The sequence below is a fragment of the Rhodamnia argentea genome, chromosome 8 (assembly GCF_020921035.1).
Source record: "Rhodamnia argentea isolate NSW1041297 chromosome 8, ASM2092103v1, whole genome shotgun sequence".
NCBI lineage: Eukaryota > Viridiplantae > Streptophyta > Magnoliopsida > Myrtales > Myrtaceae > Rhodamnia > Rhodamnia argentea.
In genome coordinates this window covers 14,916,442-14,987,645 of record NC_063157.1, presented here as the reverse complement: position 1 = coordinate 14,987,645, position 71,204 = coordinate 14,916,442, and the positions used below count along the sequence as shown (strand labels likewise).

The 71,204-nt window shown below is 40.5% G+C and overlaps 5 protein-coding genes across 6 annotated transcripts; 3 read left to right on the top strand and 2 right to left on the bottom strand.

Moving 5' to 3' along the window:
• Positions 1-31,331: 31,331 nt before the first annotated feature.
• Positions 31,332-33,981, bottom strand: LOC125316149 (heat shock 70 kDa protein 4-like). Its single transcript, XM_048283575.1, has 2 exons — positions 33,642-33,981; positions 31,332-33,228 (listed from the first exon to the last, which is right to left on the bottom strand). The coding sequence occupies exons 1-2, from the start codon at positions 33,853-33,855 to the stop codon at positions 31,493-31,495; spliced, it is 1,950 nt and encodes a 649-aa protein (XP_048139532.1). The 5' UTR covers positions 33,856-33,981; the 3' UTR covers positions 31,332-31,492.
• Positions 33,982-40,710: 6,729 nt separating this feature from the next.
• Positions 40,711-46,465, top strand: LOC125316192 (ubiquitin-conjugating enzyme E2 14-like). Of its 2 annotated transcripts, none has more exons than XM_048283748.1 (6): positions 40,711-40,855; positions 40,970-41,072; positions 42,090-42,187; positions 42,289-42,389; positions 45,099-45,176; positions 46,182-46,465. In XM_048283748.1, exons 1-6 carry the CDS (start codon positions 40,810-40,812, stop codon positions 46,269-46,271), a joined length of 516 nt encoding a protein of 171 aa, XP_048139705.1. In that variant the 5' UTR covers positions 40,711-40,809; the 3' UTR covers positions 46,272-46,465. The 2 variants fall into 2 exon arrangements, with proteins under 2 accessions (XP_048139705.1, XP_048139706.1); XM_048283749.1 differs by lacking the exon at positions 46,182-46,465 and adding an exon at positions 45,785-46,117.
• A 3,408-nt stretch (positions 46,466-49,873) lies between these two features.
• On the top strand, positions 49,874-56,648 carry LOC125316193 (ubiquitin-conjugating enzyme E2 14). Its single transcript, XM_048283750.1, has 6 exons — positions 49,874-49,986; positions 50,081-50,183; positions 51,463-51,560; positions 51,662-51,762; positions 55,299-55,376; positions 56,298-56,648. Exons 1-6 carry the CDS (start codon positions 49,941-49,943, stop codon positions 56,373-56,375), a joined length of 504 nt encoding a protein of 167 aa, XP_048139707.1. The 5' UTR covers positions 49,874-49,940; the 3' UTR covers positions 56,376-56,648.
• Positions 56,649-62,243: 5,595 nt separating this feature from the next.
• On the top strand, positions 62,244-64,460 carry LOC115726144 (CASP-like protein 4C2). The gene is made up of 3 exons (XM_030655894.2): positions 62,244-62,658; positions 62,936-63,071; positions 64,091-64,460. Exons 1-3 carry the CDS (start codon positions 62,423-62,425, stop codon positions 64,310-64,312), a joined length of 594 nt encoding a protein of 197 aa, XP_030511754.1. The 5' UTR covers positions 62,244-62,422; the 3' UTR covers positions 64,313-64,460.
• A 1,923-nt stretch (positions 64,461-66,383) lies between these two features.
• Positions 66,384-70,141, bottom strand: LOC125316386 (dolichyl-diphosphooligosaccharide--protein glycosyltransferase subunit 4A). Its single transcript, XM_048284621.1, has 2 exons — positions 70,070-70,141; positions 66,384-66,615 (listed from the first exon to the last, which is right to left on the bottom strand). Exon 2 carries the CDS (start codon positions 66,613-66,615, stop codon positions 66,502-66,504), a length of 114 nt encoding a protein of 37 aa, XP_048140578.1. The 5' UTR covers positions 70,070-70,141; the 3' UTR covers positions 66,384-66,501.
• Between the last annotated feature and the right edge of the window lie 1,063 nt (positions 70,142-71,204).

Genomic DNA, 71,204 nt, shown 5'->3' with positions numbered 1-71,204 from the left:
ATGTATCTCTAATCAAGTTACCGATGATCCCGTGACATTTGAGGATGACTACATGTATGTGGCCCATTATACTTGACTATTTTCCAAAATATGGTACCCGTTTTATTAGACGCACGGAGCCTCCAATCACACGGTCCATTCCGAATAACACACCTTATCACATATTGGGACTTATTTGTGACATCGCTGCGAAAGTGATGATTTCTTATCGTAGAGTACTCTTTCGCGGCCAACTATAACGCGTCCCGTGATGGAAATAACATGCAAACATCAAATTCTTTTGATGGATCAAATAGCATACGTCCCGGCTTGGCTCTTGTATCGACGTGGATCATATCAAAGTCGATCTCTGAATATGGCGGCGAATGTGCCAATGGCAAGATGGGATTGCTACAATGGATGTTGTAATAAGCCTCTATATTGTCACACTCGACATCTTCCTCATCACCGTCATCAGTGTCCATCCAATCATCATCTTTTTCATCGCTATCATCTCCATCATTATCATCATTATGATAGGGGTCCACGTACTGATTATGCACACCAACGTCATCTTCACCAATATTATAACATTCCCCAACTGAATCATTTATCACTTAATGTTCAACTACGGTTGCATAAAACCGTAAAAATCTTGTAGCACCAGTTTGAAGTACAAATTGGTTGATCATCCTAACGGTACCATCATCATGCACCTCCTTAATGTCGTATATGACACAATCCGGTATTAAAACCGGGAATCTATATATCAGCCTACGAATGTACTGGTTGGGTGTTATATTCAACGTGCTCTCTATCGTAGCACGTAACTAAATTGTCCACCTTCGTAATCATGTTCGTATTCTTTTTGCACTATTCTACCTCCCCAGTATACAATCACAAATAATGTAGATGATATTCTACTAAACAAAGAAATTACAAATTATTTCGCACATACAATTTAGTAAATATTGTCTCGAACACATTAACAAATTAACATTATAACAATTAATAAATCAAATGAAATAAATGTATGGTATAGCCCTAAGGGCTTTGATAATATGTGATCAAAGTGCATGGGCAAATACAGAAAATTTGAGAGCCAATTTGCCAAAAAGGGCATAATCATCATTTTCAAAAGCACAAAAAGTCAAATTACTGAAATTTTTTTAGCCTAGTTGATTGTGGCCATTTACTATTTTTCGGGATTGTTTGGAATTCTTTCAATTTTTTTGGGAGAGATTTTGCCAAAAGGGCAAAATTGTTATTTTTTTTTTTAAATTGGGGGCCAAATACCCACAATAATCCATGGCCAGTTGATTGTGGCCATTATAGCAATGAATTTTTCGAATTTTCAATGAATTTTTTCAATTTTTTTTCTTTTCTATAATTTTAATCAAATTTATATTTTTTTATTCTTTATTATTTGAATTTTGAAATTATTTTAAAAAACTATTTTTCGGACCGGGTTAAATTCGGCCTGCGATTCTCGGGCCATCCGATCACCTAGAAATGAATATGGACATAATTGCAAAAATGAGTCCCAAAAAAATTTAACGAGATTAGGGCAAATTTTTTTATTTACCCTATCTCAAAGTACGCTACCGTGTTCTCCTTCATGGCTTTTTATAGCGGCTCTAGCTGTTAACTTTTTTTTTTTAAATAGAGCCACTAGAGGAAGCCATGAAGGAGAACACGATAGCGTACTTGGAGATAGGGTAAATAAAAAAAATTCGCCCTAATCTCATTAATTTTTTTAATCGAGTCAAATCTGGCCCGCGCTTTTCGTGTTGTCTATTTGATAACCTTTTTTTTTGTTATTTTCCCAAAATTTCATTTTAAATTCCTAAAACAGTAAATATTTACGGGGGGGCCTCCCCTGGCATAGCAATCGAGGGTGGTGGGGGGAAGCTCCAGCAAAGGCGAAGATGGCCGAGGCCCACCCCCATTCGCTCGGCGGTTCAACTGCAGAGCAAAGGGGGGTTGGGCCCCACCCCCCCCTGCCCAGCAGCCTGTTCGGCACCTTCACTTCCAAGCGAGACCCAAATCCGTACATATTTTTAAAAAAATATATTTTTGTAAATATTTTTTTAAAAAAAATTAAATTGGAAAAAAATCCTAAAATTTCTAATACCGGAACAGAAACGCGTTTGGTAATTATATAAAATTTCTGTTCTCAAGAACAATTAGGTGGCAATAAATTTTTTTTAAAATTTTTCATCTTTTAAAAAAAATAAAAAAAAATAATTAACTTTTTTAATTCCCCTCCTATTTTTTTGATAAATTTTAAAGCTGATTTTTAAATTTAATTTTTTTAAAAATGTAATTAAAAATTATCTTTTAGTAAATTTTCAAATCTAATTTTAATTTTTTTTTTTAAGTTTAGAAGTCCACATGAAAGCTAACGTGGACTTGATCTTTTTAAAAGAACTGAAACTTTGATTTTTTTTGTGATTCTCAAAAGTGATTCTTTTTTTCAGAATCAATTTTTTTTTATTCTAGTGTTTACTCCAAAATTTTTCCCGGGAACAGAATCAGAATCATTTCCGTTACCAAACATGTTTTTCATCCTTTTTTGTTCCGGAGAACATAATCAAAGAATGAGAATCATTACCAAACAAACCCTTAGTTGATTCAAGATATCTTTTAGGATTATGCATATATCTCCTTTCATAATGCATATCCTTGTTTGATTATAATTGATATTATCTTTATTTATTTCCTTAGATAGTGATATCATAAAGCCTATAAATAGGCTTGATGTAATTCATTATGCTTGGTAACAGAACCTACTTTTCTTGGTAAACCCTAGTGCAGCCAATGCATCCTAGAAAATTTTCAATTTTATTTTTCAGTTTTATCACTCTACTTGCATCCCATGCATCCATAGTAAAATAAATCCATTATCGCCTCTCGATAGTGTTCATCGGAGTGCTTCATTCATGTGATCAAGCACCATGGTGATCATGTTACAATATTGGCGACACATCGCCTTGTCGAGTATTTTTCACGGAGGTGGCTCTTCTTTCGATCCAAGCTGCATAGGCCACATCGCTCGATAACTATTTTTCAAGCCGGTCGTATAGGCCGCTTGATGCTACAACGCCACTCGTATAAGCTGCGTCTCTCAATTCTTGTTTCACAAGCCAGCCAAATCGACTACATCGCTCGATAACTATTTTTCAAGCCATTCGTATAGGCCGCTTGATGCTACAATGCCGGTCGTATAAGCTGCATCTCTCAATTTCTTTTTCACAAGCCAGCCAAATCGACCGCTTGTTGTTTCCCTCCGATTCTCGACGGTTCGCGTGTCATTTTGAGAAGTCAACCTTACCACCGGACTCAACGCCGTCAAATAATCAACATATTAAAATCTCTTCATCAATGGAGCCTGGCTCCATCATGCCCAACGTTGTTTAGAGCCGATTTCGACCATTTCCTCTATCTAATTTCATGGCGATCGAAAATTCATTTTGGACACTATTGTCGCGACCTAAAATATAAACAAGTTAATTTTCGGGCTAATGGATTATCAGGTTAATTAATTAACTAACCTAACTCGGACTCTCCCAAGTCCATACCAAATCGCAACTTAAGGTTCAAATAATTAACATGCAACGTGTTTTGAATTTGGAGTCGCCACTAATCATTTTCGGTAGGTTGATTAGAAACCTAAATAAAATAGCGGGAGAAAACTATCTTATTTCCGCGAACCGTAGATTTTGAATTCGGGGATTTGGTTACGCTAGATTACTCTAACGCCCTTTCGGTACCATTTTCATGAAAAATATTTGATTTGGCAATTTTGATGGATTTTACTTGAAATTCAAAGATGCAATTTTTTTGGTTTTTTCTTCTTTTTTATGGGGATGTAAAACATTGAACTTTGTACGATATACACCATGGGTGATTTAGAAAGAAAGAAAACGCAGCCAATCACGAGTATTTACAAAAATAAATTAACATGTAATAATGCTAAATTTTGGGACACGTGACATGTCTAAAATAAACAAACAAATGTTCACACCAAACGATTACATTTTTGTAGATCGAGATGGAAATGGTTACCTTCTATTACACAAAATCTTACTCACGTACACGTTATGGCTTCCTTCAAGATCTCGGAGTTGGAAGAACGTGGCTATCGTCGAAAAAAGGCAAGCGGTGGCGCTGTTGGATGGCGAGAGGCGAAGTACGTGCCGGGACTCGTCGAAGATGATGCTCGACTAAAACTCTTTTCTTCACTCTCAAATTTTCTCTTACGATTTTTCTCAAGAACTCTCTTTTTCCTCTCTAAAGAATTTCTCTCACAAATTCTCTCAATTCTCTCCCACTCTAAAACTCTCTCAATTCTCTTTCCCTCCCCCCTCCAATTCTCAAGAACTCTCCCCCCTTTTATAGCCAAATTTCTCCATCATCTTCCCTTCTTCATCTTCTCTTCATCACCTTCCCTTCATCATATTCATCTTCTCTTCTTCATCTTCCCTTCACCATCTTCCTTTCATCATCTTCTCTTCTTTATCTTCTCTTCATCACCTTCCCTTCATCATCTTCCCTTCTTCATCTTCTCTTGGTATTTGCAATGCAGTCCCTGAAGTTTCAAGTATTTGCAATACAGTCCCCGAAGTTTTAAGTATTTGCAATACAGTCCCTGAAGTTTTAAATCTTCTCGGTATATTTTTCCATCCCGTGCCTAGTCTAGACGCATGCTAAATTAAGTGTTACGCTTGCCCAATTATATGCCAATGCAATGTACGCTAAAAATAAATATATGAGATGATTTTTATAATTTTTATGCAAAAAATAGATTAGTCAAAATTTAGGCGTCAACAATTGCCCCTCTTTGAGTGGAGGCTCGTAGAGGTTCCGCTCAAAGACAAAATTGAATCCTAAATTTTGACAAGTGCAAATTATGGATGAACTTTTTGGCGGGAGTTTTAATCCCATTTTTTATGTAATGAAGTGATGCATGATATGCAAGACCAGTAAATAACATGTGTCAAAACTTCTCATTTTTCATGTTAGAGAAACTGCACATGGATCGCATACAAGAATACCTGTTTTACCAAATTTCTCGTAAGCTAATGGTTCTCTTAATTTCCAAGCTTCTTTTTGCGGATGCAAGGATTTTAAGGTATCGGTGCCTTATCCGTTATCGAGAGACTTCTCCCTAATGCAAGACAACAGCAAGATATGTGTGTCGTTTGAGATCACAAGAGCTACGTCGTTGTGAGTCGAAAGAAGTGAAATCAAGTTCACAAGAGCTACGTCGTTGTGAGTTGATTAAATGTCGAAATCGCCGGTGCATATGTCTTCACGATTCGACAAAGGGAATCAAAATCATAAGAGCTACGTCATTATGATTTGGTTTGGATCAAAACCATGGGTGCTTATGTCTTCATGATTTGATAAAGGAGCCGAAAATCATAAGAGCTATGTCATTATGAGCCGACTAAAGGTCAAGATCACCGGTGCATACGTCTTCGTGATCCGAGACCGAAATCATAAGAGCTACGTCGTTATGATTTGATAAGATGTCAAGATCGCCAATGCATATGTCTTCACGACTGACGAAAGAGGCATACTTGCCCGAATTGAACAATGTTTGATAGGAGCACCATTGAATGGAATCGATAAGTACAAAAGGGGCATATTGCCCGAATTGAATCATAACAACTATCATCGAAGAGTTGTTAATTTGAAAAGGGGTTCGAAAAACTTACCCGGGTTCTCCAAACGATTAATCAAGGAACGAAACAGTTGTCATGTATCGTACACTGGTAGGCATTTGCCAGCAAAACTTGCTCATTCAATAATCCTTGGATGAATTTCGAGACCTTGGGAGGGAACTCGAACATCGGGAATGTATTACGTATCATAGAATGTCAGAGGTAACACACACAAACATATTCAACAATGAGTATAATGCAATCACTCATACTATGGTTCATGCATAACCATTCTGTCAAGTTTGCATTACCAATTTTGTCCAGGGAGGTTCTCACATGACGAATACCTCGAATGTGAGCCGAATGGGGGACTTCATCCGAAAGGGCTTTCTCTCACTCTCGAGAAAAGCTATTTATCCTGTCTGCGAGGATTCAAGAGAAATCACTCAATCTTTCCATCATCGCATTCGATAAGGATCCAAGTAATCTCGCAATTGATACGACCGAGCCGATCTGGAGGTCTTGATTAGGACCGTAATGAGGGCTAGGTCAAAGGTTTACAAAGGGGACTCTAGTTGAGTCAAGGTCTTTGAAATGAATTTCTTCATCATTTGCTCCGGATTTACAAGTCAAGAATCCTGCAAAAATGAGAGAGAAATAATCTTGCTCGAACTTCTTCGAGTGATGCTTAAAATCATTTAACTCTACGTTAACTCAAGTGCCCTAATCGAAGAGACTTTGGATGGTTATAACGTAGGCTAGGATTGGGGACCGAGGAACGAAAAGGCTCGTTTTGGCTCATAAATTAAATGAGAAGGGGCTTGACGTTGGTGATCGTCGCCGACTAGTCACCGATCATGGTCTTCGGAAATGTCTTCAGAAAAGAATTCCATCATTGAATGAGGGATGGTAATTTTCTATTGAAAATTGCACTTTACAAACCGATTTCTTGGGGAGTCTTCTTCACAACAAGTGTCAGTCAAGGATTTGCAAGAGACACAATGCAAACATATACATGGAATTTACAACTTAACATGCAAAAATGTACATTCAAAATTCAGAAGTACTTTACAAATGAATGTGCATTGGCCTTACTTTTGGTAGGGACTTTGCTTTTCCTATGCTCGAAATTTTCATATGAGATTAGCCTTTGCTTTTCTTACTCCCGACTCTCATTTTTCTTTTTTTTTTCTTCTTTTTTTCGAGAAGAGATTTCTTTTCCTTTTTCTTTGAGAGCTCTTCGACATCTTTTTTTTTTTTTTTTTTTTGAGAGCGGGCCCTTCTCCTTTAAGTTGAGTTTGCCCCTTTTTTTTTTTTTTTTTTTTTTTTTTTTTTTTACAATCCAATGATTTTTAACCAGGAATTACAACAAACATAAACATTTACAAAGAAAAATTATGTAAACATAAAAAATCTAGCATACAAGAAATGAGTCCATTCGGGAATTCTCTGTTGACCCGACCATCTCCGATTCTAATCCTTGGGAAAATGCTATCTTCGTCTTTGGAATGAGCAAATGATCACCAACAGGGGTTTAAGAAATGAATTTGCGAGGCTCAAGTGGGCTTTGCAAAGAATGAAGTGTATAGATAGAGAAGTGAATGCTCTTCATCATCCTAAGGCACTTGAATTAAAATTCGAGTATAAATGCAAAGAAACACCCGAAGATTAATGTTAGTCCGAGCAAGAAAATTTCTAACCATTTACCTCGTGTTCTTGCTAGAATTAACCCGTCCTGGACCCCGATGTGGAGTGGTTCTTGACGGGGGTAAAGAAATGAAACCATCGCTCAAAAGGGGTAATCAATGGATCACCCGTAGTGTTTAGATAGAGAAATGAACGCCTCCGTCACTTCAGGTTATCGTACCTTTCGCGAGAAAACTCTTTACCTCGGGAATGCGGAATTTTGCCACCGTTCATCTCGCCTTGAAAAAATTGGACGTGTTTGGGAAATGATTGCCTTTCATCATCCTGTCATGCCCCATTCCATACATTTGATGTATCTTATGTAGTTCATGTTCCTTATTCGGAGTTGGTAAATTAAATACGAGGAACAGTCATGCACAAACTATGCAATGTATGAGTGTTTTCGAGCATATAAAATGTAGCAACTTTTTATCTTGGTGCAAGCACGTAAGAAAATTCTTAAGGGCGTGAATTGTGAGTTGCCCCCTGCTCATGTAAATGAGTTGCAAAATTTCATTATCTAGTTTGAGACATGAGATTGTCAAAGGCTCCAGGAATTTCTCATTTCATTAATTTTTCGGGAGAAGGGATACTTCCCTATCTGGAAAGGCGGTGACCCCCTCCGTAAAAATCAAAAGGGAAAGCGTCAATGTACGTTCTCACGTTCTAAACGAGTTGAAACGATACCGCTTTACCCTTGTACGTATTCCTTGCAAACTTTGAATTGAAAAGATCAATTCATCTGGATCGGACCGTGTGTCGGGGATGTTATCTCTCCGGGTTACGTAACCATCTTGGCTGAGTTTCAATCGGCACTGAATCGCGAAGCAAAAAGTTTTTATTAATCTTTGTACATTGATGCCAAATCCCAGGATCGAACCCGGGATGCCTCGGACCACTTGTCATTCCCCCAACCACTAGGGCCGTGGTGATGTTGGCGTCCATGGTTGGTTCGTTTTTTGCTATATTGTTCTCAAAACAGTTGGCAATCCCTCGTCGAGAATAAAATAAGCATAATTTAGAGTTTGAAATGACTAAGAGCCAATTGGGACGATACGGAGTTACCCATCTTTGAGCCCGCTTGGCCTTTTACTCGTATTCTCCCAAGTAAGGCTATTCGGAATTTCTCTTTACGGGCGTTCAGAGGCGTCGTCCACAAATTGATTTGCTATAGGCCTAGCTTAGTAAGGAACTTACGCATTTGACAAGAGAGGAGAAAATTCGTCCTTTAACTCTAGGCAAATTCTAGACAGTTAGAAAGTAAAAAATATCCCACGTAGGGGAACTATACATGGAATTAAAGGAATATTCATGCGAGATTAGTTCCACCTCTCTTCTTTGGGCCACTTCAACGATCAACCGATTCTGTCTTGGACTAAACACCAACAATCGTTGTTTGAAGACCCATAATAACTTGCTTCGGATCACGGCTCACGGAGGTCCTTCATTTCCAAACAGGCTCATCAAGGTAGCAAGCTCATCATCAAAGTAATCTTCTGATTTTTTGAGCAATTGATACTCGAATTGGGCATTGTTACTTGCTAACACTGCGGTGACGATTGCTTGTGAGCGGTCGACTCCTTAAGCTTGAGCCTCCGTCGTTGCTTCGGGAACTTGTAGGGATGATCAACCGGTGCGCTACTAGAACCACCAGCGGAAGGTTGGTATGACTGTATTCTTGATTGGGAAGTGGCCGGGTACCTTTTGCTCTGTAGATTTTCCCGAATTGATCTTCCAGCCAACTCGGTCCGGTCGCCTTGGTCCCAAGCTGCATCGTGCTTCCTCGGCTTATCTCTAACCCTTTGAAGGTGATTTGTGACACTTTGCATGGTGAGTCCGTCTATATTCATCATTTTATGTACAGCCAATGGTCGTGCTTCGAATTGATTCCTAGCCGTCGAACCGCCTCAATGAATATAGAATGAAGCTTGGCGGACCAAAGGGGCCTTTTCTTTTGGACAAAATCGTCGTCGTCGCTTGGTCGTGGTTTTTTTGTACAAGTAATTGCTTCCTTACAGCATGCTGCCAAATGTTTTGGAGCACTTGAACGGCCCGGCTTCGCAGGACGTCTCGAGCACCATGCGATATGGCCCTCGTTATGAACTGCTGATCATTACTTGCGATACTACGATGACTCAGATGTCCAACTCGAGAATCAATGATCTTTAAGAGATGAAAACCGTCCATGTCGATCCCTACGACGGTGTGACGACGATGTCAAAATCATATTTGTACTTGCCTCGGTACTTGTAAGGCATCCGTTGCTTTCGCATTAGCAAAAACCCCAGTACATGCAACTTCTCGAAGATAGCAACGAGGATTGAGAGGGAAACGGGGTTGCCATCAATGACCATGACTCGCAGATCTTCAGGATAGGAAGGTTCCCATACTTCCGCCTGGAATGAACGTGTTTTTCTTTTAAAACCTTCCATATGTAGATCAAAAATGGCTGTTTCGACCGGAGACCGAGCTTTAGATGTTCTCAGACTTGCAAAACAATCCGTCCGAAAATCACAAAAGTGATGGTGGTCTTTCGTGACGAGTTATGGTGGTCATTTATAAACTTTTTCCGATCCGTTAGTCTCGCATATAGGTTCTCGCTTTTTCTACGAAAGAGGACAACTTTTTCTCTCCTTTCCGGTCTTAGTGCCTTGGATCCATTTCGTAATAACTCTTGCCTCTCACTCAATCTGTCATCTTTTTCCTTTTCCGATATGTAGGAGCCCTCAAATCTTTTCGCTTTCTCTATGAACGAGGCAGTTATTTCCTTCCTCGGATCTTTTCGGTTCGCCCTACGAACGAGGCGATTATTTCCCTCCTCAAATCTTTTCACTTCCTCCCGAGGCAGTTATTTCCTCGAATCTTTTTGCTTTCTCTAATAACGAGGCAGCTATTTTTTTTCTCAAATCTTTTTGCATCTATCTATGTGAAGGCTTTTAATGCTTTTCCTTTCGGCGTTCGACCAAATCTGACAAAGAATTCACACATTTAAGCATGAAGATATTTGCGGATAGTACTGTTCTTTGCCCCTTGATTAACTCTAGGCGTAAAAGGAAGAATGTCTCACATGGGGACTTTGTAACAAACAGTACATTCATTCACGCATGTCTCTACTTCTCTTGAGAATTCATAAGGGCTAGCTAGTAATGCTCAAAAGAGTGATATTTTGAAAGCCCATAATAAAAACTCAAGCTTCATGTAGGCTACTGATTCGGAGTTTCATCGGTGTTGAATTGGCCGACTGTGACATCGGGGAAACTCCAATTGTAGTGATGCATGTCACTTCCCTCGAAGGGCATCGGTTCTACCTCCGCAAGGCCGACTTTCTGGGATGTACCCCCAACGAAATCCGATTGTGCGAGAACTTGCTCGGGAGGATGAATCGATAAATGAGCATTTTCAATGCTCGGATGTGGCTCATCAAGGAACATGCCACCAAAGGTGATGGGGTTGTGCGAGACATGGCAAATAGCGATGTTAAGAGCATCCCTATACCTCTTGATCTCCGCTTCGAAGCTCTTCATTTTCTTCCTTTAGAGACGCAAGTTCATGACTTTCACTTCGAACCTTCACTCGGGCCCGCTTGTTTTGAAACCAAAACCTGACCTTCAAGGGCTCCATTCCTAGCTTCCGGCTCAACTCATTTTTTCGTTTCCCGTTCACGTAAGGGCACTCCTTAAAGGCAGCTTCGAGCTCTTTGATTTGATGTTTTCTTTTAGGGGGTTGACTACGGCTGCTGCTGCTGCTATTGTTGGTGCTGTTATCGAGATCTTGAACTTCACCGCCAAGGGAGTTGGGTTTTACGGCTTTTTGCGGGGATCCGGCCTCGAAATTCAGCGATTCATTCTCGGGGATGTCTAGGTTGGTTGCCTCCGAGTAAGTCGGTAGCCTCCAAACATGTTGGATTGAAATACTTCTTCCTGCCTTTTGTTCACTCTACTCTCCGCTGTATGCTTACTCTCTCCAAATTCTTATGAGTAAACATGCATGTTCCAGAGCCTCCCTTTTAACGTGGATGAAAACCACTAAGCCGGTGCTTCTCCCAAGATTTCGTGTTTCCCGCTTTCGTCTTCTTCATTTCCTTCTAACATGGTGGGACCCTCAAATCTTTTCTGCAGTATGCTTGTCCCTCTTTTAATATGGCGGAACCTTTAAGTCGTTTCGCAACTTTTTCGAATTCGTGAGCCTCGAGATGGTAGATCCGTGATTCACGGGACGAAACGTCCGTAGTTTCACCCGAGATAATTAACTCGGCCCCCACAATAATTATTGCTATGACTTTTCCTGCCCTTTAAATTAGGATTTAACGCCGAGACGATTATCGCTTTCATATCTTCATCTCCAACCTTCTAAGCACTCTTTCGCATCCATTCTTTTTCGCTTGCTTCAACAACAATGGCCTCCCTCCCCGCACACGTCTTCTCGGCTGAGGTTTTGGCCAAATGGGAGAAACTTTATAATCTCCTAGGCCAGGGCTACTCTTATATAGCCAACCATCCGGAGGTCGAAACTGAAATTCGTCTTATGTTTAGGGATATGGACATTACTTGTATTCAAGGTACCAAGTTAGAAGAGGAATATAGGATCTTCCCTACCCTCTTCACTAACTTCCTGGAGGCTTACAATCACGCTCATCAAGATGTTACTTTGGCCTATCTTGTGAGGGCACGCTATCGGGATCGGACAGATAACTTGGTGTTGGCCGGTCTTGTAGCCGACAATTATAAGAAGGCCCTTGACTACGGTAATGATCAAGTCTCCTTCTTTGGTTCGTGAGAGGAGAAACTTGGTGGAACATTTGGCCATGTCTCGGACCATCTTTGAGCGTGATCCGCTCAATATTGTTTTGAAATTCCAATGCACATGGCTGGAAGAAAGGATGGACGATCTCGACCCTGGATATAGCCCGCGGGAGAATGCTGATCCATGACTTGGAATCTGTTGTCGAGTATCACGAGGACAAGGTAGCCGAGCTTAAAGAGAAATGTGAGCTCCTCCTCTTTAAGCTGGCGGATCTTGATTCTCGAAGCGATCGATGTAGGCGGAGCATCAATTGTATGGAGGACCGAGTTAAGCTCCTTTGTGATGCTCATTAGGGCTCGATTTGGCTTTACGTTCCCACCCCAATGATCTATTTGTAAGGCTTTCGATGGATGAAACGAATGCAAGTTTTTACCGATTTCATCTTGGTCATCATATTTTTTCGCAAGATAACCCCTTTTACTCGTGAATATGTAAATCTCACGCTACCGATGGCTGATTCAATTGGGCCGCAGAGACCCCCCCATTCGAAACGATCTCTCAAAGAAAATTGGTAGCGATGAAACAAACGAATGCCCAAATGTGAACAACTTGTGAATCCGTATAAATATTATAACTCGATTATGAAAACATCGAGTAAATCAAGTATAATATTTCTTTACGAGTCGAATTCACCGGGTTGGTAAATACACGACCATCCATCTCGGCCGAATCAAAGCACCACCAGGGAGCACCTTCTTTACTATATATGGACCACCATAGTTTGGAGCAAACTTCCCTTCGGGAGTGGGACTATTGGCAACAATTTTCGCAAGACCAGGTCATTGATCTGAAAATATCGAGGCCGAACTTTTTTGTTGAATGATTTAGCAACCCTCTGCTGATAACACCGGCCATGACATACGGCCTTAAGTCTCTTTTTCGTCGATTAGATTCAATTGGGCCGTCCTCTCTTGGATCCATTCGGCTTCATCAACTTAGCTTGAGACAATATACGTAACGAAGGAATTTCCACTTCAATTGGTAGAACAGCCCTCCATTCCATATACTAGAGAATACGGGGTTGCTCCCGTAGATGTCCGGATCGAGGTCCGATATGCCATAAGCGCAAATGGCAACCTCTCATGCCAATCGCGATAATTTTCAGCCGTCTTTGCTAAGATTTTCTTAATATTCTTATTGGCGGCTTCTCTTCTCCATTCATCCGAGGACGATATGGGGAAGAGTTCGGATGTTTGATCTTGAATTCCTTGAACAATTCGTCCATTAGCTTGTTGTTCAAGTTTGAGCCATTGTCGGTGATTATGGCTTCAGGTGAACCATATCGAGCGATGATATCTCGACGGATAAATTTCACGATATTTCGTCTTGTGACCGCTAAATAGGATGCGGCTTCGATCCATTTAGAGAAATAGTCAATTGCTACCAAGATGAATCGATGCCCATTGGATGCTTTAGGATTGATAGGGCCAATAACATCAATGCCCCACATAGAAAACGGCCATGGTTCGGATAATCGATGCAACTCATTCGGAGGGACATTAATCTTGTCACCATGAATCGACATTTGTGACAACTCCGGACATGCTGAATACAATCTCTTTCGAGCGTGAGCCAATAATAACCCAACCTCATAACCTTCTTAGCTAACATGTGGCCATTCATGTGTGGACCACGTATCCCTTCATGCACTTCCATCATCGACGAACGCGCCGGTTGAATCAACGCATCTTAGCGGGACAGAATCGAATGATCGCTTGTATAAATTTTCTCCATTTAAGAAGAACTTGAAGCCATCTTCCTTATGTACTTTTGGTCGATACGGTACTTTCTTCAGGGAAGCTCGCTTCCGAATATAAGTTTTGATGTCATGGTACCACGGCTTACTATCGGGTTCATCGATCACGGCCATACAATATGCCGGCTTTTTTAATACCTCGATTTTCAGCGGGTCGACCTCAAGTCCATTGGCGATTTGTAACATTGAAGACAAGGTAGCCAAGGCATCGCCGAATCGATTATGAGTCCCGGACGAGATACTCAAATGAGATATCCTCAAATTCCTCCACCGGTTTATCCGGATACTCATGGTAGGGTAGCAATTTAGCATCTCTCGTCTTCCACTTTCCAACAATTCGAAGGATAATCGAGCGGAATCTCCGAACACCTTGAGTCGGGCTATCCCCATTTCAATCGCAGCCTGCAGACCGAGGATGCATGCCTCATATTCCGCTATATTATTTGTGCAAGGGAATACCAATTTTGCGGCCACGGGATAATGCGACCACTTGGAGATATCGAACCGCGCCCGTGCACGATCCCGATAAATTGACAGCTCCGTCAAAATACATAGTCCGGATGTAATCTTCCACCGACATGATCCGATCCTCGAATAATAGGCATCATCATTTCGCCCCGGATTTTCAGCTAGGACATCCGCTATAGCCCGTCCCTTGATTGACTTTTGGGACAAATATTGAACATCAAATTCGGAGATGAGGATCCGCCATTTGGCAAGTCTACCAATCAAGGCGGGTTGATTAAGCAAGTATTTGATAGGATCGCACTCTGTCACCAGAAGTACCTGGTAATGCAAGGTATATTGCCGAAGCCTGTGCGGTACCCAGACTAACGCCGCACATGTTTTCTACCGCTTCGGTGTACTTCATTTACAAGCGGTGAATTTCTTGCTCAGATAATAAATGGCTCGTTCTTTTCCATCCTCCTGCCTCTCTTGTGCTAACATAGCACCCAAAGACTCACTAAGGATTGTGAGGTAGAGGATTAAAGGTTGCCCCGGTGTTGGAGGAATAAGCACGGGTGGACTCATGAGATCTTTGCTTCGAGTTTCCCAAAAGCTTCTTCACATTCGCTATCCCATTGGATTAGCGCATTCTTCTTTAACGGCTTGAGGAATGGCTTAGCGGTTTCTGATAACCGAGAGATGAATCGAGCAATATAGTTTAGCTTGCCCATCGGACTTCGAACTTCTTTAACCGTCGTCGGCGGCTTAAGCTCACGAATAGCCTTGACTTTAGAAGGGTCGACTTCAATACCCTTATTGCTTACCACGAATCCGAGCAGCTTGCCCGAGCTGGTCCCAAAGACACACTTGGCGGGGTTGAGGCGTAACTTGTACTTTCGAGTCTATCGAACAATTTCTTGAGCGTTTCCACATGATCTTCTCCATGCCTTGTTTTTGCTATCATGTCATCAACGTAAACCTCAATCTCATTATGCATCATGTCGTGGAAAAGGGCAACCATGGCTCGTTGGTAAGTAGCTCCAGCATTTACGAGACCGAACGGCATCACCCGGTAATGAAACATTCCCCATGGTGTGGTGAAAGTGGTTTTCAACTTGTCATTGACATTCATCGAGAATCCGATTGTACCGGAGAAACCATCCATGAATGAAAACAATTCAAATCCCGATCATTGTCAACAAGTACGTCGATATGCGGGAGGGGAAAATCATCTTTAGGGTCGGCCTTATTCAAATCTCGATAATCGACATTGCACCCGAATACGCCCATCCTTCTTCATGATCGGGACTATATTGGCAACCCAATCGAATATTCTCGTAGTCTCAAGGAATCCGACGTCAGCGACTTCATGACCTCCTCTTTGATCTTCGGACCAGTGCAGTCCGGCCCTCCTTGACTTTTGCCCACCGGCTTAGCCGAAGGATCTATCGGCAAACAATGTTCGACAATGGAACGGTCAAGACCGGGCATATCCGCATAGGACCAAGCGAAAATATCCCGGTAATCCTTCAGGAGCTTAGTCAAGCGCTCAGTCATCTCTTTGGAAAGGTTTGCCCCGATCTTAACTTCTTTAGGGTTTTACGCATCGCCTAGGTTGACCGAGACGGTTTGTTCACCTTGGTCAAGGGCTTGATCTCCTCATGTCGTTCGAAATCTAGACGAATTTCCTCATAATCCGGACTGCACTCATCTAGGTCGTATACTTCAGAATCCACTAGATTTCCCTCCTCATGTATCCCCACGAAACATAAAGTAACCAAATCAAAAAAACAAACAAGGTTTAATTGCGGTGTTTCTTTTTTTTTTTTTTTTTTTTTTTTTGAAGAACTTTATTTATTTATTTTTGTTATTATTTTTTTTTCAAAACCGCGGGACATGAATTCTTGAAGAAGCCCAACCCTCGGTTCTTACCATGATGACAAACTTGTTGGTCGTTGGTTATCGTCATCGGGTTGGTTTGGGATACTTCAACAAGATTCGAAAAATAGTGCAATTTTATTGATATGAAATTACATCTTCTAGGAAAAAAATTCAAGAGTGCAACACAGAATAGAAATCCCAATGTGACCCAAAACCTAAAGGAAACAGAAAAAGTCCCACGCGGGGATTGCATAAACATAAAGATGTTACTCTGAATCTAAACCCTCCAGTGGATCATCACATATGGCATTGACGAATGATTTGGAAGGTTTAGGTGCTGGGTAAGGTTCCTCTTCATGCGCTCCGTCTTCGGATATAGCAGCAATGGTTACATCGTCAAAATAACCAGCGATATCGAAGACTCCTTCATCTTCTTCGGACCCTATGGGCTCAACCGGAATACCTCGATCCTTCGGTGTGTCGGGGAACACAATCCCCAAGTCTTCTTCGAATTGGGTCAAATTATCGTAACCTCCAACCACTCCAGTGATCGGAAAGTGGTATATAGAGGTGGGGGTAAAGGATCGCATGCACTGCTACCGCGACCCATTACGCCTCTTTTATGTCCACGTCCTCGACATCCCAGACCGGCTGTATGAGATTGGCCTTTGGGTTCAATTGGGGTGCGAATCCCTTGGCCATGTCGACCTAAACCCATACCGGGTTTGAAGTCATTGCCAACCATTATCTTAGCCACCATAAGAGAAGTGGCTGATATTTCGGGAACCGGCAAAGGACTTTCCGGTGATGCATGGATAGTGTGTACTATCTCAAAAGCGTGGTAGGAATCTTCTTCAACATGAGTCGGCTCGATGTAAGGGATGGCCGTCTCATTGAAAATCTGGTGATCTTCCTCCCCATGGACGATCACCAACTCGTTCGACCACGAACTTAATTTTCGATGAAGGCTTGATGGGACAGCTCCGGCATTATGAATCCAAGGTCGGCCTAAGAGAAGGTTAAAGGCCGAAGGAATATCTAATACCCGGGAAGAGAATGTCAAACAAAGAAGGCCCGATCTGAATCTCCAAGTTGATCTCGCCCTGAAGACATCCTTCTTTACGCCATCGAATGAGCGGACGGAAGTCTTGGCCGTCCGCAACCTGGCCAGGTCGATTCCAAGACGATTTAATGTGGCTAATGGGCAAATATTTAGTGCCGACCCGTTGTCAATAAGTACACGAGCTACGTGAGTTTGCTTATGTTTGACTGTTATGTGCAAAGCTTTGTTATGACCTCGCCCTTCAAGAGGAATCTCATCGTCGTCGAATGCAACCTGATCCTTTAGAAGGATCGTCCCCACAAAGTTCTCTAGTTTGTCCTGTTCAACATTCTCGGGTACGTGAATTTCGCCGAGTACCTTCATCAAGGACTCCCGATGCTTCTCGGATGACCGTAGAAGTTCGAGTAGGGATACCCGAGCCGGTGACTTCCGTAACCCGGTCGACAACGCTGTATTCACTCGCCTTGATTACGACCAAGAATTCCTTAGCATCTTTCTCGGTGACTTGTTTAGTCGGTTGGTTATCACTATAAGCGCGTCCCGATCTTGTTATCGGGGCAAGATCGTAGGACCAAGGAACCGCCTTGTCATTAGCGTACGGAAAAGGCTGAGGCGAGGCAATGACTATTCCAAGTTCATCATCCACTACATCTTCCAAGGCGGGCATGTCTCGCTAACTCCCGGGTCATTCTTGATCAAGTTAGTCACTTTAGCATCTTCCACCCGAGACTCTTGAAAAGTCCCGGGTTGGGTCAAAGCCGCAAGCTCGATCCCGATCAATGACAATGGGATATAGTGGCCACTGTCCCGTTTGACTTGCCCGGACTATGAATCCATTCTTCGTGAGAGTGGAGACCTTTTCCTTCAACCCGATCGAGTGATATCGGTTCACCGACCTCATAATATCCTCGCCCGATTAGAGCATTGAGAACATCAGCTACTTCAACCTTAATAGCACCAACTTGTCTAATTCCCAGCCCGAATACAAGCATTAACTTTACTTGAATGATCCGGCAAAGGATTATTCTGGACATTCGGCGGTTTGTTGCCTTGGAACGAGAATGCCTTAGAATCAAGAAGATCTTGGATCCGATGCTTTAACACGAAAGCGTTGTCGGTGTCATGTCCAAGCTCCCCCAAAGTGGTAATCACATTTCTTTGATGGATCATATCTTGGCGAGCTCGTGTTACTGAGTCGTAGAGGCTCGGAAGTCGGTAAACCTCTCTTACGTAGAACCGCGAGTACTTGCGACGGGGTTCCCGGTAGAGGGGTAAACCGCCGAGGGGGCCGTTGATTCCCTCTTTGTCGTTGCACGCCGAAATTGGCCCTCTGATTTGGAATCTGTACGGACCGGCGTCCGGGTCGTGGGTTTTTGGCCGTAGGTCATGTTGACTCGTGGGGCCGGCTCCTTGTCTTTCCTTACCGCAAACCTCTTAGTTGTTGTGGTGACATCATCGTACCAACCTTTCTTCATACCGTTCTCGATTTCTTGACCATTGCGATGAGATGGCTGAATGACGTAGCTGACGGATCCCGCAGTCGGGTTTTCATAATTCGGCAGAGTGGAAACAAACAACTTCATGAGCTCCCTTTCCGGAGGGACTGGTTTCACCGAGATGCCACATTCCTCCACCTGGTGGCATACTTGCTCGATTGTTTCTCCTTTCTTCATCTCAAGCTGTTCAAGATCTTCTCGGTGGTGAGCACGTCCAAGTTAAAGCTGAAATGTTTGATGAAAGCATTAGCTGCCTTCTCCCAATCATCCATCCGATAGATCTCGTAGTCCGTATACCACCTCATGGCGCCTTCTTTTAAACTAGCCTGGAAAGTTTGGACCATTAGGGGGCCGTTGGTCGCGTGCTTATTCATTCTTGCTTGGTACATCCTGGACGTGCTTGAACCGGGTTAGAAGTCCCATCATACTTCTCGAAGTCGGGCATTTTGAACTTCTACGGCACTCGTGACCTTTGAAAAGACGAGACAAGTCAATCTGGGTATGTTGTGAGTCCCCTCGACCTCTCGGATCCTCTGTTCCATTTGGGCCAACTGCTTGGCCGTATCACCATTCAACCCGGGGGCCACGGGGCTGGCTTGGGGGATTGGGACTACGGGCGGCGTGCTCGAGCTCACGCCCGTGAAGATCACGTCTTCTAGCGGCATTGTCTGATAGGGAGCAGTTTCCGGGGCTTTACCGGAGTTGTCCATAGGAGGAATTGGAGCGGGAATGGTTAGCGGTGGGCTGATGGTGGATGATTGAAGTTTGGCGGCGAAGGCAGCCATCATTTCTTCCATCTTTCGGGACATCATCCCTTCGAAGCGCTCGGTCAAGGAGCCAAGTTTCTCGTCCGGGGCAGCACCGACGATGGCGTTGATGTCGGCCATCTTCCTCGCGACCGATCGAGTAATATGCGGAGGATCCGTGATAAATTACCCGTACGTAGTAACAAACGCAAAATGAGTACAGAGAGCAAGAATATCGAGCCGGTCCATGGCATCCCTCTAGACTCAAACGAACAAAGTGATTATAACCAAAGGATTGAAACATGTAATTTTCAGTTTGTCTGCTTTTACGAAAAAATCCGTATCAATTTGCACGTTGACCAAAACATGTCCAAATTTTACGAGCTTATAGTTGAGAAAATGATGAACAACTTTTATGTTGGCCAATCGGATTAGAAATGCACGGATCAAAGCAGTTTAATGTGTCTTTCCAAAAAATCACGTTCGAAAAACTATTATAACCGCATGTTGTTGAAAAAACGAAGGGCCATATTAAATTATGAATTTAATTCTGAAATTTTGTAAGACATTAGTTCAAACATAGGTCTACAACTTTCGTGTTTGGCACTTACTCAAAACTCGATCATAGAATTTAGTAAAAATCGTACAACAGGAACAAGCCAAATCGAAATTGAGGACAACCGATGAAATTGTAAAAACTACATAAGCAAAGTGTGAAATTGGAAATAAGACGATGAGATTCCTAAACAATCAACCTATGAAAGTAAATACATGACTCAATTTAAGCAAACTAAGAAATCAAACGGTTTTTCTTTTTTTAGAGGCCACGTGATCTATAGACGAATGGGCCTTCAAGGCGCGCCGCAATCGTGCATTCTCCTTTGCCAAAGCATCTCCTTTTCTTGGGCCTTCATCGCTTTCTCTTCGCTGGCTTTGAGTTGAGCTTGACGGGTATGCTTGCATTGTCACGATCGGGATCTTCGGGAGTATCTCGGCGGGGATGGCATGAAACCGAATATACCGAGAGTTGTGGCAAAGTGACTCCTCATTTTTCCGGTGAGCTCCTCTATGGGCCAAATCGGCTTCGATTAGAACACTCTGCCAAGCCTCGTAATGACGTCTCGGTTACGCTCCGTAGTTCTCGTCCTTCTCAAATTGAACTTGGAATTCGTTGGGCCCAAGTGAAGGCGGGATATCCCGCGGGACCCGAAATTGTCGTGTAACCCGAAGAGGCCGATAGCTGGTCGCTCCATAAATGCCCATCAAAGGCACGGGTTTCCGGTCGCCATGGCACAATCGAGCTTCTACCACTCGGAACCATACAAACTTGCCAAAGGAAAATCTTAGGATTTGGATTCTCGAATAAATGGACCCACTCGCGTATAGTGCAAGTTTTTAGTTCGATCCTGTATTTGTTTAAATCTTAAAATAGGGTTGTTAGTCATACCCATTTCAAATACGATCATGTTTTCCCCGAATTGAGAAAGGTGTGAGAAAAACCAGATTTGTAAAAGCTCAATTGGGGCTCGAAAAGTCTTATCTTTTTCTTTCTTGTTTTCTTTTTTGGAATGAGCGAAACATGTTAGTGAAATGAAAGTTTCAAAGAAGGATGGTGTTTACAAAATTGACCCCACCACAAACTTGTTTTACCGTCCATGCTATCACGGGATCTATAGAGTTTTGACGGAATGGAAAAATGATAAGTCCGAAAAAGGTTAAGATAAAAATCTTAGATCTCATGAGGTCGGAGTTATTTTCAAAACATTCAATAAGGAAAAATAATGGGCATGCCCGCAAGTTACCCTTGAGCACTTTTTCAATTTCTTTTTTAGTCGAACCCAAAAATTCAGCAAGCACTACCACCGGATCTACCCGAATAGGTGGTTCAACCACATCCAACTCAATTGATTTTCCAATGGCAATACATGTATTCTTCCGTGTGGGTGTGAGCTCAAACTTACCTCCGAACACAAACGTGGTCGTCTCGGGGCACCAAAAATGAGCAAGTGCTTGCATGATCCCGCTTTGAACATCAATCTCAAGAATTGGCAACATGAACCCGATACGCTTGAGCACGTACTCTTTGGCCATCCGGCTTCAACTTACCCCATAGCTTCTTGAGCTCTAGCTTTGGAGTAGGCACGAAACGGATATCGTTGCGACCCATTCGTATATAGATCACGTGCCAATTAAATCAACCTAAACCATGGACCAGCCCAAAATAAAAATGAGATAACATGGCATAAGAGACAAGAAATTACCGCTCGTGGGAAGAAAATGTCAATCACAAAGACATGCACATGAAGTGTGGATTCAGATTTTAGTTCTTTTAGCAAAATGAAATGAAAGACGAACGACATGTCGCGACCTCGCGTACGTTCATCATGACTAGTTGCTGCCTTGCATACATAGTCACGACTAGTCGGGTCCAATCATCTCGGCTTGGTTCGGTCGACAAGAGCAACTCTCATGCATCATAGCCTTACGTGCATGAGAATAACTCTTGAGCCATTTTTTGAAGAATTCGGGATCCAAGCGGGATAACCTTTAGCGAAGCCTTACCGCCAAGGTTAAAGAACCACATAAATACCATCCTGAAACTATCGGGTGACCCGGGTTCGGTCACAAGTCAAGGTGGTGTAGTGCAATTATATAGAGGCATGCACGACATTTTAAAAGCAATCAGCACTTCGATAGTTCAAAAATTAAAATTCTCATCACCAAGCCTGCAAAACAGAGGTTAGCCACGGACTCCTCCCCTTATAACTCCCTTTCCCGCAAAACCATTTAACACATAAGGATTAAAATTCAAAAAAGATTGCCGGATCAAGTGATTTTATTTTTCATGAAATTATTCTGGCCTAAGTCCTCTTTAGTCTCCGGTGGAGTCGCCAAGTTGTCGCGACCTAAAATATAAACAAGTTAATTTTCGGGCTAATGGATTATCGGGTTAATTAATTAACTAACCTAACTCGGACTCTCCCAAGTCCATACCAAATCGCAACTTAAGGTTCAAATAATTAACATGCAACGTGTTTTGAATTTGGAGTCGCCACTAATCATTTTCGGTAGGTTGATTAGAAACCTAAATAAAATAGCGGGAGAAAACTATCTTATTTCCGCGAACCGGAGATTTTGAATTCGGGGGATTTGGTTACGCTAGATTACTCTAACGCCCTTTCGGTACCATTTTCATGAAAAATATTTGATTTGGCAATTTTGATGGATTTTACTTGAAATTCAAAGATGCAATTTTTTGGTTTTTTCTTCTTTTTTATGGGGATGTAAAACATTGAACTTTGTACGATATACACCATGGGTGATTTAGAAAGAAAGAAAACGCAGCCAATCACGAGTATTTACAAAAATAAATTAACATGTAATAATGCTAAATTTTGGGACACGTGACATGTCTAAAATAAACAAACAAATGTTCACACCAAACGATTACATTTTTTGTAGATCGAGATGGAAATGGTTACCTTCTATTACACAAAATCTTACTCACGTACACGTTATGGCTTCCTTCAAGATCTCGGAGTTGGAAGAACGTGGCTATCGTCGAAAAAAGGCAAGCAGTGGCGCTGTTGGATGGCGAGAGGCGAAGTACGTGCCGGGACTCGTCGAAGATGATGCTCGACTAAAACTCTTTTCTTCACTCTCAAATTTTCTCTTACGATTTTTCTCAAGAACTCTCTTTTTCCTCTCTAAAGAATTTCTCTCACAAATTCTCTCAATTCTCTTCCACTCTAAAACTCTCTCAATTCTCTTTCCCTCCCCTCCAATTCTCAAGAACTCTCCCCCTTTTATAGCCAAATTTCTCCATCATCTTCCCTTCTTCATCTTCTCTTCATCACCTTCCCTTCATCATATTCATCTTCTCTTCTTCATCTTCCCTTCACCATCTTCCTTTCATCATCTTCTCTTCTTTATCTTCTCTTCATCACCTTCCCTTCATCATCTTCCCTTCATCATCTTCCCTTCTTCATCTTCTCTTGGTATTTGCAATGCAGTCCCCGAAGTTTCAAGTATTTGCAATACAGTCCCTGAAGTTTTAAGTATTTGCAATACGGTCCCTGAAGTTTTAAATCTTCTCGGTATATTTTTCCATCCCGTGCCTAGTCTAGACGCATGCTAAATTAAGTGTTCTGCTTGCCCAATTATATGCCAATGCAATGTACGCTAAAAATAAATATATGAGATGATTTTTTATAATTTTTATGCAAAAAATAGATTAGTCAAAATTTAGGCGTCAACAGCTTAGATTGTTTTCAAGCTCAAGTTGATTCAACTCACCTTGCGTTTGAGGGGGGATGTTAGCAATATTAGGACATTTAATTGATTCAGCATATCTTTTAGGATTATGCGTATATCTCCTTTAATAATGAATATCCTTGTTTAATTATAATTGATATTATCTTTGTCTATTTCCTTAGATAGTGATCTCATAAAGCCTATAAATAAACTTAATATAATTCATTATGATATATCGAAATATATTAAAATTCCTCTCTTTCGCTTTATACTATTTAACTACAAGTCCGCTACAATGACAATGGATTTGTCGTCTCCCTTGGGCTATGGGGTATGCTCAAGTTGCATCTAGGTTAACGTTCTAGAGGCAATAGATGCGATCCTAGGGCTGCCTCTTCATAGCCAATATGAATTGCACAAGGCTTCGGATTAGGGGTATTAATACGAATCTTTAACCCACTTTTATTTATTTGAGCCATATATGAATTCAGTAGATTTAAAAAGTGAGTCTAATATAAATTTAGACTTATAAAACCTATTCAAAAATGAATTTTAACTCGACCCATTTTCAACCCATTTTTTTCCACAACCTACAACTTCTCAAGCATCATTTGTAAATGGATCGCAATTATATTAGTCTAATAGATGAAAATGGAACAACAGATATAGCCAGCAATTATATCAAACACAGTGAAAATATGTTATGGATTCGTTTTTCTAAATCATACTTTTTTTTGTAGATAAAAATGGAACAACAGATATAGCCAGCAATTATATCAAACATAATGAAAATATGTTATGAAGCTAATGAATTATGTCAAATATAAATCACTAAATTTACATTGCAAAACAAATTAAGTAAATCTATTTTAATTGATCCATTTTTTTGGATCAAAAATTGATCCATTTAGAACCCAACTCAATGGGAAAATTTCAAAAAGGGGTCCCAAGTGTCCTCATTTTTTTCAAAAAAGGGCCCGAGTGGATCTTGTTTCAAATAAAAACCTGAAGTGTCAATTCTTGTTTCAATTAAGGGTTTGAAGTGTCCAACTATGTTTCAAATAAGGGCTTGAGCTTGCCGGCCGGTCAAATATTCGTCGGCCGGTGAACACATGATATTTCAAAGCGATGGAACAAGGGCATTTTTGAACAAACAAATTTAAATAAGAAAAAGTCAAAACTTTAAATTAAAACACTCAAAACAAGCGTTCATTTTCTTTCTTCAACCCACCCACGTTCTTCTCCAACGCACGTTCATCATCGAAAGAAATTGTTGCCCGAGGAAGTGTTACCAGAGCAAGCACCGGCGAGCGTTAGCGGCCAATGACCATGAGGCGGTGTGAATCGGGCGGCGGCGACAACCAAGATGATCAAAGGGTGAAGGATTTTGAAAGAAACTGAAAGGAAAAAACTCTGCTCCTAGAGTTCATACAAAGTCTTCGCCCTCCCAATTCAACAATCATTTCGATTGTGTCCTTCATTTTGCTTTTGTAATTCAACCGAGGTCGGTTTTCTTCCAGAAGTGGATCTACAAATCAAAAACCCTAATTTTCCTAAATCCTCTAATTTCTTTCGTTTTTATAAAGGTTTGTTTCCTAAGTTGGTTCAATTGGTACTTCGTTCATCCAAGACAAGGCCATTACACTCGTTGAGTAACATGTCCATAAGGAATGAGCATGTGGTGGAATGTGACAACGATAGCAGCAGCATCGATGGAAGTGAGTTTCATTTTCTAGTGACAAGTTTTATTTATTATGCATTTTCTAATTGTATTTGTTGTGGTCGTGGTCCCTATGTGTCGTTCGTGGTCCATGTTTATCAAATATTTACTACTTTGAACATGTTTTTTTTTTTTTGGTAATGTTTTGTCGTTTACACAAATATTTGTTCGTGGTCCACTATTTACTATTTTCATTTTGTTTATTGTGTTCGTGGTTTCTGTTTCTTAAATATTTGTTGATGGTCCAAATATTTTAATATGTTATTCTTCCGCATATGTCAAAATGCCGTGCTATGAGACTGTTTTGACAGATTTCATGAGGATGTTGTTCATGAATGGGAAGGATAAGGTGAAGTGTTTCAAGAATGAAAATTGCACTTTGAAGGGCTGATTTATTGTATGACCTACACATGCTTGTGATGAGGATTGTAATTGCAACTTGATGTTTTTTCTTCTTCCATTTGCACCAAGTCATGGATGTGAAGAAGTGAATTATTCCACGTCCGATAGGTGTGCTGAGGGTGTTGAAGAAGATGGGTTTACGATTATTGATCTCAACGAGTTATACGGAAGAAATGTACGAAGTATAGAAGGCGCTTCAATGCGGAGGGATACGAAGGTTGGAAACATCATGTTGTATGTAGATACATTATCCGATAATGTAGATTTCCTGAATATGGGTAGTCAAGTTGAGTATATACATCCTAAGTTTGATGCTGAGGTGGATATGGAGAATCCTACCTTCAAGTTGGAGATGTGCTTTAGCAATGCTAAAGAGTTTAGAGGAGTAGTTAGAAATTATGCTATTAAAAATGGGAAACAGGTGAGGTTCACTAAAAATGTGCCAAATAGGTTGAGGGCAGTATGTTCTGACGATTGTCGTTGGCTTATATATGCCTCCAAAGTGCAGAGGGAGTAGACTTTACAAGTTAAAACCTTCAACCCTGTTCATACATTCTACATGTTCCTCAAGTGAGCTCTAAATGGCGGGCAAACAAGTATTGTGATCGGTTGAGGAATAATCCAACGTGACTAAGTGATTCAATGAAGAAAAAAAGGAGTCTCGAGAATGTTTTGAAGTTGTCCAGGACAATGATCTCCGGAGCCGGGGTTAAAGCTATTAGTATGGTCATGGGGAATGAGAAGGAGCAATTTGGGATGCTTAGAAGGTATTGCCAAGCACTTATTGATTCCAACGCTGGATCCGCTTGTGTAATCAAGAGTGAGCAATGTCAAAACCAATTTAAGTTTGAAGAAGTCTATATATGTCTAGATGCATTGAGAAGGGGTTTTCTAGAAGGATGTAGGCGCTTTGTGGGGTTTGATGGTTGTCATTTGTCATCGGGCTATAAAGGTATACTTCTAGCAGCTATAGGCCTAGATGGAAATGATCAGATGTATCCATTTGCATGGATAGTCATGGGACAAGAAACATACAAGACATGGCATTGGTTTATTAGTACGATCGCGGAAGATTTGGGGATTATAGACCCAGCAAATTCAAAGTACTGGACTTTCATGTGTGATAAGCAAAAGGGATTGGTGCAAGCACTAGCTAATTTGATGCCCGAAGTAGAACATAGATTTTGCTTGAGGCATCTTTATGAGAACTTCAAGTTGCATCACAAAGGACTAGGACTTAAACTTTTGGTTTGGAAGGCAGCCATGGCAACGAGGGTATGTGATTTCGACTTGGCAATGGAAGAGCTTAAGGCGCTTAATGAAAAAAGCTTATGATTGGTTGTCCCGGAGGCCTTAAGTGCAATGGAGCAAGTCCCACTTTAGAACAAACTCAAAATGCGATGCTTCCTTGAATAATTGATGCGAAAGCTTCAACAAGAGCATCATTGATGCTAGAGACAAGCCTATCATCACGTTGCTTGAAGCTATAAGAGTGCAACTCATGGAAATGATTCAAAACCAAAGAGATGGAGTGGCCAACTACAATGGTGTGATTTGTCCTAAGATTCGGGAGACATTAGATCTTCAAAAAAAAAATTCAGCATCGTGGATTCCTACATTGAATGGAGAGGATGAATTTGAATTGAGTGGATCATATGGAGACAAGAGGGTAGTTAATATAAGACAGAAAACTTGTAGCTACGGAAGATGGGACATTAGTGGGATCCCTTGTTGTCATGCCATGGCGACTCTTGTATACTTGAAGGAACGACCTGAAAAATGGGTTCACACATGTTTCAGTGTGAAAACATTCGTGCGAACTTATAGCCATGTTGTGCATGCTATAGATTCCAAGGACACATGGCCTGCTAGAGAGCATCTACTCCCACCGGATGTGCCTAAGAAAGTTGGTAGAAAGAAGAAACAAAGAACAAAGTCGGTGAATGAAATAAATGATAACAATTTAAAGAAGAGGAAGAAGAAAGTTGTGCAAGAACCCGTGAGAACCAAATTGAAGAGACAGAATACCACAATCACTTGTGGGAAATGCGGTGGGTTAGGTCATAACAGGAAATGCGGTGGGTTAGTCCATCAGCTACATCAACAACAACAATGGCGGCAACATCAACTGCCCTAGCAAATTCTACATCCGCCTCATTCTTGCAAGATGTGGTAGAAGCACTCCATTAGCCCCAACATCACCAACCGAGACTGCTGAATCGCTTTGCGTCATTTTTTAGCAACATGGAAAGCTCAATATCATCTATGAGAAGAGAGAAGATGCAAGTATCCATCTATGCTTGACTTTGTGATAAATGTGTTCTTGTGCTTGACTTTGTTTTGACTATCTAATTTAATTCTTAATTCAACTGTAGGTAAAGAGGAGGACGTGAAGACTTAAACAAGAAAATGGTCAAAGATGATCAACTTTTTGAGATATGCAATACCAACAAGATCAATAACTTTTTGGGATGTTTGTGATGTTTCTCTTTTCCATCAATGAAGTAAGTCTACATGGGGTCATGTTTCTCTTTTTTGGCATGATAAGGGATATGAAGATGCAAAGCAAGTAGTTGAAGCTGTGAAATGCAAATGTGCATATGCAATTGGGGCTGCTGGCTTTTGTTGGGGAGATGAGTAGCTTTGTTCTAGACGATTCTTTAAAAGATCTCTTTTCAATGCCAAGAATCTCTTAAAGTAGCTGCATGAACCTTCCTATGCACATTTTCATTGTTATGCACTTGAATTATATTGCATATGGCTTGCTTATCGAAATTAATATTTACACGGCACACAAGCCACTAAAGATTTTGATGCTTTATTTACAGGTTTTTGGCAGGTTCATTCTTGCAGGGATAACTTTAGTTGAAGTGATTTTATCTAGGAAGGTCAGTTTTCCAATTGCGTAGTAATGTTCGTTTCCGAGTAACTTACTTACATGCGATTTAAAATTTTATAGAGCCATGAGAGTTTTTCCCACTTTCGTCTTTCCGGAGCAAGGGAAGACACTTGAAGATTTACCTCTGAGTCACTGAGCTCTTAACGATACGATTCGGATTTTCCATTTTCAGATTCTGTGTAAAGGGGAATGCTTGCCAGATATACGTGTATGCATGTGCTTTTGGTATTGTGTAAGACGTATCTATTCCATATGTGAACTATGTATCACAATATAGAATTGTTATGTTATTTAGAGCGATAGTTTGGCAAGTGAAGATGGATGATGTGCAAGGAAGTGCAATATTTTTTTTGCATATCCTTTCCTGAACTTTCTTTCCTCTGCTATATCATAAGACTCACTAGTGGCCCGAGAACTGCATTGTGGAGTTAAACATATTCAATACCAAATTCTCTTGCGAATAATATCCCGGGTCTTTAAAAAAAAACAGCTAAGTACTTGAAAAAGAATTTCTCAGTCGGGCAGTATTGTGCATTTGAATTCACAAGCATCACTAAAACACAGGTTCTATTGAATCCAAACCGAAAAAGGACTGTGAAATTTGTATGGTATCAAACGATAGGAAAGTATTGATCATCAACAACTCATCTTTAAACACTTACATTTATTGAACTTTAATATTTGCATCACAAAAAGAGACAATCACATATAAGTTTACAATTTCAATTTGTGTGCATAGCACAACACTCAATAGAAAGCTCCATTGATCACAGCCCATTCTAACACAACCTTAGGTGACAATCTCAGCTCCTTCATGGACCGTTTCTATCTAATCTTAATGCAGGCAGATATTGAATATCACAAACTTCAATACAATCAGCATCACCACATGCACAAATAGAGAACTTCATTCACAATGGTGCTCCATTCTGCAGCTCCAGTGCTATAGTCAAGCAGCTCTACCTCATTACATTTCAATTAGCATATCCATCTTGATTTAATAGCTTGAGAAACATATGTTGCATCCATCTAAATGATCAAACAAGTAAGTCTGACATTGACTTCTCCATGTTAGATGATATTATTTTTCCAGAAGCAGATATACTAGCATCTAAAGACATATTCAATGATGCCTCTGATGCTAAATCTTGAAGTCCCTTTCGCACTTCACTGCGCTTTGCTTCTAAAGCAAAAGAGGGCTTATCTTTTGGAGTCTGCAGCAAAATCATAAATTGTCATCAATAGATTGTAGCTAATAGAGCAAAACAAAAAAGTTTCTACACTCCTAACAAGAAAGTTATGACCACTAATAAGGAAAGTCTACAAGCAATGCATAGACTCTACCATACTATTATCTACACACGTCATTTTAAAACCGGACATATAGAAATCTATAATGGAAAACCGGTGTGAAGTTTGGCCAAATGCAGCAATGATTTTCTGTTTTCTACTTACAGATCCATAAAGTTTTAAAACCAATATATAAAACTTATTTGAGATCATGTGTAATGTCTATTATGCCTTAAGATAAGATGTTCAAGCCCTTTTTTTATTTTTTTGCACTGTGAAGGTTCCAATCGGTCTTGGTCAGCAAAGAAGCCAACACCAAATCGACAAGCAAACAAAAATACCCAAAAGAGCAAGTATGTATAATCTATATAGGCTCGGTTCAAGCATTCCGTCGAGCATGTTGTATGCGATTTGCTCGTGTAGTTTATACACAAGTTTAAACTAGCGACTCGCTTCAATCCATCACAATAAGAGCAAATATGTATCTAACTCAACCTTCACCAACACTACTTGAAATTCAATGTATGTTTTCATTCTAAGAGCAACCAGCATAGCCACTATGGAACTCACCTGCGCACAACTGGACTTCTAACTCCAGACCATGAGAAAATGAAGCGCGTATGTTCTGAAAGTCACCAACGAGGATCAGAAGCTTGTAAATGAGACGAGATGTAGCAGCCATTGGTTAAGAAAATGTGGGTTTTAGAGTCTCTTTCAAAATCCTTTGCCCCTTGACCGTCGCCGGCGCCACCGCTGCCGTTCGATTCACGCCGCCGCCTGGTTGCAGGCCACCAACCCAACGGTGCTTGCTGTGATAATGCTTCCTCGTTCAAGCAACAATCTCTTTTGCCGATAAACGTGGGGAGAAGAAGGTGCGAAGGTTTTTGGATTTTTAACTTGAAGTTAGACTTTTACTTTATTCAAAAAGATTTGGACAAAAATGCCCCTATGCCGGTTGCCGGAAATATCATATGCGCCTATGAACATTTGACCAGCTGGTGAACTCAGGCCTCTAATTAAAACAAGATTAGACATTACGAACCCTTATTTGAAATAAAATCTACTTTAAATTCTTTTTAAAAAAAATAAAAGCATTTAGGACTTTTTTTTTATTTTTTTCCCAACTCAATTCGTTCTAGTGGACTGACACATGTACAAGGGATAATTGAGCTGTCCATATAACATCCACTCGTCCAGAGTGAAAACCAAACATTACATAACTTTCAAGATTTTACGAAAAAAACATTAAAAAAGAGAAACAACACGACCTTCAACGATTAAGGTTTCTTCCACGACTCGAAAGAAACCCAAAATTACCACTTAAACACGAAGGGAAAAATAAAAATCTCAGATACGCCACCACCACCACCTAGCATCCTCAGACATCGGCCCTACCTCTCCTTAATCGACCTCCTCGATCTTGGGGCCAGCGCCGCTACCCCCTGCAGGAGGAACATCTTCATCCATCCCGCCGGCGCCCATGTCCGGACCAGCACCTTGGTACATCTTCGCAATTATGGGGTTGCAGATGCCTTCAAGCTCCTTCATCTTGTCCTCGAACTCATCCGCCTCGGCGAGCTGGTTGCTGTCCAACCAGTGGATAGCTTCCTCGATGGCATCCTCGATCTTCTTCTTGTCCGCAGCGGGGAGCTTGGCGCTGATCTTCTCGTCCTTGATGGTGTTCCTCATGTTGTAGGCGTAGTTCTCAAGTGCGTTCTTCGCGTCCACCTTCTTCTTGTGCTCCTCGTCCTCGGCCTTGTATTTCTCAGCTTCCTGCACCATATTCTCAATCTCCTCCTTCGACAGCCTTCCTTTGTCGTTCGTGATCGTGATCTTGTTCTTCTGGCCGGTGGTCTTGTCCTCAGCTGAGACATTCAATATGCCGTTAGCATCAATGTCGAAGCAGACGTTAATCTGGGGAACGCCCCTAGGAGCTGGAGGAATGCCCGAGAGCTCAAACTTGCCCAGCAAGTTGTTATCCCTGGTTCTCGCTCTCTCACCCTCGTAAACCTGGATGAGGACGCCGGGTTGGTTGTCTGAGTAGGTCGAGAAGACCTGCTCCTTCTTGGTGGGTACGGTGGTGTTTCTCGGGATCAAGACAGTCATGACACCTCCGGCGGTTTCCAAACCAAGAGAGAGGGGAGTAACGTCCAAGAGCAATATATCTTGCACCTTCTCATTGCCCTCGCCACTCAGAATTGCCGCTTGGACCGCCGCCCCGTAGGCCACGGCCTCATCAGGGTTGATGCTCTTGCACAGCTCCTTCCCGTTGAAGAAGTCCTGCAGTAGCTGTTGCACCTTGGGGATCCTAGTAGAACCACCCACAAGAACAACATCATGCACGTTGCCCTTGTCCATCTTGGCATCTCTCAGGCACTTCTCCACGGGCTCCATACACTTCCTGAAGAGGTCCATGTTCAGCTCCTCGAACCTGGCCCGAGTGATGGTGGTATAAAAATCAACACCCTCGTAAAGAGAGTCGATCTCAATAGTCGTTTGAGCGGTCGAGGAGAGAGTCCTCTTCGCCCTTTCACAAGCAGTCCTCAATCTCCTCAGAGCTCTGGGATTTCCACTGATGTCCTTCTTATGCTTCCTCTTAAACTCCTGCACAAAGTGGTTGACCATTCGGTTATCAAAGTCCTCGCCGCCAAGATGTGTGTCTCCAGCCGTGGCCTTCACTTCGAAGATACCCTCTTCAATAGTAAGCAGAGAAACATCGAAAGTACCACCCCCAAGATCAAAAATCAACACATTCTTCTCTCCAGTGCTGGTCGCCTTCTTGTCAAGACCATAGGCGATGGCCGCCGCAGTCGGTTCGTTGATGATACGCATAACATTGAGGCCGGCAATGACGCCGGCATCCTTCGTGGCCTGCCTCTGCGAGTCATTGAAGTAGGCAGGGACCGTGACGACGGCATTCTTGATGTTCGTCCCGATATATGCCTCCGCGATCTCGCGCATCTTCGTGAGGACCATGGACGAGATTTCCTCCGCAGCAAACTGCTTCTCTTCGCCCTTGTAGTTGACGACAATCATGGGCTTGTCGCCAGGACCAGCAACGACCTTGAACGGCCAGTGCCTCATGTCACCCTGGACCGTAGGGTCGCTGAATCTCCTCCCGATCAACCGCTTCGCATCTGGCAAATACATCGAAATTACCATATCAGCATCGGTCGACAGAACAACACCGTGATGAACTAGGACTTCAGAATGAGAAGAAACAGTAAAAACTAAACTACAGTTAACAAAACAGCGGGCAAACAGAGGTCCCTCTCCAGGTCGGAAGACAAATTCCACAATCTTAATGCGAAAAAAACTCACACGACTAAGCCATCCTTACATCATCTATAGTCTATGCTAACATGAGCAAAAGCTAACCAACTCCATCCGAACGGCCCAAAAATAGGTAAATTCCTCCCGAAAAAACCAGGAAACATCAAGAACATCGGATAACCGCGACACCAAAACGATCGACGAGACATCGATGAACAGCAGAACGGAGACCAAACCGAGCCACCGAAGAAACAGAGTAAGAAACGAGGTCACTCACCGAAGACGGTGTTCGTGGGGTTCATGGCGACCTGGTTCTTGGCGGCGTCGCCGATCAGCCTCTCGGTGTCGGTGAAGGCGACGTAGGAGGGCGTCGTCCTGTTGCCCTGGTCGTTGGCGATGATCTCGACCCTGTCGTGTTGAAAGACGCCGACACACGAGTACGTCGTCCCCAGGTCGATGCCGATCGCCGGCCCTTCCCCTTTTCCTGCCATCGATTCCTTCTCTCTAAGAAAAATTGGTGCGAAAGTAGCTACGATGATTGATGGATCGTCGGTGATGTCTCTGAAGAAGAACTCTGTTTCACAGTAAAGAACGTCTGTGCTGAGGAAGACGGAGTAGGAGGGAGAGAGGTTTTATAAGACTTGCGAGGGAAGCGCGTTTCGGGAGCATTCGAGAATGTTCTGATGGTGGAGTGGTGGCCGTTGGATCTGAGATACGCGGACGGTGGAGGATGCGGCCGTGTGATGACTGGAGGATAGGTGCCAGGTGGATGTCTTTGGGTAATTTCTGGTTGATTCCAGATTTTCCTCGTTGACTTTTGACCCTTGTGAGACGTGCGCGATCCTTTTTGCTTTTAACAACGTAGGTCCGGTCGCCTTTTTTACTCGATCAATTGACAGCAAAGGTGTCAAATAAATGGATAGAACCAAATATAATTCGAATCATATTAATTCATATAATCTGTTTTAATCTATATTTAATGATTTATATCCGATTCAATTTGTAATTAGCCTATTTTGACTCGTTTCATTTTGACTCATATTATCAAAATACGTTAATATCCTACGAAAATTTATATAATTTATTTAACATATTTTTACGCTCTTTATTTGTATATGTTATATGGATAAAAACTTTATATTAAATAAAAAAATCACATTAAAAATAAAAAAAATTAGTAAATAAAATAAATTCATATTTTTTTAATTATTATTATTTCTCATCTAACTCGGTGTAAAACCAGAAAAATGAATTCTTGCACGGGACAGCAGCCACTAAAGAAATTCGTAATCGGAGAACATCCCTCTGCTCGGAGAAAAAAATAGTCCCGGTTATCCCACAGGAACGCAAGAAATGATCAGCAAAATCACGACCAACATTCGAGCGGAGACAAATTTCAGAAACACCCAAGAACAAATCCGGTAGTGTGGGAAGCTCTGCATTCCATCGAGCCCTGTTCGTGTTCGGTCGCTCGCCCGGATCGAAGGATCAACGAGACGAGAACTATCCTTCGAACAAAGACGATGGCTTGATGATGCGATGCATCTTCTTCCTTAACAAATTATATGCTGTTTCCTTCGCTTCCAAAAGGTGGGAGGCACTCACTGCAGATGGAGCGGGGAGAGGGGATGTCTCGCCCCGAAGATGGCGAGCGCAGATATGGTGGAAAAAATTTGACGGATTTGGCGAGATACTACTGTTAAAACAGAGGATCTGTGAGCTCCGGGGCGGAGATGTGGAACGCGACGCCGAGATGCAGCGGATGTTCGAGTTCTTCGACAGGGACGGCGACCGCACGATCACGATGGAGGAGCTGCAGGGGGCATTTTTGCAGTTCTTCTAATGTGTAGTCACTCGAACCATAGTTACGTTCGATCTTGGGAGGCGTGTGTTCGCGAGGATTCAGGGTGGGTTTGGGAGAGTTTTTGAGAAAATGCCTTATGCAGAGGATCTGGGGCTAAGGGTTTTTTAGGCTAAAAAAATTTCACGAAATGCAAATAATATTTGGTAAATACTATTTACATGAAAGGACTTTGGTAAGAGAAAAACACAATTCCTAACATACCCAAGTTCGAGTCGTCCTGGAAGGTCTAGCCATGGCGATCCCCGTGTCGCGCAACCCCGCATACGTCGGCCGCCGAGGTCATGCCACCCTAGGCGAGGGGTGCCGACATCTACGGTGCAACCTCCGCAACCCCGGATCTAGGCTTGTGAGGATCGTGCGAACCCAAAGACTGAGCCCTCGAGATCAAGCAACCCCAAGCAAGGCGACACTTAGGTTACACGATCTCAGGCAAGCTACATCCAACAAAGGCAATGAGCCCGGAGTCTCCAACTCGGCCGTGCTCGACCGGGGCGACGTCAACTCTAGTGATTAGGGCTCAAAATTGAACACGAGTGTCACGCAAGCCTCGGCGGCCATCGGCAAGCCTCGATTCTCCAAATCTTGTATTGACCCTCCGGATCTGGTCTCATCGATCCGCGACCATTAGCGTTAACCATCCCTCGGTTCACAGAGTGCCCTTATTCAAAGAGAGAAGGTGTGCAAAGAATTGGGATGAACAATGCCAATTTCGGGGATAAAATAGGAATACGAAAAATTGGTGAGGGCAAAATTAAAATAAAAAGCATCATTAATTGTGCACTTCAGCATTCCCAAAATATTAAATGCCCAGTACTAGTAAGCCAAAGGCTTTGGAAGGCTGTGGAAATACAAAGAGTTTTCCCAATGAGATCCTAAAAATTGTTTATCAAACAAAAGTTTAGCATTTGTCCAATGATCTTTAGGGCATGCATGATAACACTTCCACTTTAAAAATCAACCTTTTTTTAGAAGTTGATTTTTCTATTTCTACTCAGAAGTATAAGTTGATTTTTTTTACTTTTGCTAAAAAAATTGATTTCTGATTAGAGAAATCCGTTTGCTAACGGTTGAAAATTTATACTTCCGAAATATTATTAGCACAAAATCTTTTATGAAAAATTATTTTCGGCGGCCAAAAATTTTTTACTTCATTTTTAAAATTTTAAAATTTCTTTAAATAAATAAATTTTTATTATTAAAAAATATTTTTTAATTTTTTAAAAATAAAAATTATTAATTATTTTCTACTTCGCGCGGGCGGAGATGGTGACTCGGCGATGGCGGCGGGCAACAGTGGTGGTTGGCGACGGTGCCGGCGGAGGTAGCGGTAGATTGGGCCGGTGGGTGGGGCGATGGTCGATGGTTGCGGCTGTCGACGATGGGTAGTGGTCGGCAGCAGTGGTGGTCGAAGGTTGGAGATGAGGGGTGGCGACCCGTAGTGGGCGGTGGTCGGCGAGGGGTGATCGGTGGTAGTTGGCGGCGAGGGGTGGTCGACGGGTGGCGGCGATCGTGGTCGGTGACGGGCGTGGTAGGCGATTGGTGGTGGTCGCAGGCGGGGATGCGGGGTGGTCGGTGGTGGTCGACGGGTAATAGTGGTTGCAAGCGGTTGGTCGGCGGTGGGCGGTGACGGAGGTTTACGAGAGGCGTGGTCAAAAAGAAAGTGAGGGCGTAATGAAAAGAGGGTAAGGTAAAAAGTACATCTTGAGTTCATAAACAATTTTTTTAACTTTTCAAAGTGGGGGAAAAATAATTTCAGAAGTGAAAATTTACTTCAGAAGTAAAAAAAAAATTCAGAAGTAAAAATTTTAACCAAACGGATTTCCGTTTCAGAGGTTACGTAATCAAACGAATATCCGCTTTAGAAGTTACGTTATCAAATGGATATATGCTTCAGAAGTACTTTTGGAGCAGAATTTTACTTTTAGAAATGTTACCATAGCCCCTTCAAGGCCCAAAGGGCTATTTGGGAATGTGCTCCAAACGCACATACTTTCTTTTCCTTCGGGGCCCACAATTCTCTTCACACGTCGGTAGCACATGATCTCACATAAGCCACGGGCCCACGGAAAACACGTAACATTCTTTTCAAATAATGCAACAATTTTTTTTTTTCAAAAATATTCGTCTGTAACCTTTAAAGTTAAATACATAAAAAAAATATTTTCATCATTAGTACGAATTTATATCTAAATATTTTTACACATGAAATCTTTTTTATGATCAATTGTTTATGTCTAAATATTTGTTATGGACTATAAAAATATTTTTTGTTGATTTATTTTATAAGTGCATAAGCGATTATTGAAAATGTTTTTCAAATTATTATTTTTTATAAATATAGTTAAATATTAAGGTATTCGGAGATTATGACATTGTTTGTGATTGGAGATTCTTTCTTAGTGGGAAAGTTGGATTTCTTCTGTTTTGGAAAGTCAAAGCGATGTCTAGGGTCAGCTTTATTCCCTTTGTGCATGGCCTGTTGATTTAGATTGGATGCATCAGCACATGTATTCTTTGTATCTCGTGGCAAGGCACTACGGCCACCGAGAAAGTATTCAGTGGGACGAACACATCACGTGACGATGATGGTGCAACCAATCGATGAAAAATGAGATGTGCACGCGTGTGACACCAGGTAAGATGAGATTCATAGCGCACATAATAAGGAGGGATTGTTTCACCGGTCCTAAATCTATTGCTCATTGAAAATCGCCGACCGGACAATGCATCACATAAAATTACCGACGATGACTAGATCACCATGTCAATGGTTTCCGCCAAAATTAGCCGGAAGACCTACGTAAGAATTTCGCGTAGAGGTTTAGGACTAAATTGGTAAAATTGAAAATTGACATCCGTATGATAGGTTTAATGTGGATGGATAACTTTTCCTATGTAATGGAAATTGACCAACTTAACCCTAAACATTGAGGCGAAATTCTAATGTAGTCCTTGCTATCAATCTTCGTTGGAAATCGTTAACCAAACAATGCACTACATAGGACGACCGACGATGACTATACCATCGTGTTAGCAATTCCTATCGAAAATTTGCTGGAAGGACTACAAAGTAATTCGGCACAGAAGTTTAGGAATAATTTGAAGAATGAAAAGTTTAGGACTAAAAGTTTAGGATAAATTAATGTGGACTCGATCACCAAAAATCATGTGAGTAACCATCTTATCTACATTACATCGAAAAAATTACCCAACCAAGTTAAATTTATTGAACCGATGCCAATTCAGTCCTTCTACAACAAGAATTTAACATCAAGTCTTTCACGATTTGTGGATATTAGAGGTTTTCGAATTTATAGAAATCTTTTAATTTTCTTTCATTTTGAATTTTCATTTTGGTTCCTTACTTTTCAACATATAGGCTTAATTCTTAGATATTACATAATGCCATCTAATCGTACTTTAGTTAATGATCTCTATATGGTTTTTTTTTCCTTCGTAGTTGTATCAATCTATATGTTGTTCCCTAATTTCATAAATAGATTGATTCTTAATCTGGGTTTTCTCCATTGCTATCTGAGCCCTAGGCCGTGGCTAAAGATGGGAAATCGCAAGATGAAGTTAAGCATTTTGCATTTTTACTGCTGGCGTTGACCAAATAGTTCTCATTTTGGCTAGAAGTAGCAAACGCAATACAATAACAACAACAACAAAAATCGATATGGGCTTGGTAGGGGTGTCAACGGGGCCGGGTCTTGGCCGGCCCGAGCCGGTCCGGAGCTAAATAGTGCCAAGCCCGACCCGACTCAAACCCTCTTCGGGGTTAGATCCGGTGGGGTCGGTTTCTGTTTTATTCTTTTCTTTTTTTTTCTTTTTTGAATCAAAATCACTTGACATGTTTGTAGAATGAAAGAATATAAAAAATAAAAATGAAAATAAGATAAATGAAAAAGAAAACGTTGGTGAAAAAAAAGAGTTGGAATCGGGCCGGCATGGAAATAAGATAAATTGAAAAGAAAACGTTGGTAAAAAAAGAGGCTGGAATCGGGCCGGCCCGATCCTAACAATACCAAGCTGGCCCGAAAAGCCCGAAAATTAGGGTGAATTTTCGGGCCGGCCCAGGTCGGACCAGTCCGGGCTTTTTTGACACCCCTAAGACTTGGTATTAGAATTATTAAGTCAATAAAGTCAATTAAAAGGTATATTAGAAGGTGTGCTAGAACGATTAGATTAAAGGCAATTAAAGATAGTCTACACAATTAAAACATTCGTCAAAGGTAAGGAGATCAGGCTAGCTGAAGGTTAATTCGCTGTGTAAAAGTAAGAGGTCTTTTGAGTCTACGTCTATGTTTATGAATAGAGGAAATGTAAGGTCATATCTTCAACATTGAATTCTCACTTAAGAGTGGTTGTACCTACCATCCATAATCATACAACCATAATAATAATAATAATAATCATCATCATCATCATACATGTGCAAATTGTAGTATACATGGGATGCAACGAAATTTCAATTGATGAACTTCGCTTGTCCAAATCATTTGATATATTTACTTTGTTATTCGAAATTGTGAAGGGAATCCAATTCTTATCTTTAAGAATCATACGTCTCTGTGTTGAATTTTACCTATCATCTAATTTTTGGAATATTCCACTTCCACCAAGGAAAAAGTAGAAATAGAAGAAATCCCACGTCATCTTGAATATTCTCACAAATAATCTAAAAATAAATATTCAAATTTATTTTAAAATCGGGCAATTTATTTGTGCGTCAAATCGATACGGAAAGAATAAGATTAAAGTTAAATCTATCCTAATTTCTTTATGTAAACACAATGAATATTAATCTTTCCTATCTAACAATTGGCAAGTGACAAATCGAACCCGATAATCGGACGATCTGATTTCACATATTGTTCTCTTTTTGACCCCGTAGTCCGAAATTACTTTTAATTCATTGATTAACAATATCTTTAAATCTGCTATACAATCGCGCAATTTATTTAAGAATCAGTTTGATACAAAAAGAATAAGATTATAGCTAAATCTATCCTAATTACTTTATTTAAATATAGCGAATATTCATTTCCCCTAACTGGCAACTTGCAAGTGACAAATCGAACTTGATAATCCAACAATCCGATTTCCCAAATTGTTCCCTTTTTGATCCCGTAGTCCGAAATTACTTTTGAATCTTCGAATGATAGCATGTTTAGATTTGCTATAAAATCGCGCAATTTATTTGCGTATCACTTTGATAGGGAAAAAAAATAACATTATAGCTAAATCTATCCTAATTATTTTATTTAAACGTAGCGAATATTCATCTTCCGTAAATAACAACTGGCAAGCGACAAATCGAACTTGATAATCCGACGATTTGATCCCCCCATGTCGTTTGCTTTTTTGACCCCGTAATCCCTATTCACCAAAATTATCAAAAAAATAATTATTTTATTATAATTTTGTTTCCTTTTTGCAGTTTTTATATTTTTCTCCATCTGAACTGAAGCTTCTCAATAAGGTTTTTGGGTCTCGTCTACAGAACCGACTCTCTCTCTCTCTCTCTCAGCGAAGACTCCCTGTAGTCGTGCTTCCCTCCCTTAATAATCGGCGGGTGATGGCTTCGAATCAAGCCAGTCTTCTCCTCCAGAAGCAGCTCCGAGGTCCGATTCTGAATCCCTTCCTGATTTCGTCTTCATTCTTTTAGGGTTTATCCACTTTCGTTTCTTTTTTTTTTTGGGTTATGATGATCGCGCCCGTGTCTGTGATGGCTGCAGATCTTTGCAGGAACCCGGTGGATGGATTCTCCGCGGGGTTGGTGGACGAGACCAACGTGTTCGAGTGGAGCGTCTCCATAATCGGCCCTCCCGACACCCTATAGTGAGTGGGAATCGGTTTTGTGGTTTGTTGAGCTCGAAGTGATGATCTTGATGAAGTTTGAATTTTTCTCGCGTGTTGATTAGTTTGATGCGGTGGCATCGATGGTTGGTTTTGTTCTGAAAAGGTGCTTGCTTTTGGTTAAGTGTTTCGGAATGGTTTTTTAAAAAGTGGATCGTTTGCTATATCGACCATGGAAGGAGGTGTTCCAATTGGGTATCTGTTTATTTGGAGCTGGATTTTGTGTCGATTGTCATGATGCTTCGGCTCCAAGTATTGTTCGGTATGCGCGTTCTGGAATAAAAAAATTTGGCAGCTGACTGAGGAGATGTATTAGTTGGTTTGAAAGACTAAAACTTGGTGGTGGGTATGACCAGGGAGAAGAAGGTTATAACTTGGATACCACATGCTCAGCTAATGGTTTAATTGATGGATATTACTTGATATATTACTTTGACTGCACGAGGTGATGGTGATGGGATTAGATCAATTTCCTCGCATACTTTTCCCAACTTTGATGGGGCGTTACCTTGACTAGATATATGATTTGTATCACATAAGGTAGCGGTTGTGTTTCGACAATCTTCTATTCTTGTTTTTGTCGTTCTTTTGGGACAGTACTACTTTACTTGTTTGTTTGTACTTTAGTGTGAGACAAGGTTTTCATGAGGATTAAGTCGTATGCATGGGGGCAGTGCTTTAAACATTCATGTGAGATTAAATATCTCATATTGCCTGTTAGTTTTGGGTCTTAGTCTTCAAATTTGTGTTTTGTCAACTCATATTTTGATTTTGGGTGACACCAGCCTTCAGCTTGAGATCAAAGTGTGGCTTTTAGAAGGAGGCTGCTAATTTGTTCTTGTATTTATCAATTTTTTCACCCTGTTATTTTGCGGCTTCTCCCATCCTCTGTTGACTTAGGGCACTGGCACACTTATCTAGCATCTTTTATTATCGGGAATCTATTATGTACTGAAGAAAATTTTTGACATTTTTCTGCTATTCACATTCTTATGTCAGTGAAGGAGGTTTCTTTAGCGCAATAATGAGCTTTCCACCCAACTATCCCGTCAGTCCTCCAACAGTGAGGTTTACATCGGAGGTGTGGCATCCAAATGGTGAGAGCCATCTTTTACCAACGAGACTGTGGCATTACTGCTTTTAGTTTCTCTTTCATTAGCTATTCTAACTGCCTGAACATTGCCATCTGTAACTTTAGTTTATCCTGATGGAAAAGTTTGCATTTCGATTCTCCATCCACCTGGTGACGATCCAAATGGATATGAGCTGGCAAGCGAACGTTGGTCTCCTGTTCACACAGTATGTCCTGAGATTTAACACGTTCTCTTCATGCTTCATTACCTTCATTCTCAGTAAATTCGCCTATTTGTACTCATAATCTGTTAACCACCTTCCATGGTATTGCCCGATTGAGAGGCATTGACTCTGAATGCATGACTGAGTCGCGAATCTCAATGAGTGAGCTTTTTTATCAGTCTTTCTTGTGGTGTATTCAAGGATCCTCTTTGCTTAGGGATTTCGGCCATCGAATGCTGCAATTCTTAAAAAGCACCCTGCTGGTGTTGCTGCTTACTTTTTTGTGAGAAAGGAAAATAGCTGGTTGCTGGAGACAAATCCAAGTGCTTTTTATCTGTGCTTGATAAGAATCTCTAGTTGAGTAGGCCAAAGAATGGCATAGCAAGCTGAAAATGACATATGGCGCCGCAACACAACCCAAAGCTTTTGATGCAAATTAATTGTTAAATTCATGCCTTGACACCGATATCGAGATGGCTTAATTGCCCCAAAATACTTGTACGTCAATACTTTTTCTCAAATTTACCTCAAAAACTTTTTTATCATGAAGTATGATCCTTTTGCAATTTCTACTCCATTTAAGTACACATGGGAACATGTTTTACTAGCCTTTTGCATGACTTGGTTTAGTCTGATCTGGGGCCTATGAATAAATCTGCATTGGTGGTTGCTGTTTACTTTTTTGTGAGAAAGAAAAATAGCTGGTTGCTGGAGACAAATCCAAGTGCTTTTTGTCCGTGCCTGATAAGAATCTCTGGTTGAGGAGGCCAAGGAATGGCATAACAAGCTGAAAATGACATATGGCGCTGCAACACAACCCGAAGCTTTTGACGGGAATTCATTGTTAAATTCGTGCTTTTACACTGATATCTAGATGGCTTAATTGCCCCAAAATACTTCAATAATTTTTTCTCAAATTTACCTCAAAACTTTTTTGTCATGAAGTATGATCTTTTTGCAGATTTTACTCCATTTAAGTACACATGGGAACATGTTTTACTAGCCTTTTGCCTGAGTTGGTTTAGTCTGATCTGGGGCCTATGAATTAATCTGCATTGGTAGTTAGTTACTAAGACTGGCAGTAGAAATTACTAAGCTGGAGTCGGCATAACACTTTCACTATTCTTGCTTTGGCCCTTTTGTCTTCCTAACAATGGGGGTGTCTGGGCTCTTCGATGCTGTTGCTTCAGCTCTCCATTTCTTCGAAATATGACATCCTCTTTGATTTTATGGGCATCATATTGTTGAGGTTCTATCTTTTTGAAGTTTGCGTCACATAAGTGACATTATGGTGCCTTCTTGGCCATCGGATAAGCAATGAGTGGTTGCATTAAGAATTGTTCATGGTGGTGGGACCAAAAAGTAAGGACTAGAATTGAAACATATGAAAATTTGGATGAATATTAAAGAGAACCTTAGAGTCCATGGTTTTTTAACTATAACTAGCCTATAACGCATTGCATGAGTTTGTCTCGCTAGATTTTGCAACGGTTCAACTTTCAGGATATAAATGGACCTAACCGATGATTCTTTTTCCTTTTTATGTAATTGCCTTCTGTGACTGCTGATTTTTAAAACTAAAGATAACTTATGTTACAATTGGAAGACAGTATCACAGTTGATATACCCATGCTGAAGTACATCATTCGTCTCATGATGAAGGTGATCTACCAAGAAATATTTACTATAATGGGTATAGGATTGGTCTTTCAGTCCTTGACATGCATCAGTTGTATGGGGTGTCAGAAACTCTCCCTGTGGGACACTTTTTAATCTGTACCATTGAAAGAGCATCAATTTTGGGACTTCAGATGCTTTCCTGGCTGTAAGTCAGATTCGTCGGAATTCGAAATACCTATCTGGAAAGGGCTATAGAGTTGTCTGAGTGGGGGCCCTTTTTGGAAACAAACCATGTGGGTAGCTCTACTCTCTGATCCCTAGATTTGGAAGGAATGCGAGAGTGTAGTGGGTCATGTGAATAAAAGGTAGTCAGCCTACGATTTGAAAACGGGGATCCCATGGCAAAGTGTATTCTACAAAAATGGATGCCATAGCAAGCTGTATCCTGGGTGCTTTGTAAATATGCTCAACAAAAAGTACTGAGGAACACCGGACACTGTGCCGGCACTGTTTTGATCCATGCAAAGCACCATACTATTGCCATATTGTGGATGACAGAGACATGAAATGTGAAAGTCAAGTCATTTAGTTGGTACAATTTTTGCATGAGTTGCATGCTATGAGTGTAGAAACTTAGTAGAAAGCATGTCTTGTGGAAAATGGTGGTATATACTGTGATTGTAGTATCGGTGACTTTGGGGCTTCTATTTTCCTGTGGAGGAGAAAAAAAATTTAGTTTTACCAGCAATTTGATGACCTAGATTATTGGATTGGAGAAAGTCTTCATCATTTTACACTCAATTATTGAATGTTCATGTTGCATTTGCAAGACCTAATGATACTGAATTGAAAGATTTCGATAAATTTTCTATAATGTTCATCATGTTTCAGGCCTAGTAATACTTTCAAAATTTTTGTAGCCTTGTTTCCTGTTTCCCTGATTGGCTTTGACACACCAAAGTTATGGTTTGACTGCTTTTACTATGGCCTTTTCCTCATTCTCCTTGCTTTGGATCAGAAAACATTCAATTGCTATACATGGTTCGTGTTTTCATAATTCCATGTAATGACTGATGTCTCTCCATTTGGCAGGTTGAGAGCATAGTTTTAAGTATTATATCGATGCTTTCCAGTCCCAATGACGAATCTCCAGCAAATGTTGAAGCTGCGGTAATTTTTTGACATCCTCTTTTTCTTATTCAACCTGTTTAGACAACTATGTCCAGTTTGGTCGATAATGACCTGCATGTAGGAACAAGGATGCCGGAGGTGGAGGCCATAATGAGAAATGTGTTTATAGCTGTTGGTAGGAGGAACATTTTGGGAGCTATATCATCTGATTGTTGTAGTAGCAGTAAAATCCTGTTTCTCTGCCTTTGTATGAATAGCTGGATATATCCTCCTTGAAGTTAGAAAATATTGTATGCGGGGCACATAATTGGAGGCATTGATCTATCTTTGTTTGATAGAAGCCTTTTTATCCCTTGACCAGGAAGGAAATGTATACCTGTGCATGTCTGGTTGGTAGAACTTCTTGTGCGGTGGGGCCCAAATCTCTGTGATTTGTGGATGGGGCTAGGCTGCTCTATGTTTTGATTGGAGCTTTTCTGCATCATATTCAAAAGGCTTGCTGCTAGATTGTTCTATTTTTTAGGCTAATATAGTAGATTGAGAAATGCATTTTTAAAGATTTTTGGGTGATGTTTGCGGGCTTGTGGTAGCTCTACTTGCCAATTATTCAGGACTTATTTTTACATCATTCTAAACTTGTACTGCAGAAGGAATGGAGGGAGAACCGGAATGAGTTCAGGAAGAAAGTTGCTCGCTGTGTGAGACAGTCTCAAGAAATGTTATGACCTCTTACTTTTCTTCCTTTTCTTCTTCTTGGAGCTGTTTTAGTTTTTTCTCTGGTAACGTAAGACTTCTTCCCGGGAGGGAGGACTTTCTGGTTGCAGCCAATTCATATGCTTGTGTAGAATTCTTCATTCAATGTATGTGCATTCATGCGGTTCACTTACATGTTGAGCAATCATCACATGCACTGATGATTGCGTACGGTACTTCTACTGGTCTGTTGCTCAAATTGTGCAATTGTGCATGATTTCCCTCTATATGGTTTTCGTTTCCTATAATCTGGATTGAGTTTTGGAATCTGCTAGGTTCATTATGTCCCAGGTGTTTTGCCATTGGCCAAGAAGACCTGTTGAGGTGATGGCCAACACGTGCAACGGTTGCCTCTCTTATATTCTAATTGGGATTCATTAGGTGTCAAGGGCTCCGTGATTTTTTGTTTTTGGGTATGTAATGTTGTTTTCATCTTTTTAGGACATTTGCTCAGCTGAGTTCCTAATCCTAATATCCCAGTATTCGCTGCCTAATCCTGTGACTTGGACATAAGATTTGCTGTCTCCATATTGGTGTTTTGAAGTAAAAAGCCAATGCTTGGGAATTTTAAGTAACTGCATTGCATTGCCCTTTCCTAACGTGTGCTTGTGTTCCGGTCCGCGACAACTTTCGCCAGCCTAGAGGGGTGGATTCTTTTTTCCCCTCGCTGTGTTGGCCGTTCGGGATCTATGATTAGTTTATTTTTTGAAAATTTGGAAGACTTTGTTTTGGAAGTTGTTTTTTCTTCCGTAGAAACGAAATCCGATTTCTTCAGGCTTGTTCATTCCCAGCCATAGCAGTGTTTGCGGCGTCTTGGCATTTTGGTCGGAGTCCCACTAACATTAAGTCAATAATCGGATGAACTAATAAGTCGATTGGATCCACGATAAAAGAATTTGTCAAACTCTTTTGCAGGGTCGATGCGACTTTATAACCAGTTGCAGTAAGTCAAAACTCCTCCTCCTCCTCCTCTTCTTCTTCTTTTTTTAAACGGTATTAAATTAAGCATATTCAACTTTTTTATTTTTTGGTCTGAAGCATATTCAATGTAATGATCTAATTTTGGTGGAGTTTGACAAACTTCAGTTTACATAAAGATACCGATGTGCGGTCTTTGACCATGGACCCATGACCTACATAGCACTGACACGTGATACGGTATGTTGATACGTTATTTCTCACAAAGTAGAGAATTTTGATATATTGTATATTAAATATAAGTTTTTATATATACATAATAAATTATTATGTATGTATAAAAATATCAGCTGTGAGTTTTTTTCACTCATGTTAGATAATTCATGATTATTTTTTTTTACTAGTATGATTCGAGTATATATATTTTTTTAAAAAAATTTAAATTTCGACCCCTAATTTATTGAAAATATTTAAAATTGACCTCTTGCATGTAAGAATGCTAAACTCGCGTATCGTTGGCATGTCCGGAGCGCTGACCATGTGTCGATCGTGTGTCAAAGAGTGTAGGACGTGTGTCGGTGTTTGGTGTCCAATATATGTCGGAGAGTATCGAATGCGTGTCAATATAACATGACACGAAGGCCCTTGAAGAGTGTTCGTGCAACTTGTGACTATGCATCTGTCTATTCCTCTTTCCATGCATTCCTTTCACCGTTCCATTTCCACCTCATTTCAATTCTTCGCCGAAATGTCTCCGGTATAAAGAAATTAAGTTCAAATTGATCCCACTTTTAAACGAAGTTGAGCTTATAGTTATACATATACATACCATAAAAAAAATTAAATATGACATTTCTTTTAAGATAAATGCTTAAACTAGAGCTGGAGTTTATGGGAAAAGTCGGAATAGTGAATCTTGCTCCAAGCTTAAGAAATAAAACTCGTGAGTTTAATGAGATTAACGTGGAATCTTCATCACTCAGTCCAGTCTGATTGAGTTCGAGCATCGAATCATATCAACATGACCACACTCCGCATTCTAACTTGCACTCTAATGTCAAGAATAGTCCTTGTATTAGTTGTCAATATTCAATTTAGTCCTCAAAACTCCGCTTAAATTCAATTTGGTTATGGAACTCTTTAAATCGAACCAACTTAGTTCTCCAATTCAATTTTGTCACAATCCCCGTACTGAACACCTAAACTTAGTCTTCTTCCGGAACAAGACTTGGGGCCACCATAAGAGGCTTTCGATGGATGGATGAAACCTGCCTCCGGCAATGTATTTAATCGCTGCTTCTTTAGATTCCGTTTATTTCGCGAAAGATGAATGATTTGAAAAATATTTTTCAAAAAATGATCGCCCGTATCTCTTATAAAAATGGATGAACAAAAAGTATTTTTATCGTTCGGGAAATTTTAAGACATAAATTGCTATCGATAATGAAAATATTTTTTATTGACTAATTATTTTAAGCGATTCAAACGGTCATTTTTTCAAAAATATTTTTCAAAACATTCGTTTTTCTGCAAAGCAAACTGAGCATAAACTCAGCTAGGTCCGGAGGGGGTCATCCTGTAAGGCACTTGAGCAAGTGGTTTGGCTCCAACCATGAGCTCAATCGCATGATCCCACTAACCGACGAGGCAAGAGTTCCTTCAAAAGCACGACATGTTCTTCGCTCGGTCCACGCTTGAGTACCGACAGCGCATCATGAGGCCGCGACTCTTGTTCCGGCCACCGTCATCTCTAGGCCTACGCCCATAGGTTGGCGCAGGGCATGGGTCGATGCCCCATGAGCAGCAAAGAGTCCGCGAACGACGTCGGTACAACATGCTCTTGTCTCCGGAACTCGATCCTAAGCAAAAGGGTCGAGAATTCACCCGAAAGCACAGCCATGAAAGTGGGCATCCCCTCGCCACGCTCCAATCGACACTCGATTTCTTATGTTCCTTGTCGACGGAGAAGGCCGTCGATCTGTTCGCAGTTGGGTCGGGGGTAAGTCCCTCACTTGCTGCCTCTGCAACTCAATCCTTGCCCATGGCTTCAAGCCTTCCACAATGTAAAAGCCAGCCTATTCGCCTTTGGACATAATCACGGATGTCCATCACTAGTGCAAACAGCTCTTACTTTCGGACGTCGTTACTGTGTTTCTGCTCACATAATGCCGTCCGAGCATTATTATGCCCCGCATTCCCAGGGAAGATTTGATGCCTCATGTCGTCGCTTCAATTCATCTCGGCCATTGATCTGGGGGATATTTGCTGCAGTTCATTTCCAAGACTCTCGATTTGGCTAATTTAGTCTCAAAAAATCTTTTGGCGATCTACCCATGTAGTTTGATCGAAAATTGTTGAATTGAACGTCGGCCGTTCTACGTAACACGAGTGATATGATTAATTTTTTAATAGTTTTTTTCTTTCTACATTTCCTTCTTTTCACCGAAGGTCGGCAAGGGCGAGAGCTGGCGATATCAACCCTTACCCTCGCCCAGGCTAAAGCAACCTTGTCAGCCTTTGCCGGCCATCGCCAGTGGCTAGTGGCCAATCGACAATCAGCCACCGGCAAAACAAAAAAAGAATAATGGAACGAAAATTAAATTAGATACGTTGATGGGATCCTTTTGTATTCCAAGAAAGTCCTTAAACTCTTTCGTCCGAACTACGAGATGTTAAGTTCGGAGGCATTTCCTAGGATGAAAGTAAAAAAAAATATTTTCTCTTAACTTAGGAGATAACGGTAGAGCAAGTAGATTTTACGTCATCTCCGAATAACTACCGTCGGATAGGAATTATATAATAGCGTCTTGTGGCCGGGATGAATCATAATTTTGATTCCTGCGTCGTCCACCTGTGCATCGCACTGTATCTTTAATCGATTTGACGGGTACGTGTCCCTGGTTAGGATGCCCTCAGCTTGTTTGCCTTTTTACCCCCATGATCCTTCGGCACTCAAATTATTAAAAAATTATTTTTTTTTTCTTCTATGTTTTTGCCCTTATATATTTTTTTTTCTCTTTTCGAATCTTCCCCATAAGCTATTTAGGTCTCGTCTCCAAAATCGACTCCGTCTCTCTCACTAGACGAAGACTCCCTCCGATTTTGCTTCCCTCCCTCAGTAATCGGCGGGTGATGGCTTCGAATCAAGCCAGTCTTCTTCTCCAGAAGCAGCTCCGAGGTCCGATTCCTAACCCCTCCTGATTTCCGTCTTTCTTTAGGGTTTTTCCTTTGTCGCAGTCGGTGATCGCGTGCGTTGCTCGTGATCGCTGCAGATCTTTGCAGGAACCCGGTGGATGGGTTCTCCGCGGGTTTGGTGGACGAGACCAACGTGTTCGAGTGGAGCGTCTCCATAATTGGCCCTCCCGATACCCTATAGTGAGTGGAATCGCTTCGTTGTTTGTCGAGCTCGAAGTTTTGTTCTTTTTCGTGCAGCCGATGAACCTTTTTCTTTCATGTATTGATCTTTTTATTTTATGTGGCGGCGTGAGTGGTTGGTTTTGTTCTGGAAAAGGTGCTTATTTTTCGTGGTGTTTGTGTTTCGTATTGGTCTCAAAAGATTGGATAATTTGGTTTAGTGACAGAAGAGAGATGGTGTTTCAATTGGGAATCTGTTTACTTGGAGCTGGAATTCGTCTTGATTGTTATGATGCTTCGCGTCCGACTTCTCTATGTGTGTTCTTGAAATCAAAATTTGGCCGCTGGCCGAGGAGATGTATGTTCTCTAGTTGTTCGAAGGACAAAACTTGGGGGTGGGCGTTGCATTAAACCATGGAAAAGAAGTGTATGACTTGGATATCGCATGCTTGGGTAATGGTTTAATTGATGGATATTACTTGATATATTGCTTCGACTGCATGTGGTGATGGGGTTAGATGAATTTTCTTGCATACTTTTCTTAACTTTGATGGGCCATTACTTTGACTAGATATATGATTTTTACCACAAAAGGTGCTGCTGAGTTTCAACAATCTCATATATTTGGGTCAGTGATTTTTTTTGTTGGGAATGTGGTGGATACTCGTGACAATTCGGGATTCGTATCTTAGGAGAGTTTGAGATTATTATTATAATTGCAGTTAGAGCTTTCTGAGAAGGGGCAATTCACAGAGGCCTCATAGGTGATGTCATTCGTCATGTCCTGTTAGTATATCCCTTTTAATCCTAGCTATGTTGTTCTTTGAGGACCTCTGCTTGTCTGTTTATACTTTGGTATGAGCATGAGATTTTCATGCAGATTAAGTCCATATGAACAGGGGCCAGTTCTTGCGACTTTTTATGTGAATAAAATACCTCTAATTGTCTATTCTGTTTTGGTTTTAGTCTTCAAATTCATGTTTGACATTATCGTTTCAAGTGTCCAAAACACCAACATATGGCTTGAGATTGATGTGTGGCTTTTAGAAACGAGACAACTGATGTAGTTGATGTTGTCGTCAATTTGGTAGCTCTATATTAATGTGAGATAGGAGACCTACTTTTATATCTTTTACTCTTTAAACTGTTTAGTGAGCCTGTTATCTTCTGTCTTCTCACTTCCTTAGCTGATGTTGGGCATTGGCACATTTATCTAGCATCTTTACTGTCTGGACTGTATTATGTACTGAAATTGAAAACTTGACATTTTGCTATTATTCATGCACAATTGTTTTGGCAGTGAAGGAGGTTTCTTTAGTGCAATAATGAGCTTTCCACCTAACTATCCTGTCAGTCCCCCAACAGTGAGGTTTACATCAGAGGTGTGGCATCCAAATGGTGAGAGCCATCTTCTACCATCGAGACTGTGGCATTACTGCTTTTAGTTTCTCTTTCATTAGCTATTCTAACTGCCTAAACATTGGAATCTGTATCTTTAGTTTATCCTGATGGAAAAGTTTGCATTTCGATTCTCCATCCACCTGGTGATGATCCAAACGGATACGAGCTGGCAAGCGAACGCTGGTCTCCTGTACACACAGTATGTTTCTATGTGTTAACATGCTCTCCTCATGCTTTATAGTCTTCATTTTCAGAACTTTTGCCTTATTGCTTTTGTATATCCTTAACTACCGTTCACATTGTTGCTTGATTGAGAGTCATTAAGGTTGAATGCACGACTTGGTTGTGAATCTCGATGAAGTGAGCTTTTATCAGTCTTTCTTGCGGCGCATTCTAGGATCCTCTTCACTTAGGGATATCTACCCTGAAAACCTGTATTCCATGTTGCTTACTTTCTTGTTGGAGAGGAAAATAGCAAGTTGCTGGAGACAAATGGAAGTACTTTTTTTGTGCTTATAGAGACCTCCCATTGACTGGGCAAACAAATGTTGTTTCTTGTTCGAAAGACTTGTAACCTCTTAAGGACTTATCCTTGAAGCCATAACCAACTGAACTGTCATAGGGCCCTCGAACACGACTCAAGCTTTTGATGCGAATGCCTTTTTTAAGTATTTTTTTACTCCCATATTAAGAAGGCTTAGTTGGCTCAAAAGCATTGTCCTTCGACCGGTTTCTCAATTTTACCTCTAGAACTTCCAATTTTACCATGAATTACGGTGTCTGTTGCAATTTCACTGCATTTCTGGGACACAAACTTGTTTTACTAGGTGCCATATGCCTGAATTGGTTCAGTCGGATCTGGGACATATGAGTAGATGTTCGTAGGTTTTGGTAGTTCGTGACTACATAGGCATTGAAAACTATCAAGCTACAGCTTGTGTCACTTGCATTTATTCTTGCTTTCACAAACCTTTTACTAGTTTTTTCTATCTACCCTAGGTGCCTGCCCTTCGGGGATTAAGTCTGGTTACTTAGTTAGTCAGGTCAGGGCTGCTGCCCATGTGCAACGAATACTTCGAATTGGACACTTTGATACCTCAAACTCTAAAGACTTCCAATTTTACCACGAATTTGATGTCCATGTCAATTTTATTCCATCTCTAGTGCACATGCAGCCATGTTCACTAGATGCCATATGCCTGAAGCAGTTCGCTTGCACCTGGGATACTTGAATAGATCTTCACTGATTTTGGTAGTTGATAAAGACAGGCAGTGAAAACTATTCAGATGGAGTTGGTATCACTTGCATTATTTTGCTTTCGCTCTGTCTTCCAAACAATGGGTGTGTTTGGGGTTCTTCAGTTCCTGTTTTAGCTCTTTATTTCAAGTTACTGTTATATCTTCTTTTTTATATGCTCATTACATTATATTTAGTTTTCTGAAAGTTTGTGTCACATTAGAGTCAGGATGGCGCCTTGTTGGCCATGACATCAGCAATTAAGGGTTGCATTAATCAATAACTCAGGCTGCGTGTGGGAACCACTTTCCCCTCTTAAAGCCCTAGGGAAAATGTCAGGGTGTTTGGCGATTTAGCTTTGGGGAGATGCATTGCATTTCCAAAGTCCTGTGAAGTCCCTTAGCCCAATACAAGTCCTACCCAACTTTTGGCTTTAGCATTTCCGGATGATAATGTATTTTTTTCCTTCCAACTTTGCCCTCGCTAAACTTTAGAAATTCCAGTTTTACCTGCACTATTTTCATCTCGTGCAACGTCACCAGTGAGCCCAGATTTAACCGCCAATGAGCCTCTGCTTGGGTTACCAGGAGTCGGCTGAGGTCATGCGACCTCAAACAACAGCTGCCGGTGTCAGATTTGGCTTGCCGGTGCTCGCAAGTAGATTATCGTTTTATTTATCAATTAATTTAAAAGATCTACACCTAAAGTCCTTTACAAGTCTAATTTTTTCTAAACAGCATCTAAGCCAAAATCGATTCCCAAGGCACTGCACTTTTCAATTACGCTTTACCAAACACTATTTGCATTTCGAAAAACCCCCTTAACCTAGAGTTTTAGTATTTCCCCAAAAGCCGAACCTAACGCAGCCTCATTGTGATTTACGATCAAAAAGTCGGGCAGTAGAATTGGTAGATTTGAAGTTTGGATGAAAATTGAAGAAACCCTTAAAGTGTAGGGTTTTTTAGTTAACTAAGCCTATAGCGCATTGCTTGAGATGTACTTAGCACGTTTTGCAATGATTCGACGTTTAGGATACAAATAGACCCAAACAGGATTTTTCCTTTTTCTTTTATCAGCTGCCTTTCACTGCTGATCTTTCCAATTTGTATTAAAAATAGACGTTGGTGATGTTGTTGACACATCAATGCTGAAGTGCATTGGTCATCTCGTAATGAATGCGATCTGCTGAGAAACATATGCCATAGAGGATGTTGGACTGGTGCTTTCAGTCCTTGGCATGCATTCTATAAATTAGGTGTCAGACATTCTCCCTTTCTGACACTTCTGCATCTGTTCTTTTAAAAAGCCTTGAGTATTTGGACATAAGATACTTACATGTTTGTACATTAGAATCAACAGAATATCTCTCTGGGAAAGGATATTTAGAAACAAGCCATGGTGGTTGCTCAACTCTTCGATCCTTATAGATTTGGAAGGAATGGGAGGGCACATTGACTCTCGCATAAAAAAGGTAGTGGGGCTATTGAGTGGAGGGGGACCCCCTTACAGACTTGTGGATGGTGGCAGCATTGGATTTCTTATCCATGGAGCGGCCAACATTCTCTTTCTTCAAATCGTTCTGATCGGGACAAGTGGGTTGGTTTGTTTCCTCCTCCTAAATACGCAATTCTCTGTCGTCGTTCGTGATCATGTTGGGCGAAAGGTAGTTGTAGAGGAGCGGCTGCGAAAGGGTGATTCCCCCTTTCCATTGAAGTAGGGTTCCTAACCCACCATTCCGGTCTATTATTGATAGGGATTTTACTGATTCTGAAGGTAGCTTGTTTACCAAGTGTATTCTACAAACCTTGGTACTGTAGCTAACTCTTTTCATGGGTGCCTGGGAAATATGCTGTGCTCTCAGAAGTACTAACGAACTTGGGACACCATACTATCATCATTTTGGTTCGTTAAAAAGCACCATAATGTTGTCGTATTGTGAATCACGAACGATAGGATCACGAAACATGAAAGGCGTGTTCATTGTTACAATTTGGCACCAGTTGCATTTTCTTTAAACGGAGAAATTTAGCAGAAAGGGCATCTAGAGCAAATGAGGGGATATGTATTTTTCTGGGGGCTTTGGGGCATTTTTTATTTTCCATTGGAGGAAAAAAGATCTTAAGTTTGCATAGAAGGATTTGACCCGTAATCTGGTGACCTAGTTTTTTCAATTGGAGAAGAAATCCATAATTTTGCATTTAATAGTTGAACGTCCGCCTCGCTATTGCAAGAGCAGATGATCGTGAATTCAGAGGTTTCAGCAAATACCCTACAATAGTTCGTCACAGGTCGGGCTCGGAGGCTAGGTTATCCTCAAAAGTTGTGTAACAATCCTCTTTTGGCTGTCTAACTTTGATGCACTGAATTCTACTGTTCATTCATGCTTTATTCAAATTCTCCGATTTGCTTAGAATCACAAAATATTTAATTGGTTGCTATACATGGATGTTCTTGTTTCATTGTGTCCTGTAGTGAGTGATGTCCCTGCCATTTTGCAGGTTGAGAGCATAGTTTTGAGTATCATATCGATGCTTTCCAGTCCCAATGACGAATCTCCAGCGAATGTTGAAGCTGCGGTAGGTTTTTGATTTCCTTTTTGCTTATTCAATCTGTTAAGACTACTACATACAGGTAGATAGATAGATGTGAGATTTTCACCTCATACGGCTCCTCGAGGGTCATCAATAAATCTTAGGACCGAATTGATATTATTTATACTAATATGTTTGTAGTATAATACTATAATATATTCTATATAGATAGAGTCAAAACCAATAGAGTCAAAACCTATTTTACTTTTCTTTGTTGAGTAATAACTTAATCCTTCAATATAATTCTCTTTGTAAAATTATCAATAGATATTTCAACCCATTCTTTTATTACAAGAACAAAAATATGCATTTGTTCCTGAACAATGCCACGTTATCCCTATGAATATAGGAAAGAAGAAAAAGATCTTTTTTTTTTCCGTTCCTATTCTTCTTTCTGAAAAAAATGGGGTTTCAAAAAAAGGATTATTGCGTTCTTGATAGTCATTTTTGAGCAAAGGTATCAACCGGAAATCTAGTCATAAGTAGCAGGAGGAAGATGTTGGAAGCTACATTTCTTATTTTGTAGTAGCAGTACAAGTCTTTTTCTCCACCTTTGTCTGAATTGCTGGAGTTGTTATCCTCTTTGCATTGAATAAAAATTGATTAGTTTTTATCTTATCAAAACCTTTTGTCGCCTTAACTGGAAGGTGCATGTGTCCTGGTTGGCAAAACCTTGACTTGGGATATCCTGATGGACTAGGTTGCTATATGCTGTGGCTGAAAATTCTGTGGACATATTTAAAAGGCTTTTTGCTAGTTGTAAATTTCTGTTTTTGAGGCTATTATGGTAGATCTGGAAATGCATTTTTTATTTTTTTTTAAAGTGATGTTTGCGGGCATGTGGCAGTCTCTACTTTGCAATTATTGGAAGCCTTATTTTAGCGTCCTTCTAAACTTGTACTGCAGAAAGAATGGAGAGAGAATAGGAATGAATTCAGGAAGAAAGTTACTCGCTGCGTGAGACGGTCTCAAGAAATGTTGTGACCCATTATTGCTACTTCTTCTTGGTGCTGCTTAAGTTTTGTCTTCCTGTAACTTAAAGACTTCTATCTGGGAGGGAGGGATTTTCTGGTTGCCGCCAATTTATAAGCCTGTAGAATTTTTCATTCAATGTAATGTGTATTCAGGTCTCCGATGCTTTCCATGTCAAGTAATCATCACTTAAGTGATGCTTACCTGTGGTACTTCCGTGGGTCTGTTGCTCAAACTAGTGCAATTGCCTTGATTTCTCTATATATGGTTTTCCTTTTCCGCGAATCTGGTGAGTTTGAGAAACTACTAGTTTAATTGTGACCAGATGTCTTTTGCCATCATTGGCCGCTGGATCTCTGATTTTCCCTCTCTGCTTCATTTTAATCTCTGCAACTTTTTGAGTTCTGAAGCAACTCTGAAATATGTACCCACTGTACAAAGGTAGGTCCATTGGCATGGGCCAAGGGCCAAAATTCGATATGGGGATAGATTCCTTCTCAAATAAAGTAGTAGGTACGGATTATGGACAGAAAAGAAAAGGAAAGAAAAGAGGATGATTGTAGAAAGCTGTCCATTCGGGCCTTTCAAGATGATTCACTTTAGGGCATCAGTTTTTCCTTTGCTCAGCTTTTGGCCCTTGCCCTTTTTTTCTTCCTCCCCTCATCCCAGACCGTTTTGTTTTCTCTTCACCTTTTTGATAAATTGAGGAAATTGGTGCTTCGCTTGATTAGGTCTAAACACAAAATGTCGATGTTAGACCTGACATACTCATCTTCCTAGTTTTCTTTTCAGTACCCAAACGTGCCACAAGTGTGTACGCTCACTTAAGTGGTTTTGGAGTGTCAATGGGTTGGTTTTGTTCACGTTTTCAGAAAATGGTCCGAGCCATTTTGGAGATTCCATCATGGTGAGCTGATCCTTGATCCGAACTGTTTTTGACCCGAACATAATTTGTACGGCTTGGGTTAAAAATACCGACGTCTGCGAACATTCTTTCAGGGGCTAAAAAAAAACTCAAGAAGCTACATTATTTAAGCTGAAGACAAGAAACAATCTGTAATCATATTAGCTATAGCTGAATGAAGACGGGAGAGAGTTGCCTCATCACTGGTCCTTCACGGCAAGCCATGGCTGCCTCCATCTACCTCAGGGAAGCGGCACTCTATGTCCGATTAGTCAAACAGTTCTCACCTCGTGTACTGGCCATGGTTGACAACACAGTGCCATAGCGGCAGTGGAGCTCGGCTGAGCCCAGACAACATGCATCGCCACCGACCACTTGCTCAAGATCAATGATCTTTTTGACCTTGTACTTCTCGTTGGTGAGATCATCACATGAAGGTGCAAGCCAGCTTCGGCTTGATTTGGGGTTCGGCGATGCTCAGGGTCGGCATTGATCTCTGATGTGTTGCAACCGGTGATTCATCGAACTCTCGAGTCAAGACTCATGATATTCAAATTTCTCTAAAGTAAAAATTAGTTCAATTTTTGGGGAAACTCTCGGTGTCAAAACTCACTGTCGCTTCATACGGGTCAAAGATTTAGGTTTAACACCTAAACCAAATCTGACCCGCTTAAGTTGCTTGCTATGCGCCCCGAACCGAGAACTACATTTGGGGTCAGGATTTCGGGTCTTCCGGGTCTTCTTGACAACCCTACTTCTATGTTGTGTTTTTTTTTTAATTTATGTTGTTTCTCCACTTATCAGGTCTTTGCCTTTCTTGTACACTCACTTAACTTGGACAAATGAAGACACAGTCATTTTCCATTTTCAAAGTTCATTTTTGAATGTTACATGTAGTCTCACGATTGCAATTTTTCTGGTGGTTTCCATCATTTTAATTTAATCAAGCAAGTTGGACAGGATTGATGCTTTGTTAATTTAACTCAGAGTAGTCCACGTATGGTCTCCTCATTTGCCGGTTCCTATTAACATTTACCAATAGTTGCATGAACTTATAAGTCAATTAGATCTGCAATTACAGAAACGACAAGATAGAGCATGTGTTGGCTCAAGATGACACCATTAGTCAAATGTCAATCTCGGACAAATAATAGAAAACAGCGTAGGAACTCCGAGTTTCAACGTCATATAATTATGATTATAATTTGTTTACTTGCTCCCACTGACAAGCAACCTCATGAGGACAACACTTAAAAGGACGGCTTAAAAAATAGTTGTGTTGACTGAGAATTTGGGTCTTTTCGGTTAGTGAATTAATTTTAATATTTAGCATCGTTTTCGACTTAGTGATTTTTTTTTTTTTTGGGTCGAAACTAGTGAATTTGGAAAGGAAAGGTATGTTCGTTCCATCTCAATTCCTTCGATACTAGAATGTTAGTATGTCATTGCCCTTTTTTTGGGGACTTTTCATACTTCTTTTTAAGGAGATATCGAACGTTTAATAGTACTACCTTTAGGTTTTCCTTGTATATAGGTCACCATTAAATAGGAAAAATTCTAAAAAAATTATAAACCTATTGTAATTTATCAATTTTATCGTTCCAGCCAATCTTAATTGAAAATCGCTAACGTAAATGCATGTTAACTTATGTGACATGGCACAGCCGGTTATGAGACTCGCACAACCAAAGTTCTGTGCCCATTAGTGGCATTTAATTCAAGAGACACAAGCTGACGTCTGAATGATGGAACAATGACGTTGGCAATTAGTTAAGAATCATGATTAGTGTGAATCTGTAGGCTGACTGGACAACACCAGACTGAAACTCATAGGCTGCGCGATTGAAACGTGAAAAGGCCACCTCTTTTCAAAAGCTAAAGAAGAGGAAAAACCCACGATGGAAAAGGAGAGAGTGGTTAGGGCAAATCATGAGGAGCATAGCGGACCCCATCAGCAAGCAATTAAGGCCTTTACAAAATTGACCAGGGCTGTTCTAGTCTTCACATTCACAGTCATTTGCCCCCACCCTTGAGTGGTCAACGAGTACCTTTGCCCTTTCCCACGGCTTCCGACCTCGAACATGGTGTCATTATACGATTTAGTTTCTCTAATCTAGTGATTATTTCCAATTAATGGTGCAATTAGGTGGGGGTAACCGCATTTTGAAGGCGAAATATAGAGGCAAATGTGGAGATAATTGTAAATAATTGTTACCGTATCGCGAATGGGGGGAGAACTCGGTAACCACGCATCTTGAATCGGTTCATTCGCGAGGTGGTGGATGAGAAGAAACTCCCGTGTCTAATTCTGCGGGAGAGATGGAATTGAGAAAAACCCATCAACCTAACTTACCAAAAAGGTTTTAAACCTATTGTAATTGTGTCAATTCAATATTAAAATTTTTTTGTCGATCGATCTTAAACCTTTTGCAATTATGTCAATTTAGTCCATTTGGTCGATCGATGCGGGCGTGGCAAATTTTTAATAGCATTTTAACATTTTCAAATTTTTAATAATTTTTTTTTTGTCTTTGCTTTTTTTTTTTTGGCTCTGCCAGAGGCTATCAGCCCAAACCCCCCAAAAAATAAAAGATAGAAAAAAATTATTAAATAAAGTTGAAATTTTTTGAAAAATATTAAAATATTTTTATAAATTTTCCACGGTAGTGTCGGCCAACCAAATTAACTGAATTAGCATAATTGTAAAAGGTTTAGGACTAAATTGACAAAACAAAAATTTATGATTGAATTGACACAATTATAATATGCTTAAGACCTTTTTGATAATTCTCTCCCTTTTGGATGATAGGAGTATTAGTTGGATATCTTCCGGTTATCTTGACTACCAAACTTTAGTGGGCAATAAACGGACGGCCAGTTTTCAGAAGTGATGCATGCGCTCGTCGCTCGATTGCCGACGTTGACTACCAAACTCTAGTGGGCAATAAACGAACGGCGGGTTTTCATAAGTGAGACAGGTTTTGGGTTAAAACCACATTTGTTGTCTTTGTAATCTTAACATATTCTAGTATGATTAGACATTTCAGCCACCGTTTCATACCTCACTTGTAATTACAGGTTGATCTGAGACTTTTGTGATCATCGAACCTGAATTCTTTCCAATATTCAATGCCGAAACTCTATTCGATCCTTACATATTACGTGTAGACATCGAGCGTAAAGAGTTTTGTCCTTGGGCTAGTTTTTCATTTTATTTTGTCAATAGTTTTTTTTTTTTTTTTCATGTTTTGTCAACATAGCTTTTCCATCCATGACTTTTTCACTCATCAAGATTTTTAATGCACTTAAATGCAAAAGCTCAGGCAAGCCCGCATTTTGAAGAAACACAAAGGAATTTAGGGAAAATACAAATAGTATTCGAAGAAGTATTTTTTTAAAAACGCGTTAGGAAGTAACTTTGACTTTAATACCGGTTGGGGAAAAAAAAAACACTACACTTTATAAGGTACTTTTGGGCGGCCAGACCTAGCCGCCGGCTAGCCTTGTCCGAGGTTGCGCAACCCATGCGACACCTAAGGTTGGTCCGACCTCGAGCAACGGTCGCTTGGAATCGCGGGACTCGAGCGACCTCAAGCTAGGGTGGCCGACGCCGAACTAGCTTGTCGATAGCTAGATTTGGCATCATCGGCAGCCTAAAACCCTAGCTAGTGATATCACACGAGGTGTAGATATTTCCAAAATTATGAAAGTTGAGCGAGGGCGAAGTTGGAAAAAAAAAATTGAATTTGCATTCCGAAAATGCTCAAAGCTCAAAACACCTCTGGATTTGCCTTGGGCTAAGAAGGCCTTTAGAGGCTTTTTGAACTGCAATTATGTCTTCCCAAAACTCTCCATGATATTTGCATTTGCCCGATGGACTTTGACGCTCAAAGCCCCTGGAAACATTATTTTTGAAGGACATGTAAACCGTGCATACTCTTTATGTTTTTCCGTGACGATTGTCGATTCATCTCACTTGAATTTACAAAGTTTCAGCTATGCATGTATGTGGTTTTGATTTAACAACAATCGATAACAATTTATACGGATAAGATTAGAGAATGACCATTTCTTTTTTCACGTTATTATTAGGTCCAGCGCTAATTTGCAGCAGAGTTCTCTCACATGTCGACAGTGACAACGTAAATTACTCTTTGCCTCGACATGGAACCAAATAAAAATCCACGTTATTCTTAGTTTTGTACGTGGGATTTGTTTCTCTCGTCTTGTCAAGAGTTTGTTTTTCCCGTTAAAATTATATGATATGAAAAAAAAAACTACGAAAAGTAAAATAACTATACATGTCAATATGAAATTATGAGTGAAAAAAAAAAGGGTAAAAGTCACAAAAATCCTAAATTATGAACATTATGACACATTTACCTCAAAAATTTTCTTGTGACACCAAAAGTCCTAGACTTATATCCATGTGACACATACCAGTATGACACATTTATCGTAATTTTTTTCTTGTGCCACCAAAAATCATAAAATTTTATCCATACGACATATTTACCTCGAAATTTTGGATAACTTTGTCACACACCTAAAATTTTGAGGTTTTTTGTATCACAAAAAAATTATTTGGGATAAATGTGTCATAGTGAACATAATTTGAAGTTTTTGGTGTCATAAAAAAAATTGGAGTAAATATAACACAGTAGGCATAGTTTGGGATTTTTTATGTCACAAAAAAAATTTAGGGTAAATGTGTCACAGTGAGCATAATTTAGAGTTTTTGGTGGTTTTTTTTCAAAAAAAAAATGAAATTATGAAGAAATTGTGTAATTTTTTACGATTTAATATACTATATTAGAAAAATCAGGGTATACAAAATTAAAAAAAAAAAAAAAATAGAACCTGCATTTGAACTCTCTCTCTCTCTCTCTCTCTCTCTCTCTCTCTCTCTCTCTCAAAGTACAGACGTCTCTGGCTATAACGTCTCTCTCTACATCCTCTGACCTCTCTCCCTGCCTTACCTTTTTCCCCATTCCCAGAACCTTCTCTCTCTCTTCTCTCTCCTCTCTCTCTCTCATCTCATGGAAGTCTCGCCATGTCTCGTGACTGCAACTCCCTTTTCTATCTCATCATCCCCATAACACCCACTCTCCCTCCCTCCCTCTCATGACTCAACATCATCCGCATCAGCATCGACATGCGATCTCCGCACCACCACTCCCCTCGCAACGGCGACGCCACGCCGCCTCCCCACCACCACCACCACCGGCAGTACCAGTCCACGGTGTCCGTGCAGAAGCTCCGTCGGTTCAACTGGCTGATCCTGCTGCTGCGGCTCGCCGCCTTCTGCTTCGCCCTCGCCTCCTCCATCTTCACCGTCACCAACTCCCGCGGCCCTTCCTCCCCGCACTGGTACGACTTCGAGGCTCTCAGGTACTGTTCCCCCCCCCTCCTTTCCCCGCTCGCTTTTTCTCTCGCCTCCCTTTACCTTTTTTCCGGAACGGAAAGAAAGCAGCTTTTTGTCCGCGGAATTTTCTAAGAAAAATAGAAGGGGAAGGGGAGGTTTTTGAAAGCGAAAGTCCGCAAGCGCTCGCCATTTTCGCATCCGCTCGAGCTCGATCGATGATCGAGCACAGCGAAATCGAACCCCATCTCACCATGAATCTGCTGAAATTCGGGAATTTGGGGGGTTTTTTTCTTGTTTTGGCAGATACGTGTTCGCGGCGAACGCGATGGTGGCGCTGTACTCGCTGTCGGAGTCGGGAGCTTCGGTGTGGGAGATACTGAAGAACGCCACATTGTTCCCGGAAGCCTTCCAACTCTGGTTCGATTTTAGCCACGACCAGGTAAGGCTGCCTCTTTCTGATATTTTACGGAAATAAATACATCATTATTTATTATTATTATTTTTTTATTTTTTAAAATGAGAGCATTTTTTTTATCAATAATAATTTATATCTAAATATTTCTATTAAGGACGAATATATTTCTTAAAGACGATACAAAAATACCGCTTTCGAGAAAACATATTTCATATCATTTATTTTTCGCGAAATAATAATACCGGCGACTCGCAATCAACTATTCTTCGTCAAGTTCTCACTATAGAAGTGAAATTAGTCTAAAAAAAAATGTTGATAAACTAAGGTTATTATTGAATAGATCATTTTTGTGGATATTATCAAGTCCCACTGAGTGAGCGACACGAATGTTTCGAGTTTATTATTTCATATAATCAAACCCTTTCACGTGTCGACACTTGATGAGAAATGAAGAGGCTATATACTTCACGTCCCAATGGACCCAACGAAAGTCTTTGCTTTTACGTATAGGGATTGTCTGAAAGCTAAGTTGTTGCGACGAATTTTGTTGTTCGGGCCAATTGTTAGACAAATGAGATGGGGGTCGGACAGATACTATCTAGATGACAAAGGAACTTGGTTGGACATATATGACTATAGATTCGTAGGTTTTCTATTCGACGCATTAGGAACATGCATATTATGGACTTGATTTTTTTTTTATTTTAATTTTTAAGGTTTAGGAAATTGAAGGAATTTTATTTAGTACTAGTTAACACAAAACTTTGCATACCCATGTAAATGGATAACTTCAGAGATAGTAAATTTTAATTTATTGAATCTATTTAATAAGCGGTTATCTAAGTTAATTCGTCCGTTTAAGCGGTCCGACCATATCTTAAATTTCCCTCTCCCTCCCTATTTACGAAATTTCGAAGTTTTTTTGATTTTCTTGTCAATTTTCGATCCGAAAAATGCAATAAGCTGGAAATAAATAAAAAAAGAAATGATTATCCAAAATCATGGTTCTTGTTTTTTTGTTCTTTCTTCATGCGTTTTTGCAGGTGTTCGCGTACATACTGATGTCGGCGGTATCGGCTGGGACGGCACTGGCGAGGACGCTGAAGGGATCGGACACGTGTACGGTTTCTAGCGCCTTCTGCATCCAATCGGACATCGCCATCGCCCTTGGATTTGCGGCCTTCCTCTTCCTCGCCTTCTCCTCGCTCCTCTCCGGCTTCCGCGTCGTCTGTTTCCTCATCAACGGCTCTCGTTTTCCCCACTAGAGACTGCGAAAGGTGGTTGTGGGAGCGTGCGATTTTACCCTTTTGAGATTTTATTATTTTCTTTTGATTGATCGAGCTGCTGCTGCTGCTGCTGCTGCTGCTCCTCCTCCTCATCCTTTGCTGCAAAATATTTTTATGTTACATTATACATTTTTCGATATTACATTATAAATTGAGTAGATGAAATTTTATCATTTTTTTGTTGTCAAAGTGACATTTCATTTATAACCGCTAAAAAAAAAACAGAGTGAAACATTACAGTTTAACTGTTACAATTTTAAAATAAAATAAATTTCGAATCACAAGATAAATCATCAAGATAAAGATAGGGTCAAAAATTCAAAAAGCAAATTGATAATTTCTTCAAATCAACATTGGCTGTCGATCACCGAATTTATCTTCGGTAATGAGCAAACACCGATATCGTCATGACTTTGCCTTTGGAAAGTGTTCGCTTTGATTCGGCAATGAAATCCAAGGAAAATGAAAGCTCGAAAACATAGGCTAAGAAAACTCCTCAAAACGGAAGAAATAAGCTTTTAGATTAAATCGGAAGAAAAACGGCTCCACCAATGGGAGGAAAGCGAAAAAAAGAAAAAGAAAAATAAAGAACTAAATCAGTTAAACGAAGAGGGGATAAGAGTGAGAGATCTAGCTCAAACCCTTCTAGAGGAGAAGAAAGGAGACAACAAAGAGAGCAAGGTTTTGGGCGGCTAGGGTTTTGGGAGGGGGATTGAAATTTCGTGATCTGTGAATTAGTACAATTCTTATGCAATTCTTATGAAATTCCCATCCGCCTTTTTTAGATTCACATGATCATATCTTTCAAACTAAGCATATTTAATTAGCTTAGGCCTTTCATGGCTACCAAACTCAGTGTCTCTCCTCTGCTTCTGACCGTCCTAAAGTTCTTTGTCGAGAAAGAACTACTACATCCCAGACTGGTAAAATTCAATGGCTAGCTTAATTAAATTACAATCGGATTTTTTAAGGATCAACTTCGGTCATCTCTTTCCCAATTGAGGAACTCGAGAAACTAATGAAGTTATCGTCGAATCGCAGTAAATAGTTCGTGATTTTCGAAACAACTGGACCCAGAAATTGTGCCTGAACTTGTAATTCAACTCCGGAAATTCTATGTGGCATATGTAGCATGAATGAACATCAGACCCAACCCTCGACAATCACATTTGATTCCTAAAAGCTGTCCCCATCTTAGGTGTACTTCCCCAAACACCAACTTTACAGCGAAATAGAACCGACATGGTGCATAAAACACAGATTGGGTTCTCCAGAACCCGATTCCCCAAAAGAACACGCCTATCTGCTAAATAAGACGAGAAAGCTGTGTGATCATGCGCTGCCTGTCTCATGTACATCCAATCGTGTGTAGAGATTGCCTCGCAAGATTTTCGAGTACAGTTCATGTTGCATCAACACATTAATAATGAGCTGATTGCGGCGAGAAGTATGTGATTCGAAAGCCGTTTTTACCCTTCACATACACGACATTCACCTCATCGAACAATGACCCCATCAGTTCACTCACTAGAATCTTAATGGTGGAGAAGTTTTGGCAAGTTATGCCAGAATCTCGCATGAGACTGCTCGCTCACTGGATTCTTAGTGGTGTCGAAAGTTTTGGCAAGTTATACTCGAAATATCACACGGAACAAGCAAGTGGCACACACGAAGCACAAAGAGCCTTCTAACAACCGAGGGATTGAGTGCCATTTTCCATAATTGCTTCCTCTAGTACCTATCTAGATTGGCCAGTACTTTACAAGGGGGAAAGATGTTTGGATCACATCGCACCCCCTCCAGCACCCTCAATTGTCACCTTTCTTATGTTTTGATGCCACATGGATGCCTTTGGCATCTGAAGGGTTCACGCTTCAAAGCAAACCCTCCTCAAAGTGCCGACCCTTCCAAGAGACGCGCACTCATCTCTAGACTCTGCTTTTCTTTGCTTGATGCATATCATCACACATTTCGCACTAGGCCACGAATATGGAAAAGCTTTTCAAAAATGGTATCAACCATCGAAGACGATAGAACAAGCAGCCAATCATTATAAGAAACGTTCTTCACTCTAATGCCAGTACTGTGACAACAAACCTGTCCAATCATATCCTATTAAGCAACTGAAAAAGAGTACTCGGGATAAACTATGAAAGTCTAGAAATGTTTCAGTTGCCTTCATATTTTGGGTCAGCCATCACAAAATGGTACCCTATTACCAGGAGAAAGATGAAAATACCAAGAAAGTTGGCAAAAAAGCCGAGGTCCTGATCATCAATCATCTGCAATAGTCATGTCGAATAACACATTAGTTCCACATGGAAAAAGTTACTACCACAGGCCAAAACAAGGGACATCTTAACGAGAGTTAAAAAACTATATTCGTCCAAAACACACTATTCCATCTTGGTACTCAACTACAACACAACGTAATAGGGAGGGGAAAAAAGGAGAACCAAGAACATTAGTCCTCTGTCCCACCAAGATTACAATTTTCAAGGAACCAATTGAATCGCTTTTACTCAACCTGTGATTAACCTCTCTCAGATATCTGAGGTCAGTGTCCGTTTGGGGCGATGTTTGCTTTTGTTATCCTCTTATAAGTTCACACTGTGACTTTTCTTTAATGTGTAATATTTAATACCTTTGAAAATGGTCATATATTAACATGTAGATCTACATATACTCACAATTCCTTAAATTTAATTAATATTATTAAAATACTGGGGGGAAATAAAAAAAGTTACACTACTGTGAAAAGGATTATGAGTGCTAAATCCATAGAAGCCAATAGCTGACTGTGGCAAGTAATCTGCATTACACGCTACAAGTGCAAAAATACGACTTGGCATCCATTTAAACCTACTAGACTACTCAACATGAATCACATCACGAAAACCTGGACATGTATTGACTATTTGGGCCAAGAAAGATCAAATAACTCGTAATTTCTGAAACTATGAGATGCTAAGAGAAGAAACTGTCCAGCGCTCAACCTATAATCCTTCCCATAGCATCTAGTAGTGCGTAAACTGATGCAGGCTAATTATCTTCTCCATCATAAGGATAAAAAAATTAAGTTGAGATACCTTTCTTTCCTGATAACCAAAGCACAACATAACACTCTTTTCTTAATTCGTCCAAGCACTCATCAACATAAACAGGACCATCCACTACCAATTTACTCATTACAAAAATTTATAGTAAACAAAATCAATGTGAATATTTGCAAATATAACAGCTGCAAGACAATTTGGTATATTAAATAATTTGGTATATTAAATACAATTGAACTTCTGATTCACAATCCAAAAATCAATTCCTATATGGAGAGATTTCAGCTGTTTTCTACATATTGGATAAATCGATCCTCAAGTTGTTGAGTCAATGTCGAAGATACAGAACCATGTCGCTAATAATAGTTTGTTTCCTAGTACCTTATGCTCATTAATTAAAAATTACAGTATGTTGTGACTAAGCTTCGGTATCACTTAAAAGTTTTCATAGACTTAATAGTCAATTCGGTCATGTTATGAAAATTCACAAGATAAAAAAAGTAAAGATTAGTATGCAAAACAGTAGAGGATAGCACAAATAGTGACAACTAATATTTTCCCAACAAATCAGAAAACTCGTGTCACCATCATGACACACACACAGATTTTCATGTTAAACATGCAGATATACTTGTGACACATAGACCAAATTTCGTGTTATATAGAGATGGAATTTCTTTGAAAAGGGGGAACATTGAGATCGTCAAGTTTCTTTTCAGAGGTCAACATGTCATCATGTACATATCACCTGGAAGAGGTTCAAGGAATGCAAATTTTCCTTAATCAATTATTAACAGATTCGAATGAAAAGAGGAGGCTGAGTCAAGACATCTGTTCTTTCCTTCTGACTTTTCTGAACAAGCTTGGAATGGAACTATCTCGTTGTTGTGGCATCTAAAGAACAATTGGTAATTGGAGTTTTGAGTCTTCTTGGGTAATCCAGGAGCTACACCCAAGGAATTTCTTCAAGAAACTATTGTAATTAGCTTGAAGTTCTGCTCTTTACTTCTTGTGGAAATCTCAAAATCAAGTCCAAGAAGAGGTATGTACACGAGTAGAAAGAGTTGTTCAATGGGTGAAGTTTTCTGTCAAGACAAGATGCGAAGTCATTAATAATTCTAGTAGGAGATTTCATTTTGCTGGTCATAGAGAATTCTGCACTCTAATTCTAGTGGGAGTTTCAACCCTTGTTGTTTCATGTTAGCTAGCATTAGTATGCTAGATTCAAGTGGTTAGTTGAGTGCCAATGATCCTTGTTGATGATTGATTGTGGTAGTTGTCAGTGAATCAGTAGGGCTGGTTGGGGGTGTGTAGCTCTCCCAATTTCAAGGTTCTATTGTTGAAAAGGTAATATATGAACATGTTCTCAATTAAGGAAAGTTAAACCCGAGTATTTCTTTGCCTATATGTATGCATACTAACCACTGGCCGACCTGACAAACATGATACATGGAATTATGGAGATACTCCTTATCCCGTAAACCCTCAGTAAAGCTCCTAAAGTTTTCTTGTCAACAGCCGTTGAAGCTGTACTAAATAGTAGAAATTGAACAGCCTTAGAAAGGGAAATAAGGTTGAAACCATTACCAATGGAGCTGCGTCCCACATCTATCTTATACTTGGTCCAGAGTTGGCATAAATACTTCTTAAGGTTCTTAGTTTCTGGCCCATAATGAATGGACAGGGATATGTGAAAAAGCTAAAATTGTCCCAAAGAACTCCAATAATCAATCATCTTCTTCAGGAGGAAAATATAATTGGAATTTGATGTCAACACAATAAAAGCAGGGATAGCTCCAATTGACAGGAACAATAGATTGCAGGGGGCATCTTATCAGTAATGGGAGATTGTGTTGGCGTTGCAAAAGCCCTCGGAGTAAGAAAGACTATTCTGATGGATAAAGAAAAATGCTGGGAGAAGAACTGTAGTTAAAACAAACTCAACAGTAGTTTATATATGCATCCTCAGTCAAAGATAGTACAACAACTGCAAGAGTGAATCCTTTACACAAAGACTTTAAGAGCTCATTAGATTTCTTGTGTGCTAAATTTCTCGTAACAAGGAGGAATGCTGATGAAGTAGCCAACCGGGCTACTTCTCAAATTAAAGGAGAAATATCCAGCTCCTGCCAAGTCTAATACATTGAAATTGCTAATGCAAATCAACGTGCGCGTTTTACAATCACATGATACAACAGCTGCTCTAAAATATGCATCAACACGCACAAATCCTTACCCCCAGTGACTGTCCTGACTCCTTAAGACAGTTCACAATCCAAAACCTGCGTTACTAAGCTGACTTCTAACTTAGATGAATTGACTCAACTAACCGGCCTTCCGTCATCGGGCGCGCCCTCGCCAGCGCAAGCATGCTCAGGCCGCATCGTTGCATTCGAACGACATCAAATGCAGAAGAATCGTAAGACACCACAGATTCACACTCCAGAATTCTGATCCCTAATACCGCAAACTATCTAGAGAGATGCTATTTCCATCTTAACCTTTCCAGCATACACTATCCATGCATTGTACTATATTCCCGTCACGGTGTCATATTCAGGCGACAATCCTCCAGTGCTTCGAGAAACAGGACGTAGCCTCAGAGAATGAGACCTCAAACGAAGAATTAACCATGGAGCGATCTCTTTCTAGAGAGAGAGAGCGAGAGAGAGACAGTTACCTTGGTAGTCTCGATCAGATGAGGAATCGCCGACGGAAGAGAGGGGTCAGATCTCCGTCGGAGGTTGACGAATCGTTGCCCTGCGTTGCGATCGGGAGAAAGAGGATGGATCCGGATCTGTCCGAACGACCTTATATATATGTTCAAGGCGATGGGCCGGCCCAAGGACGAGTCATCACAGTCTTCACTTCTTAAAAAAAAGCCCATTTATAAAGACATGCAAATTAAATTCTAGGAAAATGCTTAGGCACGAATTAACACTAACCGAATTATATTTTTATTATCTACATAAATGTTTAGGCATCAATTATTATTGATATAAAAATATTATCATTATAAAATTACTTCAAGGGATCATTTTAGGAAAATGCTTTACAAATCATTCAATTCCGAAAACAAATATACCTAGAAATCGGTATTTCTGGATCGCTTTTGTAAATGCGAGCGTGAATTGCCAATAATAGCGACCCAGTTGCAAAGCCTCGAGTTCAGACTCGCTCGCTGTAATAGCAGGTGCATAACCCCTTTGGTGAAGAGGTTTTAGATTTCTTACATCTCGGAGGGGCTATGATCATCGGAGCTAGCATGTCTCAGATCAATTGGTTGTAAGCGAGCGTGAGTGATGACCGCTGTGCAGTCTTAGATTTAAAAAAATCTCATGGTGAATGTTGGATCTTCACGTAATACGTGGGAAGTTTTCCAAAATTGGAGACCATGAGTTAATGCAAGCTTAGGAGGCTTCTCGAAAAAAGCAACGCAATTCCACTGTGCATCTTTGGCATTCTCTCTTGCATTGCGTCCTACATTCGTCGTGTTTGGGTTTTGAACTCGCGCCGCGAATAATGGTTAGACATGATAAGCCTAGAATTTTTCTCTTGGTGGAAACAACTCGCAGAGAAAAGGGAAAACGACACAAATGGTCTGTGAATTTTGATTCGGTGTCCAATGTCGTCAATAAACTTTTAATTTATTTTAATGTGAGGCCTGAATTTTAGTCCAACATACAAAGTCGTGTGGCTAATGAACTTTTAAACATTTTCATATAATTTAAGGACTATATTAAATATTTATCAATAGTTCAATGACCATATTGAACAAATTAAAAATCTAAGGACGACAATGCATATTGGGCCAA

Excerpts from the sequence above, each read along its gene's own strand:
- LOC125316192 (XM_048283748.1), top strand. The coding sequence starts at position 40,810 with ATGGCTTCGAATCAAGCCAGTCTTCTCCTCCAGAAGCAGCTCCGAG. Across the intron at positions 41,073-42,089 it reads GGCCCTCCCGACACCCTATA|TGAAGGAGGTTTCTTTAGCG; the intron begins GTGAGTGGGAAT and ends TTCTTATGTCAG. Across the intron at positions 42,188-42,288 it reads GGAGGTGTGGCATCCAAATG|TTTATCCTGATGGAAAAGTT; the intron begins GTGAGAGCCATC and ends CTGTAACTTTAG.
- LOC125316193 (XM_048283750.1), top strand. The coding sequence starts at position 49,941 with ATGGCTTCGAATCAAGCCAGTCTTCTTCTCCAGAAGCAGCTCCGAG. Across the intron at positions 51,763-55,298 it reads GCTGGTCTCCTGTACACACA|GTTGAGAGCATAGTTTTGAG; the intron begins GTATGTTTCTAT and ends GCCATTTTGCAG. Across the intron at positions 55,377-56,297 it reads CAGCGAATGTTGAAGCTGCG|AAAGAATGGAGAGAGAATAG; the intron begins GTAGGTTTTTGA and ends CTTGTACTGCAG.
- LOC115726144 (XM_030655894.2), top strand. The coding sequence starts at position 62,423 with ATGCGATCTCCGCACCACCACTCCCCTCGCAACGGCGACGCCACGCCG. Across the intron at positions 62,659-62,935 it reads TACGACTTCGAGGCTCTCAG|ATACGTGTTCGCGGCGAACG; the intron begins GTACTGTTCCCC and ends TTGTTTTGGCAG. Across the intron at positions 63,072-64,090 it reads TCGATTTTAGCCACGACCAG|GTGTTCGCGTACATACTGAT; the intron begins GTAAGGCTGCCT and ends GCGTTTTTGCAG.
- LOC125316386 (XM_048284621.1), bottom strand. The coding sequence starts at position 66,615 with ATGATTGATGATCAGGACCTCGGCTTTTTTGCCAACTTTCTTGGTATT.
- LOC125316149 (XM_048283575.1), bottom strand. The coding sequence starts at position 33,855 with ATGGCAGGAAAAGGGGAAGGGCCGGCGATCGGCATCGACCTGGGGACG. Across the intron at positions 33,229-33,641 it reads CCCCACGAACACCGTCTTCG|ATGCGAAGCGGTTGATCGGG; the intron begins GTGAGTGACCTC and ends TGTATTTGCCAG.